Genomic DNA, 72,089 nt, shown 5'->3' with positions numbered 1-72,089 from the left:
CATGGTGTCTATGGACCATGGTGCTAACGTAAAGCAATGCTGTTAAGAACAGCTCAGGCAAGATGGCCTCCCCTATAATCATGTTCAGATAATAGAATTAAAAAAAATCTAATCAGAAATTAGAAACATTAGAAAAGATTAGAAAAAATTATGTGTTACTATCTGCTTTTAACCTGTTACGTACACAGGGCGTACTTAAGGACACAGGGCGTACTTGGTGACCCGATAACCCAGAATAGGACGGTGATCAGTGGTGTGATAATACACCACCAATCACCTGAGAGGTGGCAGTCTGGGCCGCCATCAGGGGAATAAAGCCGATACCCCTGTAAGGGGCCCGGACCCCGGGGGGGCCCGGCCGGTCCCGAGACATTATTTTTTTTTGTGTCAGTGTGTTAAATTTGCGTTTTCAAGTGCCGCCCAGCTCATCAATATTCACTTCGCTGGGCGGCTTCTGCTTTCCCCGACGCTCCGAGATCCCGCACATGCCCAATAGAAAGCTATGGGCATCGGCCTCACTTGCAGCTTCTGGGCATGCGCGGATACCTTGCCCGGCACTCCCAGTGGCCACAATGATAATGCGCCTGCGTCCCATAAACATCGCTGAGGCAGCTTCAGCTGCGCCTGCGCCGGCTTTGTGATCACAGCCACTACATGTCTTGCTGCAGATATGTGTGAAAAAGCGCCTGCGTCGGGGACAGCAGAAGCCGCCCAGCGAAGTGAATATTGATGAGCTGGGCGGCGCTTGAAAACGGCGGTTGGGGCGCGGCTGGGCACAAGTGGAGCTGAAACGCCGCCCCTTGGGCGCAAAGGAGAGCGATTCTATCAGGTTATCAAACATGATTTTACTGTATTTATAAGGTGGACAGGGGGTATACTTATATGTTTTTAATACACATTAGAAGACCTATGCCTGCATATATATTTAGCTAAAAATGCTTATTGGGCCTGACAGTGTCCCTTTAAAGTTAAAGTTACTGTCACAGTCTGCAGGATACCGATTACAGTTTATAAATGTATACTACTGTGAGCGGCGGGGAGGGGGATCTATGGATGACGGCACTGTTATAGGGAGGGGATCTGTGGATGACACTGTTATGGGGGGGTCTGTGGATGACACTTATGGGGGGGATCTGTGGATGACACTGTTATGGAGGGGGATCTGTGCACTGTTATGGGGGGGATCTGTGGATGACACTTATGGGGGATCTGTGGATGACACTGTTATGGAGGGGGATCTGTGGATGACACATAGCATAAGATGCTATATACGGTATGTGTCATCCACAGATCCCCCTCCATAACAGTGCCATCCACAGATCCCCCATAACAGTGTGTCATCCACAGATCCCCCTCCATAACAGTGTGTCATCCACAGATCCCCCATAACATTGTTATCCACAGATCCCCCATAACAGTGTCATCCACAGATCCCCCATAACAGTGTCATCCACAGATCCTTCATAACAGTGTCATCCACAGATCCCCCATAACAGTGTCATCCACTGATCCCCCATAACAGTGTCATCCACAGATCCCCCATAACAGTGTCATCCACTGATCCCCCATAACAGTGTCATCCACAGATCCCCCATAACAGTGTCATCCACAGATCCCCCATAACAGTGTCATCCACAGATCCCCTAATAACAGTGACTGGAGCAGACCTGCTGATAAACACACCTAGGCCACCACCAGTCAAGGTAAAAACGTACAGTTGTCAATAATGTAATGTAGTGTAGGGGGCCAAGTAATGTTTTGAGGCCAAAATGGCACAGATGACCACCAAGAATATCTAAAATTAGCTGGTCAAGTAAAACGTTGCATGAAACAATCATTAAATAGGTGGCCGACAAAAAGGGGCGGGTTAAACGGTGTGGTCAATGGGCTGAGTCAAGGGGGGCGGCAAAATTAGCTTTCGCCTGGAGGGGGGGGGGGGGTTGGGGGGCCCAGGCCTTGAGCTGTGTAAGGGGCCCCAAAATTTCTGATGGCAGCCCTGGTGGCAGTCACGCCACCTCTCAGGATCGCTGCTGATTGGTCCTCTGGGCACGTGGGTGGGCAGAGTGGCAGTTTTGAATTGCCGGAGCTCCTCTCCCTGCTCATACCGGTCGGTGGAGCAGCAGAGAGAGGAGCCCGGCTGTTGTGTGAGTTTCTTTTGTGCCATCAGAGATAGGGAGAGGTAGATTAGGCAAGGATAGTGAGGGAGAATTAGGGGGAAAAAAAAGTTTTTTTTACTGTGGTGTAGCACCAGATCGGGTGTCTGGGGTCCACAACACTCATCTGTGTGACCCTAGACCCCCCAGGGGTGCTGCAGCTTGCCCCCCCACACATTTTTTTGCATGCGCTGACTGTGGCCGGCACTCTTAGCGTCCGGCCACTGTTAGCACATTGCCCACCCCACCGCTGATCAGCTTGGATCAGCGCGTTTGAATCTTTTTCTTTTTTTTTTTATTACACTTTTTTGGGTTTTTTAAATTTTTTAATTTTTCCTTTTTTCTGTTAGGTATAGGGCAATGTCCGTGAACACCCATCCCCCACACACATGCACACTGAATAAAGTTTTCCACGCACGCACACACACGCACACACTCCCTTATGGCCCGCCAGACGTTCTCGGCCGAGGAGGCATATGCCCTGCTTGCCTCCAACTCTGAGAGCCCCAGTGAAGACAAGGATGACCCCACTTTCCTTTTGTCATCCGCGTCATCTAGCAATGATGATGAGCTCCCAAGGCGGCGGAGATGCCGCCACCCGGAACAAGGGGACCGCCATGCTAGGGACCCTGTGGCCCACACTAGTACGAGCAGCTCTGGGGCTCGTATTAGTTTTCCGGCCCACCAGATAAGTACACCTGAGCCACTGCTAGATAAAGGTTACCACCTGTACGTGGATAACTTTTATACTAGTATCCCCTTGTTCCAGTCCCTCGCCGCCAGATCCACATCCGCTTGTGGGACCCTGCGGAAAAATCAACGCAGCCTCCCTACCCACCTATCCCCAGGGGTGAGACCCATGCCCTTACCAGTGGAAACCTGTTGCTGGTCAGATATAAGGACAGGAGGGATGTCCTTGTATTGTTCATGATTCACAGAAACAGCAACACCCCTGTCCCTGTGCGAGATACCGCGGCAACGGTCCTCAAGCCCGATTGTATCGTCGACTACAATCGGTATATGGGAGGAGTTGATCTCTCTGATCAAGTCCTCAAGCCATCTGCCATGCGCAAAACCCGGGCATGGTAAAAAAAAGTTGCGGTCTACTTGGTACAGGTTGCCTTGTACAACTCTTTTGTGCTGTCCCAGAGCGCTGGCAACACAGGGAAATTCCTGCAGTTCTATGAGGCAGTCCTCAAGGCCCTGATGTTTTCTGACCGGGAAAGAGCAGGCCGGAGTACCTCGGGAAGTGGAGGCGCCAGGATCGTCCCTGGCCAACACTTTCCAGGTGTGGTCCCCCATACTGGAAAGAAGGGACGGTCCCCAAAAAAGTGCAGAGGAGTGTGTGTCACAGGAGTGGGATATGGAAGGACACCACCACTCAGAGTGACACGTGCCCCGATCATCCGGGCCTCTGCATTATTGGTTGCTTCAGGGAGTACCACACTTCCATGGAGCACTAAATTTATTATCCCCTTCCCCAATTTTAATTCCATTTAGCCACTGACAATCAGAAAAAAAACTATGGTTCTCAGACTTGAGACACTAAAACAAAAACATTTTTTTCAAAAATATTATTTTGTAAATCCAAAATAAAAGAAAAAAAAGTAGACATAATAGGTATCGCTGCATCCGTAAGAATCTGCTCTATAAAAATACCCCATGACCTAACCCCTCAGATGAACACGGTCAAAAAAATAAAATAAAAACGGTGCAAAAAAAAGGTCTTTTTTTTGTCACCTTACATCACAAAAAGTGTAATAGCAAGTGACCAAAAAGTAATATGCCCCCCAAAATAGTGCCAATAAAACCGTCCTCTCATTCCACAAAAAATGAGCCCCTACCTAAGATAATCGGCTAAAACAAAAAAGAAAAATGACTCTTAGACTATGGAGATACTAAAATGTTTTTTATTTTTGTTTTTTAAAAGGATAATATAGTGTTAAACCTAAATAAATTAAAAAAGTAGACATATTAGGAATCACTGCATCTGTAATAATCTGCTCTATAAAAATACCCCATGATCTAACCCCTCAGATGAACACGGTCAAAAAAATAAAATAAAAACGGTGCCAAAATAGCTATTTTTTTGGCAAATTTTCCATTTTAATCAGTTTTTTCCAGTAACAAAGCAAGGGTTAACAGCCAAACAAAACTTAATATTTATTACCCTGATTCTGCAGTTTACAGAAACACCCCATATGTGGTCGTAAACTGCTGTATGACCAAACGGCAGGGAGCAGAAGGAAAGGAACACTGTCCCATTTGAAGAACCCTTGATGCACCCCTAGAATAGAAACTCTAAAAGTGACCCCATCTAAGAAACTACACCCCTCAAGGTTTTCAAAACTGATTTTACAAACTTTATTAACCCTTTAGGTGTTCCTCAATAGTTTATGGCAAATGGAGATGAAATTTCAGAATTTCTATTTTTGGTAACCTTGCCTCACAAAAATGTAATATAGAGCAACTAAAATTATATGTACCCTAAAAATAGTCCCAACAAAACTGCCACCTTATCCCGTAGTTTCCAAAATGGGGTCAATTTTATGGAGTTTCTACTCTAGGGGTGCATCAGGGGGGCTTCATATGGGACATGGTGTAAATAAACCAGTCCAGCAAAATCTGCCTTCCAAACACCACACGGCGCACCTTTCCCTCTACGCCCTACCGTGTGCCCGTACAGTAGTTGATGGCCACATATGGGGTGTTTATGCAAACTACAGAATCAGGGCAATAAATATTTAGTTTTGTTTGGCTGTTAACCCTTGCTTTGTTACTGTAAAAAATTGATTAAAATGGAAAAATTGGCCAAAAATTGAAATTCTGAAATTCCATCTCCATTTGCCAATAACTCTTGTGGAACAACTAAAAGGTTAACTAAGTTTGTAAAACCAGTTTTGAATACCTTGAGGGTTTAGTTTCTTAGATGGGGTCACTTTTATGGAGTTTCTACTCTAGGGGTGCATCAGGGGGGTTTCAAATGGGACATGGTGTAAATAAACCAGTCCAGCAAAATCTGCCTTCCAAAAACCACACAGTGCACCTTTCCCTCTACGCCCTACCGTGTGCCCGTACAGTAGTTTACGGCCACATATGGGGTGTTTCTGAAAACTACAGAATCAGGGCAATAAATACTGAGTTTTGTTTGGCTGTTAACCCTTGCTTTGCTACTGGAAAAAAATGGATTAAAATGGAAAATTGTCACAAAAAAATTTAATTCTGAAATTTTATCTTCATTTGCCATTAACTCTTGTGGAACACTTAAAGGGTTAACGTTTGTAAAATCAGTTTTGAATACCTTGAGGCGTGTAGTTTATAGAATGGGGTCATTTTTGGGTGGTTTCTAATATGTAAGCCTCACAAAGTGACTTCAGACCTGAACTGGTCCTTAAAAAGTGGGTTTTTGAAAATTTCAGAAAAATTTCATGATTTGCTTCTAAACTTCTAAGCCTTGTAATGTCCCAAAAAAATAAAATGTCATTCCCAAAATGATCCAAACATGAAGTAGACATATGAGGAATGTAAAGTAATAAATTTTTTTGTAGGTATTACTATGTATTATAGAAGTAGAGAAATTGAAATTTGCTAATGTTTGCAAATTTTTGGTAAATTTGGTATTTTTTTATAAATAAAAAAGAATTTTTTGGACTCCATTTTACCAGTGTCATGAAGTACAATATGTGAAGGGAAAAAAAAATCTCAGAATGGCTTGGATAAGTCAAAGCGTTTTAAAGTTATCACCACATAAAGTGACACTGGTCAGACTTGCAAAGAATCGCCTGGTCATTTAGGTGAAAATGAGCCCGGTCCTTAAGGAGTTAACTGGCAGATACAATTTTTGGTGACACTTTTCCTTTAATTAGGTGACCTGCTCCCATTTACTATGTAAGAGATCATGGATTATAAATTTCGCTGATGCTATGTTTACAATATAAATGAATATATGCAAATTATAATCCATAGTTTCAATGTTTGCAGATTGCATTTGCACCTTGTGTTTGCTTTTGTATTTTCAGCCACCTGCACATTTATTTTATTTTATAAGATGTGATCACTAAATTCGGTTTTGCATTGTGCTTATGGGGTGTGGCTGCCTCCACTTTTGTCTTGCACCCTAGCTATCCACCTGTTCTTACCTGTCTCTCCAAAGAAACCTGGACAGTAACTATAAAAGGATAGAATTGGACAGAATTGGATTGTTTTAGTTACTCGCAGAGGACTTTTTTTTAGAGCACCTTGTGGTGCCCTAGAAGGCAAGAAAAGGCCTGTTCATCACCTTGGCACACCCTGGCACCATGACACCCCTGGATGTATCTTCAAACAAAAGCGCATAAGCTTCTAGCTAAACAATGATTGACTTTGTGACCTTTTATTTTTTTTATTTTTTTGTGCTTTAAGTAAACATTTATAAAGTTGAGAAATCTTAACCCTCTGTGCTGGCTTTGCCATCAAATCATTCAAAAATGTGGAAGTATCTATGTTAAACAACAATTTTCCTTTATACTAAAAAGTGCCAAACGTAACTGAAAATACCTAAACCAAAATAGATTAGATATATTTTCTTTTTGTGCTAACTCCAAGAATGAAAGAATATCCATGTTCCCAACCACCTGTGCAACATAGAGAATCTTATTCTTTTGCCAATACTGTTCCCCAACCAATTCATCTATGGCCTGTAAATAGTAATTATGCAAAAGGGGCGTACAACAAACCGATCCCTTTATTCCCAACCAATCTCTACTTGTACTCCAGGACTTAATAAGCAGCTTTGCAGCAACTCTATATTCTTGTTCGAGATTGAATAATTGGCCAGATTCCAATAAAGTAAAGATATTATCATGTGAGTAAATGCTCACCAAGGTTCTAAAAAGTGGGCTTTTTCCCCCATTCATAATATAGCCATAGCTGAGATGCTATAAAATAGCCCTTGAAACAGGGAAGATTTAATCCTCCCTGTTCCATCGGCTTATAAAAAATACTCCAATTTCAGCCTTACTAGCTTTCTCCCCCAAAGTAGATCATTAATGATTCTCTCAATTAATTTAATAAACTTGTCTTCAATCCATACTGGGGAATTCCTAAGGATATAAAGTAACTGGGGCAAAATCCCCATCTTCACCAGTGATATTCTATCTGCTCTAGATAACGGAAGTCGGAGCCAGGGGCATAACTACCATAGCGGCAGACCATGCAACTGCTATGGGGCCCAGGGAAAGAGGGGGTCCAGTCTTATTTGGGATTATCTCCTCTTCTACTGGAGATAAAAACTTGGTCAGGACTCTACCCTAAAGGAACAACTTTTAGCAAATAAAGGTCATTGAAAAGGATTTAGGCAGAAACCCTTCTGTTCTGTGTGGGGGCCGGGTTTGAGCATTGCTGTGGGGCCTTTACTTCTCTATGTACGCCACTGGTCAGCCATATTTTTAGTCCTCAATTTGGTTATCAAGCGGATCAAATTGAGCTGTAAAAAATCTTCAATCTCAGAAGAGATAGTAATACCCAAGTATTCAAGTGAATCAGAGATCTTCAAACTACTGGAAGACTCCTCAGTATGAAGTTCAAATCTGTCTAAAGGCATAAGAATGGTTTTAGACCAGTTAATATCAAAACCTGAAACTTCACCAAAGGAATTAACAACTTGAATAACCCTTGGGAGTGTAGTATTAGTATGTTGTATGTAAAATAAAACATCATCGACATATAAGGAAATACGACTTTGCGACCTTTCAAGCAATAATCCTTTGGGATAAGGTAAATATTTGTTCAGATTGTATTATAAATGGAAGTTGTTTGTTGCTATTATATAATATTTGAAATGGCTTTGAAAGTTCACATACCGTACACGAGAAAGATATCTCTTTTGTATTGGAAGCATTATGAAATTTAGATATGCAACGACTTCTGCATTGGCAGATTGTCCCATTTGACAAGTCAGCTGCTTATTCTTACTTATTCTTATAGAGGTTTTAAGGAGATAAATTCTGAAAAAAAGGTTGCAAAAGTTTAAAAATAAAAACATTATCTCACTGATCCCCCCTCCACAGCTATTCCAACACTGCTCGCGACTACCTAGTCCTACTGTGACTTACCAGTGTGGGTTACCACGGTAGCCAGTGATCGACATCATTTGGTAAAGACCAGATTAATAAATTTGACATATCTTCTGATGTCCATATGCCACAAGAGAAATCTATTCCAGCCAGGAGTCCTTTCTGGTGCAATGTGCGCAGTTTTCTGGCACACATGTTGTAAAATGAATCAGACTACAGAGCTCCCGGTAGTGGCCCAACTCCTTCTGCCCACTTTTTGGAAAAATGCTGAAGGTGTCTACAAAACAGTTGCAAATTTTGTTGCAAATCAACACTTTTAACAAAAGTTGCAGCTTTTCTATGCCACAAAACATATAAAGAAGGTTAATATGTAGATTTGAAATTTCTTTAAACATCGCTTCTTGCCCCTTTGTTTGTAATTTTATATATAATTCAATTGTTTAATAACAACCTTATTCTTGTAGGTAACATCTTCCATATTGTGTTGGGCATAACAGTCCCCGTTGTATTACTGTATATTGATGTTATATTTGTTTAAATGCCATGAACACATTTCACATGGAACAATGATTTGACATGCTCTACATCAGGGATGGCCAACCTTACAAACACAAAGAGCAAAAGAGACAAAAAAAACCAAAACGGATGACTACCAGAAGCCACAAGCTATACATTTACACAAGAGTCACCGTATTTTTCGCCCTACAAGATGCACCTAGGTTTTAACAAAGAACAATAAGAGAAAAAAAATATGTTTCATCTGATCTGAGGTCTGATAAAAATATTTTTTTCTAATTTTTCATTAGCAGAGAAAAAAAGAAAAAATATATTTTTCATCAGACCTCAGATCAGACTCCTACATCAGATCCCCAATCCTCATCTGACCTAAAATAAGATCCCCAAACCTCATCAGACCTCCAAATCAGACCCCCATAATAAGACTCCCAATGCTCGGATCAGACAACACAAATCAGACTCCCAGTGTCAGACCCTCAGTGCTCAGATTTCCCCCCCATGCTCAGATCTCCCCCCCCCCAATGCTCAGACCTCCCCCTTCTCAGATCTGACCCCCCATGCTCAGACCTGACCAACCCATGCTCAAACAAGACCCCCATGCTCAGATCTGCCCCCCCATGCTCAGATCTGCCCTCCATTCTCAAATCTGAACCCCCATGCTCAGATCTGAACCCCCATGCTCAGATCAGACCCCCTATTGCTCATATCAGGACCCCCCATGCTCAGTTCTATCATTTAAAAAAATCTCTTCCCTCTCCTGATCAGGCACTGGGCTCCTGCTCGGGCACCTGCTACTCTACAGGCCTGACACGCTCTCCACTGTGACTTGATTAGCAGGTCATAGTGCGTGTCTCCACGTACTACGTTCTCACACTGTGTGCATTAGGACGTAGTGGAGAGTGAGCTGGAGCTGCAAAGTAGCAACAGTGCCCGATCAGAAAAAGAGATCTGAGCATGGGGTGGAGAGTGAGCCGGCCTGGCTGCTTCCCGGCTCCAAAGCTAGAGCCGCATGTGGCTCAAGAGCCACAGGTTGGTCATCCCTGCTCTACATACTATTGTTACTTTTCTACAAAATGTACAAAAGCAGTCTACAATCTTTATTCCTTCATGTTTAGATATTCTGATGTGCAATTTGCAACCTGCTCCTACAGTAGCTTCAGACTTTTCTCTTGCGGACATGTCCCTCCCAGTAATACATACTGGATGTGAGGTCTGTGTGTCCAAGGTGCTACTGTCTTCCCTTTTCAAACTGCCTTTTTGTCCTATATTCCATACAGGGGCGGATTAAGTGCATGATAGGCCCGGGGCTGTCTACCCAACTCGCCCCCCCCCCCCCCCCCCTGCTTTGTAAGCGCCACAGTCTCTTCCTTGGCCATATGACATTGTTTACATGGTCTTGGTGCAGCTCTGTCCCATCTTAGTGATTGTGGCTGAGCTGCAGTACCAAGCACAGTGCTATCAAATGGACAGCGCTGTGCTATGTAAGGAGCAAAGAGGCTGCGGCGCTCACTGGGACATTGCGGTCTCCTAAAACAGCTGATTGGCGGGGGTGCCAGGAGTCGGACCCCCACCATCTCATAACTCTCTGAGTACAGATGTCATAGATGTTACCTGCAGTCCTATGTAACACCCCACATAACACAGTGAATTATTGTGTTATGTGGGGTGTTACATAGGACTGCATGGAACATCTACTACATTATCTGCATACAGAAAGTTATCACTGTTATCTGGGCTGTTACATAGGACTGCAGGTGACAAATTAAAATTTGAGTTGCCAAAATTAAAATAGATATAAATATGATAAAAAAAGACTTGGAGGAGAAGATGAGATGCAGGTCACAGTAGTGAGCCAGCTCTACATAGAGGAGAATAAAGCACCACATTCCTCCTACATCCAGGGACATCTCCTGTCATGTAGACCAGCGGTCCCCAACCGCCTAGCCGCGGCCCAGGACCGGGCCCTGGAAGATGGTTTGCCGGGCCGCGGCGATCAGGGCTGTCTTTAACGCTGTACTAATGAAGCGCTTCCATTATGGAAGCGCTTCATTTGTACAGAAGGACCAGGAAGCGGTGAAGGATCTGTACTCACCACTTCCTGGTCTTCGGCTCGGCTATCGGCTGTGCAGGGCTGCGCACAGTGTGAGGTCTCTCTGTGACCTCACGCTGTGCGCCGCTATACACAGCCAGCCGACAGCAGAATGAAGAATGATGAGGATCGCGATGGTGACCAGGTAAGTGTTTATTTTATTTTATTTTATTTGCACTGAGGGCTGATGGCTGACCTGGGGGACATGGAGCAGACATGAGGGGCTAATGGGGGCTTATGGCTGACATGAGGGGCTAATGGGGGCTTATAGCTGACATGAGGGGCTAATGGGGGGCTTATGGCTGACATGAGGGGCTAATGGGGGCTTATGGCTGACATGAGGGGCTAATGGGGGCTTATGGCTGATATGAGGGGCTAATGGGGGCTTATGGCTGACATGAGGGGCTAATGGGGGGCTTATGGCTGGCATTGGGGGGCTTATGGCTGACATTGGGGGGGTTTATGGCTGACATTGGGGAGGTTTATGGCTGACATTGGGGGCTGATAGATGGCTGAAGGTTTGGGGGTCTGATCTGAGGTCTGATTAACATTGGGGGTCTGATTAATGGTCTGACCTGAGGTGTAATGAAAGATATTTTTTCTTATTGTTCTCCTCTAAAACTAGGTGCATCTTATAGGGCGAAAAATACGGCACAGTGCAGCAGAGACCAGTGCAGCAGAGACCATAGTCAGTTTATATAGTCGTTATATAGTGTTATATATTTTAATATGCACCTTGTGTTTTGTTATCCGCGTGAATCAGTCAGCCCTCCAAAGAAATGCCACCCCACACCATTACTGACCCAATGCCAAACCGGTCATGCTGGAGGATGTTGCAGGCAGCAGAACGTTCTCCACGGCGTCTCCAGACTCTGTCACGTCTGTCACATGTGCTCAGTGTGAACCTGCTTTCATCTGTGAAGAGCACAGGGCGCTAGTGGCAAATTTGCCAATCTTGGTGTTCTCTGGCAAATGCCAAACGTCCTGCACGGTGTTGGGCTGTAAGCACAACCCCCACCTGTGGACGTCGGGCCCTCATATCACCCTCATAGAGTCTGTTTCTGACCGTTTGAGCAGACACATGCACATTTGTGGCCTGCTGGAGGTCATTTTGCAGGGCTCTGGCAGTGCTCCTCCTGTTCCTCCTTGCACAAAGGCGGAGGTAGCGGTCCTGCTGCTGGGTTGTTGCCCTCCTATGGCCTCCTCCACGTCTCCTGATGTACTGGCCTGTCTCCTGGTAGCGCCTCCATGCTCTGGACACTACGCTGACAGACACAGCAAACCTTCTTGCCACATCTCGCATTGATGTGCCATCCTGGATAACCTGCACTACCTGAGCCACTTGTGTGGGTTGTAGACTCTGTCTCATGCTACCACTAGAGTGAAAGCACCGCCAGCATTCAAAAGTGACCAAAACATCAGCCAGGAAGCATAGGAACTGAGAAGTGGTCTGTGTTCACCACCTGCAGAATCACTCCTTTATTGGGGGTGTCTTGCTAATTGCCTATAATTTCCCCCTGTTGTCTATGCCATTTGCACAACAGCATGTGAAATTGATTGTCACTCAGTGTTGCTTCCTAAGTGGACAGTTTGATTTCACAGAAGTGTGATTGACTTGGAGTTACATTGTGTTGTTTAAGTGTTCCCTTTATTTTTTTGAGCAGTGTATATATATATATATATATATATATATATATATATATACACAAACCGGATTCCAAAAAAGTTGGGACACTATACAAATCGTGAATAAAAACTGAATGCAATGATGTGGAGGTGCCAACTTCTAATATTTTATTCAGAATAGAACATAAATCACGGAACAAAAGTTTAAACTGAGAAAATTTACCATTTTAAGGTAAAAATATGTTGAATCAGAATTTCATGGTGTCAACAAATCCCCAAAAAGTTGGGACAAGGCCATTTTCACCACTGTGTGGCATCTCCCCTTCTTCTTACAACACTCAACAGACGTCTGGGGACCGAGGAGACCAGTTTCTCAAGTTTAGAAATAGGAATGCTCTCCCATTCTTGTCTAATACAGGCCTCTAACTGTTCAATCGTCTTGGGCCTTCTTTGTTGCACCTTCCTCTTTATGATGCGCCAAATGTTCTCTATAGGTGAAAGATCTGGACTGCAGACTGGCCATTTCAGTACCCGGATCCTTCTCCTACGCAGCCATGATGTTGTGATTGATGCAGAATGTGGTCTGGCATTATCTTGTTGAAAAATGCAGGGTCTTCCCTGAAAGAGATGACGTCTGGATGGGAGCATATGTTGTTCTAGAACCTGAATATATTTTTCTGCATTGATGGTGCCTTTCCAGACATGCAAGCTGCCCATGCCACACGCACTCATGCAACCCCATACCATCAGAGATGCAGGCTTCTGAACTGAGCGTTGATAACAACTTGGGTTGTCCTTGTCCTCTTTGGTCCGGATGACATGGCATCCCAGATTTCCAAAAAGAACTTTGAATCGTGACTCGTCTGACCACAGAACAGTCTTGACCCTTACGCACAGAGATTGTTCCAGATTCTCTGAATCTTCGGATGATGTTATGCACAGTTGATGATGGGTAACACCTTTCTGATATTGCTCCACTATCTTTCTGCGCAACATTGTGGGAATTGGTGATCCTCTACCCATCTTGGCTTCTGAGAGACACTGCCACTCTGAGAAGCTCTTTTTATACCCAATCATGTTGCCAATTGACCTAATTAGTGTTAATTGGCCTTCCAGCTCTTCGTTATGCTCAAATTTACTTTTTCCAGCCTCTTATTGCTACTTGTCCCAACTTTTTGGGGATTTGTTGACACCGTGAAAATTGGAATCAACGTATTTTTCCTTTAAAATGATACATTTACTCGGATTAAACGTTTGATCTGTCATCTACGTTCTATTACAAATAAAATATTGACATTTGCCATCTCCACATCATTGCATTCAGTTTTTATTCACAATTTGTTTAGTGTCCCAACTTTTTTGGAATCCGGTTTGTATATATATATATACATATATATTTTCTTTTATGTATACATCAATAGAGGAACAAGAATTGGATGCAATACTGATGGTTTCCTGCTTCTGTGACGGCTCCTAGCTATAGAAGTCCTCCTTGTCTTTTCTACTTCACATACGATTGCTAAATATCCCCAAGTGCAAGCTGGGTGAGGACGACGGCAGCAGCACAGAGAGGAGACACACATACAGTACAGACCATAAGTTTGGACACACCTTCTCATTCAAAGAGTTTTTTCTTTATTTTCATGACTATGAAAATTGTAGATTCACACTGAAGGCATCAAAACTATGAATTAACACATGTGGAATTATATACATAACAAACAAGTGTGAAACAACTGAAAATATTTAATATTCTAGGTTCTTCAAAGTAGCCACCTTTTGCTTTGATTACTGCTTTGCACACTCTTGGCATTCTCTTGATGAGCTTCAAGAGGTAGTCCCCTGAAATGGTTTTCACTTCACAGGTTTAATAAGTGGGATTTCTTGCCTTATAAATGGGGTTGGGACCATCAGTGGCGTTGAGGAGAAGTCAGGTGGATACACAGCTGATAGTCCTACTGAATAGACTGTTAGAATTTGTATTATGGCAAGAAAAAAGCAGCTGAGTAAAGAACGAGTGGCCATCATTACTTTAAGAAATGAAGGCCAGTCAGTCAGCCGAAAAATTGGGAAAACTTTGAAAGTAAGGGCTATTTGACCATGAAGGAGAGTGATGGGGTGCTGTGCCAGATGACCTAGCCTCCACAGTCACCGGACCTGAACCCAATCGAGATGGTTTGGGGTGAGCTGGACCGCAGAGTGAAGGCAAAAGGGCCAACAAGTGCTAAGCATCTCTGGGAACTCCTTCAAGACTGTTGGAAGACCATTTCAGGGGACTACCTCTTGAAGCTCATCAAGAGAATGCCAAGAGTGTGCAAAGCAGTAATCAAAGCAAAAGGTAGCTACTTTGAAGAACCTAGAATATTACATATTTTTAGTTGTTTCACACTTGTTTATTATGTATATAATTCCACATGTGTTAATTCATAGTTTTGATGCCTTCATAGTCATGAAAATAAAGAAAACTCTTTGAATGAGAAGGTGTGTCCAAACTTTTGGTCTGTACTGTACGTCGGTGGTCCACCCACTACAAGCATATATAGCCATTGTTATTTTTTAATGGAACAAGGTGAGTGTGTGTGTATCTATCACACCAAGCACTTTTGAAGCACAGCGGTGTCACACTAGAGGCGTGGCCTCTTTTCCTTCTTTTATTTGTCTTCAGCCTGTGTGAGCTTCCATCCTTGGAATCTCCCCCTCCCCTCCACTCACATCTGTAGTGTACAACTTCCTAATGATATCTCTTACACCAAGAGAAGGGAGGAGGAGAGCAGAGAGAGCTGTCAAAGAAAGGAACAGCGCTCTGACAACATGATGTCAGATTCAGCAGTACCAACAGCTAGGTAAAGCAGCCCAATGGATCAGGCAACAAGTCCAGGACAATATAAGTATGAAAAAAATGGCAGCACTCTCACAAAAAAATTAGTAAAAAGAAAAACACTTTATTCACCCCTGTGGTCGCAACTTGGGATGAGTGAACTTGTGTTTCAAGTTTGGCGTACAAGTTTCAGGTTCGGGTTATGTAAAAATTCTGTTTGGATTCCGCTACCACGGACCATAACTAAGGGTCAACCGTCTGCATAATGGGTCCGCATCAATTCTGCAATTTTCAATAGGGCCGCATATGCTGTCTGCATCCGCACTTCCGTTCCGCGGCCCCGCAAAAAATAGAGCATGTTCTATTCTTGTCCGCAGCCACGAACAAGAATTGCCATTTCTATCATACTGCCGCCATGTGCGGTCCGCAAAATGCGGAACGTGTGAAAGGACCCTTGTGGTCCGTGCAGCGGAATCCATAATGGAATTCTTAGATAACCAGAACCTTGTACGCCGAACTTGAAACACAAGTTCACTGAACACTAGTTGCAACATTTTAGCTTACAGCTTGAAAAAAAGACTCTGTGAATGAACTGAAAACATTGCGACCACAGGGGTGAATAAAGTGTTTGGGGGTACTGTTATTTTTTTCTTTATATATATATAGTCATTTATCAAACTGGTGTAAAGTAGAACTGGCTTAGTTGCCTCCGGCAACCAATCAGATTCTACCTTTTCATTTTTCACAGCTTCATTGGGAAATGAAAGGAGGAGTCTGATTGGCTGCTATGGGCAACTAAAACTGTTTTCCTTTACACCAGTTTTGATAAATCTCCCCCACTGTGTACTTCTATGTGTACATAGCATTGTGTGTCGTCACACTGTACTAATCTGTGTGGGAAAAGTGACCGCTCACTGTGCGGACTGCACACAATACTGTATTCAGAATTGAGTGCAGGTAGTGAGAGCTGTCAGTAAGGAGATCTATATCCTGCTTATAGCTCCATGGTTCTGACTGTAGACCGCTGCACTAGCGTTATCAGCAGAAATATCTATTGTGTCTACAAATAATGAACTTTCTACAGAATGGAAAGGGAGAAATAAATCAGCTGATGACAAGCCATCTGTATGGAGGTAGCTGCTCGCTGTGCTGTGTAACAGGATGTGGGGGCGGGGCAGCAGCGCTGTGCTGATGCATGTGAACGCCCATAGAGACTCAGAAGAGATGACAGCAGTGAGCAAAACTCATAGAAGAGCATTTCTGAGAGCATGTGAAGCAGAGCTGATACTAGTAAAAAAACAAGTGCAATTTTATTATGTGCTGCATTACGGTAACTGATTTTTAGTGCACAAAGGTGTCCATAGCCTTTAAGAGCTGCAATTCTAGGTCACCATGTACAAGCAGCACTGGGTCAAAAGGGAATGGGTGCTCACCCTTTGGGCTCATGCACACGAACGTATATTCTTTCCGTGTCCATTCAGGTTTCCGTGTCCATTCCGTATACGGAACCATTCATTTCAATGAGTCCGCAAAAAAAACGGAAGGTACTCCGTGTGCACTCCGTTTCCATATGTCCGTATTTCCGTTCCGCAAAAAAAATAGAACATGTCCTATTATTGTCCGTATTACGGACAAGGATAGTACTGTTCTATTAGGGGCCAGCTGTTCCGTTCTGCAAAATCCGGAATGCACATGGACGTCATCCGTATTTTTTGCTGATCCGTTTTTTGGCGGATTGCAAAATACATACGGTCGTGTGCATGAGCCCTTTAGCTTATGCAATGTAATCAGCAAGGCGTATACTCTAGCCTGCATAGTGAGGAAATGGAGATTCTCAGGTAGATGGCTGAGAAGGACAATGAAATGTAACCATTGACATTGCAGGTGTGGATCAAAGCCACAAAGCTGGCAAAGACATCTTTTTTTTTTTAAATTGGCACAGGATTCAGAGAGTGGAACCAGGACGTGGCAGGAGATTTTAAAAGGTGTACAACCCACCACAGTGCCCCCCTTCCCTCCACACACACACACCTCAAGATAGACAGAGGAGGCACAGAAAGGTTTCAGCACAACACAATTCCCAGCTCCATGTTCTTGCCACCCCTCTTCCCCCCCAGTAATTCAGACTCCTTTCATTGTTCCCAGTCTGAATGTCCATGAAAACGGCACCTGCGGCAGCGATCTTGCTTCCCTCTTAGTGTCCCACCTGCAAGGAGACAAATTACATTGTGGAAAGGAGGAGGGACTGTATAAACAAAGGAAGGAGGGAGAGGCTGCCAGCCAGAGAGGACTGAAGGAAAGACACAGAACAATTGCAAAAAAGTGCATGGAATTTTTTACATTTAATGTTTTTTTTTTTTTTGCCACTTAATAGTCCCTATAACAGACTAGTATTTTGATTGCTTTTAAAATGCAATGCTCTATCCCTATAGTGCATTGCATTTTAATGGCAATGCTATTTTGACATTGACCAGCAGCCTGTGCCAGAGAGGCATAGCCTTTCGGAAATTACTCAAGGCTGGTCTGGGGCCTACATGAGACCCCAGCAAGCCTTTACACACACATTCCGCTCCCTCTGTCAGCACTTTACATGCGGCAGGCGCAGCATGTAAAGTGTTAAACAGCCCGGATTGGCATTCCTGCTGGTCTGGGCTATTAGAGAAGGGCCATGAGAGCTGGGTCCCCTCTCCCCGCTGCATGGTGGACCCGTGATGGGCTTAGACTGTTCCGCCGTAAAAAAAAAAAAAAAAAACGGCGGCCCAGCCTAAGGCCCCTTAGTGACCGCCATAAAAACACGTATGGGTGGTCAATAAAATGTTAATATTTTAGATTTAACCATCTTTAAAAGAAAAAAAAAATTCTAATTCAAAAGTACAGACTGAAATAGTTACACTGCTTAGCCCAGGCCGTAAGACGTCACATTCATTAGTCACATGGGCTAGATGTAAGACTGCCCCATTGAAGTAAATGGGGCTGAGCTGCGATACCAAGAACAGCCACTATACAATGTACGATGCTGTGCTTGGTGAGTTGAGAGAAAGCCACAGCACTACTGGAGCGTGGTGGCTTCTCAAACAGCTGATCGGCAAGGGTCCCGGGTATCAGAACTTCACCAATCAGATATTGATCATCAATATAAAAGTCTCAGAATACCCCTTTAAGAGTCATAAGAGAAGAGAACAAAATGAGTCTGGTAGGTTTTTATCCACGTAGAAAATGTAAAGCCTGTAAAAACATTAGATGCGAAAAATTCCACTTTCTCAGTTATCACCAAAGCGAAAGAGGTAAAAAATTTAATTACCTATGGCACTATAAATGTACTGTATTTTTGCTCCATAAGACACACTTTTTTACCACTCAAAAATGGGGGGGGGGGGGAAATGGCAGTGTGTCTTGTGAAGTGAATACAAAGAACACTTGTCTTCTGCCGCACTGCGCAGTGTCCTGACATTGTACAGCATCAAGTCACAGTGCAGTGCAACAGGAAGTACATGCTGGATTTCTCGAGTGGCGGTGCCGTTCAGAGCAGGAAAGGTAATTTATTTTCTTTATTTTATGTCTGATCTGAGGTCATAGTAACATAGTTTGCGAGCCTGAAAAAAGACATCTGTCCATCCAGTTCAGCCTGTTATTCTGTAAGTTGATCCAGAGGAAGGCAAAAAAGGCCAATTTTCCTTATTTTAGGAGAAAAAATTCCTCCTGACTCCAATCGGGCAATCAGAATAACTCCCTGGATCAAAGACCCCTCTCTTGTAGCTATAAACTGTATTATTACACTCCAGAAATACATTCAGGCCCCTCTTGAACTCTTTTAGTGAACTCACCATCACCACCTCCTCAGGCAGAGAGTTCCATAGTCTCATTGCTCTTACCGTAAAGAATCCTCTTCTATCCAGACGCAGAGGATGTCCCCTCGTCACAGTTACAGTCCTGGGGATAAATAGATGATGGGAGAGATCTCTGTACTGATCCCTGATATATTTATACATAGTTATTAGATTGCCCCTCAGTCGTCTTTTTTTCTAAAGTGAATAACCCTAATTTTGATAATCTTTCAGGATATTGTAGTCCACCCATTCTGAGTATTACTTTAGTTGCCCTCCTCTGAACCCTCTCCAGCTCTTCTATGTCTGCCTTGTTCACAGAAGCCCAGAACTGTACACAGTACTTCATGTGTGGTCTGACTAGTGATTTTTAAGGTGGTAGGACTAAGTTCTTATCACGGGCATCTATTCCACTTTTGATGCAACCCATTATCTTATTGGCCTTGGCAGCAGCTGCCTGACACTGGTTTCTACAGCTTAGTTTGCTGTTCACTAAAATTCCTAGGTCCTTTTCCATGTGAGTGTTACCCAGTGTTTTACCATTTAGTATGTACGGGTGACTTGCATTATTCCTTTCCATTTGCATAACCTTACATTAGTCAGTGTTTAACCTCATCTGCCACTTATTTGCCCAAGCCTCCAATCTATCCAGATCCCTCTGTACAGTATACTGTCCTCTTCAGTGTTAATTACTTTACACAGTTTAGTGTCATTTGCAAAAATGTATATTTTACTGTGCAAGCCTTCTACAAGATCATTAATACATATAGTGAAGAGAATAGGGCCCAATACTGAACCCTGAGGTACTCCACTAGTGACAGTGACCCAATCTGAGTGTGTACCATTTATAACCACCCTGTTTTATGTCACTGAGCCAGTTACTTACCCACATACAGACATTTTCTCTGAGTCCAAGCATTCTCATTTTATATACTAACCTTTAATGCGGTACAGTGTCAAATGCTATGGAGAAGTCCAGATATACAACATCCATTGATTCGCCGTTGTAAAGTCTAGAACTTACCTCCTCATAGAAACTGATTAAATTTGTTTGACATGACCGATCCCTCATGAAGCCATGCTGATATGGCGTTATTGGTTTATTTTCATTGAGGTACTCCAAGATAGCATCTCTTAGACAACTTTCAAACAGTTTACCCGCGACAGATGTTAAACTTACCGGCCTATAGTTTCCAGGCTCTGTTTTTGGACCCTTTTTGAATAATGGCACCACATTTGCTATTCGCCAATCCTGTGGAACACTCCCTGTCATTATAGAGTTCATAAATATCAGAAATAAGGATCTGGCTATGACATTACTTAATTGTCTTAGGATACGTGGGTGTATGCCATCTGGTCCTGGCGATTTGTCTATTTTAATCCTTTTAAGACGCCGCTGTACTTCTTCCTGGGTCAGACAGGGCACTTTTAATGGGGAATTTACTTTTACATTCTGCAATTCATCTGACAGTTGTTGTTTTTTTTAACATTGTTTTTATTTATATACCAATTTCAATTACAGTTATATAAGAAGCAATTGTCAGACAATGACATGGTATTATTTTCAAGTTAAAAACCATTGTAACATGGGAACAGAAAAATTCAAGGAACACCTGTTAAAGATACCTGTTAAACAACAAGTAGGGTTTACTGCATTAATCAAATGTAAAGTATATTCTACAGCACATAATGTTCAGTGTATTGAGTCATTGCTAAAGGCATCTGAATCAATTCTATTTATATGCGATTTCAGACAAAGAAGGCTTAAGCATATTTGTACTCTACTATCCTGGTTTATAGAATACAGATAGCGACCATACATCCCACCTAGGATAATACTTGGGAAGAGAGTTGAAGGCCGAGGCAGACATCTTTTCGTACAAACATTTCTCATTCGCTGACTCGATAACATTGGATATGTGTATCGGTATATGTTGCTTCCAACGAGCCGCAATTTTTTGTCTAACTGTTATACACATATGGGAAATAATAGTAGTATGTAGGAACGAGAATTTGTCTATTCCCAGTGAGAGGAGAGCCAATGCTGGATCTGGGTCAATAGAGAATTGGCATATTTTGGATAATAACAGAAATGCTTGATTCCAGATTCCCCTCACATGTATACAATCCCACCACATATGCATATAATTACCCTCATTGTTATCACATTTCCAACATTTGTTAGACGTGCCTGGGAATATTTGTCAGAGACAAGTTGGAGGAAAATACCACCTATAGAATATCTTTCAATATATCTCGAGGTGGGTGGTACATTTGGAAAGTTTGTACATAGAAGATAGAGTAGCCTGCCATTGATCTTCTGAGAAGACCTAATTTAGGTCTCTTTGCCAGTGGTTTTTAATGTGTGATGTCCCTTCTCCCTTCTCCATCAGCAAGTTTCTATAGCAAAATTAAATATGGTGCGAATTAGAGTTGGCATTTGACAACCACATCGGTAGTATGGAGAGTTGAGATGTGGTAGAGGTAGTTTTAATCCTCATTCTAACCATATGTCTCAGCTCTAAATATGTGAAATAGTCTGTACCTGATAGGCCATGTTTTTGGGCAAGGGTGGAAAAATTAGACAGTTCAGGGTCTCCAACATCTCTCAATTAAGTAATACCCTTACTGATCCAGTTAGCCATAGAGAGATCTGGAACAAATACTGTAGTTCAAAAATTGTTATAGGCAGATCAGTTATGTCAGAGACCATGAATTGATGGGTCAAGCCACAATTTTATCATAGCTGTGTATTCAGATGTTAAGGGGATCTGTTGTATGGTACAAAATTGAGATGCGTGAAAAAGAAATGTGAAATATTGTGGTTTTTCAACATTCCCAATTCAATTTAGACCCATTTTTTATATATATCTTTAGTCCAAAGTGATTTCAGGTGTGCAAGAATAACTGACTTATAATATAACAAGAAAATTTAGACTAGAACCTTCAGAATCACATGTGCATATCCATGAAGCAAACATGATTATAAAAAAGAAAATGGCTGCACACCATTATACATACAAACAATAGAGCTAAGAAATGGGGATCACTAGTGTGGATCAATAATGGGGATCAATACTAGTGTTAGGGACCCATCTGCGGAAGCCACCTTGATGCCTGGTAGATGGGTCCGACACACGTTTGATCAAATATGTGCGCTAAGAGCTTCCATTGACTCATTTATAGTAGGTATTATACCACTTTTATTTAGAATGATCCCCAGTTCTTAGCTCTATTGTTTGTATGTATAATGGTGTGCAGCCATTTTCTTTTTTAGCTAACGGACGTAGTATCAATTGATTCACTGCACTAATAATTGTGTGTCACTGCCTGATAAGCGGTTTAAAAAAAAAAACAATAAATCTTTATTGAGAATTCTTATATATATAAAAAAGGGCAAAACAGTAGTTTCTCTGATTTCAGAGACAGGCAATAGTGGGATAGGTATTATACCACTTTTATTTAGAATGATCCCCATTTCTTAGCTCTGTTGTTTGTATGTATAATGGTGTGCAGCCATTTTCTGACTTTTAATATAGTGATAAGGAAGGGCAATTTGCCCCACCTCAAGACACATGAGAGATTAAGACGTCTGTCTTTACTCTTGTCCTTTTCCCATTCCAAACAAACTTCATAATCATAGCTTGTAGCCTATTAATGTAGAATGCAGGGACATAAATCAAGACATTCCTGAAGGTGTACAGAATTTTGGGAAGTATCATCATTTTTGCTAAAGCTATTCTACCTAACCATAATTTTCCTAATGTCCTATAAGAGGTGAGTTGTTTTCTAATTTCTTCCAACAGAGCAATATCATTAGATTGAAACAGCGAGGAAGAGGGGTAGGACAATGTTATGCCTAGGTATGGTAGTCTATCCTTAACCCATTGGAATTGGAATGTAGCTTTAAGTTCCCTTCTGCCCAGATCTATAGGGAGTATTTGGGATTTACTTACATTGATCTTATAGTAAGAGACTTTGCCTAAATGGTTAAGTATTTCCACAGCCTCAGGGAGAGAAACTGAGGGACGTGTCATAATCAGAATGGTATCATCAGCGAAAAGACCAATTTTATTATCTGTCCCGTGTGTGTTAATACCGGTGATGACCTGGGAGTAGAGATGGCCTTGCGGTTCGCCCGGCGTTCGTTTCGCGGCAAACTTTGCGTGTTCGCGATTCGCCGAACATGCGAACATATGGAGAAATTCGCGCCCGCCATATTCTTTTACATTATAAAGAACTTTGACCCATGACACATCCATCAGGTGGTACAGGACAGCCAATTGAGATATTTCAGCACATGGACATACCCCCCTACCTTATAAATAAACCAGATCTGGCCGCCATTTTACATTCAGTGTTTTGCCAGTGTAGGGAGAGGTTGCTGTGTGGAGCAGGGACAGACTGTTAGGGACACCAAACGCTAGCTAATAGGGCCACAAAAGTCATTTTAAGGACTAGTATACTGTAGGTGTGCTATCTATACACTGCGTGCAGAATTATTAGGCAAATGAGTATTTTGACCACATCATCCTCTTTATGCATGTTGTCTTACTCCAAGCTGTATAGGCTCAAAAGCCTACTACCAATTAAGCATATTAGTTGATGTGCATCTCTGTAATGAGAAGGGGTGTGGTCTAATGACATCAACACCCTATATTAGGTGTGCATAATTATTAGGCAACTTCCTTTCCTTTGGCAAAATGGGTCAAAAGAAGGACTTGACAGGCTCAGAAAAGTCAAAAATAGTGAGATATCTTGCAGAGGGATGCAGCACTCTTAAAATTGCAAAGCTTCTGAAGCGTGATCATCGAACAATCAAGCGTTTCATTCAAAATAGTCAACAGGGTCGCAAGAAGCGTGTGGAAAAACCAAGGCGCAAAATAACTGCCCATGAACTGAGAAAAGTCAAGCGTGCAGCTGCCAAGATGCCACTTGCCACCAGTTTGGCCATATTTCAGAGCTGCAAAATCACTGGAGTGCCCAAAAGCACAAGGTGTGCAATACTCAGAGACATGGCCAAGGTAAGAAAGGCTGAAAGACGACCACCACTGAACAAGACACACAAGCTGAAACGTCAAGACTGGGCCAAGAAATATCTCAAGACTGATTTTTCTAAGGTTTTATGGACTGATGAAATGAGAGTGAGTCTTGATGGGCCAGATGGATGGGCCCGTGGCTGGATTGGTAAAGGGCAGAGAGCTCCAGTCCGACTCAGACTCCAGCAAGGTGGAGGTGGAGTACTGGTTTGGGCTGGTATCATCAAAGATGAGCTTGTGGGGCCTTTTCGGGTTGAGAATGGAGTCAAGCTCAACTCCCAGTCCTACTGCCAGTTTCTGGAAGACACCTTCTTCAAGCAGTGGTACAGGAAGAAGTCTGCATCCTTCAAGAAAAACATGATTTTCATGCAGGACAATGCTCCATCACACGCGTCCTAGTACTCCACAGCGTGGCTGGCAAGAAAGGGTATAAAAGAAGAAAATCGAATGACATGGCCTCCTTGTTCACCTGATCTGAACCCCATTGAGAACCTGTGGTCCATCATCAAATGTGAGATTTACAAGGAGGGAAAACAGTACACCTCTCTGAACAGTGTCTGGGAGGCTGTGGTTGCTGCTGCACGCAATGTTGATGGTGAACAGATCAAAACACTGACAGAATCCATGGATGGCAGGCTTTTGAGTGTCCTTGCAAAGAAAGGTGGCTATATTGGTCACTGATTTGTTTTTGTTTTGTTTTTGAATGTCAGAAATGTATATTTGTGAATGTTGAGATGTTATATTGGTTTCACTGGTAAAAATAAATAACTGAAATGGGTATATATTTGTTTTTTGTTAAGTTGCCTAATAATTATGCACAGTAATAGTCACCTGCACACACAGATATCCCCCTAAAATAGCTAAAACTAAAAACTACTTCCAAAAATATTCAGCTTTGATATTAATGAGTTTTTTGGGTTCATTGAGAACATGGTTGTTGTTCAATAATAAAATTAATCCTCAAAAATACAACTTGCCTAATAATTCTGCACTCCCTGTATGTGTGATACACAGAGGGGTGCGATATACTTATACTTTTATAATGAGTCAAAAACACATAGATCTATATAGTGAACACCTGGAAGTCAGGGCTAGGGGCTTACTAGGGCCATTTTTATATAGGGTAAGGTTCCGGATGGGGTCGCTTTTATCAGGGCGGGTGGTCTGTGGTTAGGCTATCAGGGCCAGAATAGCACCCCCCTGTAGGGCAATATCAGGGACAGTTCTTTGCCCACCCTGTCCTTCAATACCACATCATCATCTAGCCCAGGGATAGAAGGTTTTTGCTTTCCCTCCGGGATTCATGGATGTGCACTGGAACCCCCGGATTGTGGTAGGACATATGGTTTTTGATTTGGTGCCGCCGAGCACCTGATTTAGTGCTGCCGAGCACATCTATGCTTTTTGCTTAAAGGGGTTCTGCACTTTGTTTTAACTGATGATCTATCCTCTAGATAGATCATCAGCATCTGATCGGCTGGGGTCCGACACCCGGGACCTCCGCCGATCAGCTGTTTGAGAAGGCAGCGGCGATTGGATAGAAGTTTAGAGAAGATCTTTAAGTTAGAGTTGAGTAGGGATATGGGTGGAAATTAGATGGTGTGTCAGGTGGTTTAGCCGCCTTAGGCAGTGTCACTATCATGGCCGATCAACATTTCTTTGGGTACGGGTCTGCCATCAAAAAATTCCTGGATACATTCCTTCATGGGTTTTGCTAATAATGAAGAAAGTACCTTCTAGTACTCATTAGTAAGTCCGTCAGGACCTGGGGATTTGTTAAGTTTGAGGGAAGCTATGACTTGCACCATTTATGACATTTGTATTTTTTTATTTAATGTGCCTAGTTGCGTTTCTAAAAGTTTAGGGAGAGATATTTTGTTTAGAAACGCATTGATATTTTCCATGGTGGATTGTGGAGTGCCATTATATAGTTTAACATAATAGGACGCAAATTTGTTCGCAATGTCCTGTGGGTTCATAATTTTCTGTTGGTTTGCATTATATAGAAAAGGTATTCCAGACTGATTTGGTTTTGATGCTATTCGCTAGTGATTTATTGGCCTCATTTCCACTGTAGTGGTACCTAGATTTGAATTTACGAAGGAGAAATTCTAACCAAGAGTGCATGAGAACCTGTAATTCGTGTCTGAAGTATTTTAGTTGAGAGGTAAGGGATGCATTAGGTGATTTTTTTTATTTTTATTCTCCAGTTGTGTAATGTTGTTAGTAAGTAAATCCATTTTTTGGAGGCGTTTTTTCTTTTCAATAGCTGACTATTTCAAGAAAAGACCCCTTATAACGCTTTGCGCGCGCACCATAATGTTGTTGTTGCTGGGGACCTATGAGCTGAACCCCCACTGGACAGAGATGATTTACTTGCCAGTGGAGGTGTTTACTGTCTTGTAGAGCACTTGCTTGTCGAGTCCAGCGCTTCATGTGCAGTCTCGTCTGGGGAGTGGGCACCATCGTGGATTTGTGCCGCAGAAAAGAAAGAGGTGAGTTTGGCTGAAGGGCCAGGAGTCTTTTTTGCTCTGGTCATTCTCCTGCTCTCCCTATCTGCTGGGGCCATTGAGGAAGCTACCTGATGAGCTCTGGATGGAGAAAGGAAACTTTCACAGCGCTATTTGTAGCTGAGGCTGCAGGAACTTGTGGTGCGCGCTTCCTCTCAGCTCGGCATCAGGCCACGCCCCCCCCTGACAGTTTATTTTCCTCAGTGAATACAGTGGGGAAAAAAATATTTTATAGCTTTCCTTTCTCCTCATCGCTCTCTGCAACTCCCCCCTCATTACTCTGTCGAGGACCAATACATTAAGATTTATACTTTTTACCATTTATATAATTGAAGAACATTTTAGTTTTGCGCTTTTTGGCAATTAATCTCTCTGTCTCTAGTTTTTACCCTCCCCAGTCCCTAGTTTAAACACTCCCCCAACCTTCTAGCCATCTTGTCCCCCAACACAGATGCCCCTTCCCAATTGAGGTGCAGCCCATCCCTATGATAGAGCCTGTAGCCGACAGAGAAGGCTCAGTTCTCCAGGAACCCAAACCCCTCCTTCCTACACCAGTTCTTGAGCCACTTGTTAACCTCCCTAATCTCCCGCTGCCTTTCTTGTGTGGCTCGTGGTACAGGTAGTATTTCTGAAAACACTACATTTGAGGTCCTTGCCCTAATCTTGTGACCTAAATCCCTAAAATAATTTTTAAGGACGCTCCACCTACCACTAAATTTGTCATTGGTTCCGATATTGACCATGACTTCTGGATCTTCTCCAGCCCCTCCCAGTAATCTGTCAACCCAATCCGCGATATGTCGAGCACTAGGAAGACAACACACCGTTCGACGATCCTGATCTTTGTGATAGATTGCCCTATCTGTACTCCTAATAATTGAGTCTCCCACTACCAGCACCTGTCTGGCCTGTCCTGCTCTCCTCCTTATTGGAACTGACATTCCCCTGACTGGCAGAGGAAATTTCCGGCTGCACCAGTGCTCTCCCTGAACTGACTTCCCCCTCATCTGCCAACCTTGCAAACTTGTTGGGGTGTGTCAGATCAGGGCTAGCCTCCCTGGCACTCTTCCCTATACCGCGCTTTCTGCTATCCAGCTAGCTACCTCACTTTCCTGAGCCTATCAATGATTGAACACATACTAAATGGGGATTATGCAAGAAAACAGAGAAAATACAATATAGTGCAGTGATAAGAATCTAACTTACTGTAGTCCCATCCTAAAGTCCCTGAATCACAAGTCACATAATCTAAAGTTACACACTTTATACAAACACACACTTGAACTCAAACACACGAACTCTCACAAACTTGCATTGTTTGTCTGCTTGTACAAGTGCAGCTCTCAAACCAGACTGCTTTTTGTTATGTTTAATTTTCCATGTCAGTATCTTTATTTAAACAAAAACCATTAAATCCTGCAGTTTTAACACTGGTCACTAACACTAATAGGGGCCTCATCTTGGTCTGTATGGATCACTTTATTGCAGTTTCCTGCTTATCCTACTTATAATGATAATGCAATATCATCTCTGTGTATAGATAAGACACAATAGGTGATTGTCAAAGTTTATCTCTTCTTTCCTTGTACAATGACCTCTGCACAGATCACAACACATGGCCAGAAAACTCTCCTATAGAAGTCAATGAGGTCCCCTAATGTCCATGGTGTCTATGGACGATGGGGCTATTGTAAATCAATTTTCCTAATGCTTTTTAAATGCTGTTAAGAACAGCTCAGGCAAGATGGCCTCCCCTATAATCATGTTCAGCAAATAGAATTACAAAAAATCGAATCAGAAAATTAGAAACATTAGCAAAGATTAGAAAAAAGGATGTGTTACTATCTACTTTTAACTGGCAGATACAATTTTTGGTGACACTTTTCCTTTAATTAGGTGACCTGCTCCCATTTACTATGGAAGAGATCATGGATTATACATTTCGCTAATGCTATGTTCACAATATAAATGAATATATACAAATTATAATCCATAGTTTCAATGTTTGCAGACTGCTTTTGAACCTTGTGTTTGCTTTTGTATGTTCAGCCACCTGCACATTTATTTTATAAGATGTGCTCACTAAATTTGGTTTTGCATTGTGCTTATGGGGTGTGGCTGCCTCCACTTTTGTCTTGCACCCTAGCCAACCACCTGTCCTTACCTGTCTCTCCAAAGAAATCTGTACAGTAACTATAAAAGGATACAATTGGACAGAATTGGATTGTTTTAGTTACTCGCAGAGCACTTTTTTTTTTTTAGAGCACCTTGTGGTGCCCTAGAAGTCAAGAAAAGGCCTATTCATCACCTTGGCACACCCTGAAACCATGACACCCCTGGATGTATGTTCAAATAAAAGCGCATAAGCTTCTAGCTAAGCAATGATTGACTTTGAGACCTTTCCAAGCAGTAATCCTTTAGGACAAGGTAAATATTTGTTCAGATTGCATTTTAAATGGAAGTTGTTTGTTGCTAGTATATAAAATTTGAAATGGCTTTGAAAGTTCTTGTACCGTACATGAGAAAGATTTCACTTTTGTATTAGAAGCATTATGAAATTTAGATATGCAACGACTTCTGCATTGGCAGATTGTCCCATTTGACAAGTCGGTGGCTTATTCTTATTTATTAATATACGGGTTTTAAGGAGATAAATTCTGAAAAAAAGGTTGTAAAAGTTTAAAAATGAAAAACAAACATTACCTCACTGATTCTCCCCCCCCCCCCCTCCTCCACAACTATTCCAACACTGCTCCAGTCCCCGCTGCTCGCGACTACCTGGTCCTAGTGTGACTTACCAGTGTGGGTTACCACTGTAGCCTGTGATCTGCTAAGATATTGGGAGGGTGGGGGGGCAGCATTTGGTAAAGACCAGACAGTCTTAGCAAAAACCTTGTCGCTTGAAGAGCTGGACAATTTATTGAGAGGCGCATACCTCTTAATTTGACCTATCTTCTACTGTCCATATGCCAGAACAGAAATCTATTCGAGGCAGGAGTCCTTTCTGGTGTAATGTGCCCAGTTTTCTGGCACACATGTTGTGAAAATGAATCAGGCTACAGAGCTCCTGGGTGTGGCCCGACTCATTCTGCCTACTTTTTGAAAAAATGCTGAGGGTGTCAGCAAAACAGTTGCAAATTTTGTTGCAAATCAGCACTTTTAACAAAAGTTGCAGCTTTTCTATGCCACAGATCCTACACAGAAGGTTAATACGTAGAATTGAAATTTCTTTAAACATCGCTTCTTGCCCCTTTGTTTGTAATGTTATGAATAATTCTAATTGTTTAATAAGAACCTTATTCTTGTAGGTTACATCTTCCATATTCTGTTGGGCATAAGAGTCTCCGTTGTATTACTGTATACTGATGTTATACTTGTTTAAAGGCCATGGACACATTTCACATGGAACAATGATTTTACATACTCTACATACTATTGCTACTTTGCTACAAAATGTACAAAATGTAGCATTCTACAGTCTTTATCCCCTCATGTTTAGATATTCTGATGTGCAATTTGCAACTAGTGATGGACGAACATCGACCGGGATGATTCGCGAACGCGATCAAATGTGCAAGTTCGCGGCGGGCCCCATTCACTTTAATGGCAGGCGAACCTGAAAAACCTTCAGGTCATATTTGCAGCCACTAAATAATTACTAGAAGTGCACAAATCGTCCCACAACATGGACAGTGACATACCAGAGGGGGATCAATGGCAAAAAGTCCCACAAAAAATATGTATTTTAATCAGGGGACATTTTTATGTGTCTTAAATTGAAACTCTCAAAAATGTGCCATGCTGGAGCCTTTAAAATTTTTATTTTAGGCCATGGGAGTACAGGCCACAAACATTAGGCATTCACCGGACAGAAAACATCAAGTGATTATGTGGCTGGAGGTATATTAGACGGTCATTAGATATCAATTTTACTGCAGGCCAGTGGAGTACAGGACCCAAAAATTATTCATTCAATGTTCAGAAAAGAACAAGCTTTGTCTTCTTCTCATTGTCCGTCGCTAGTAGAGGCCTAAGCATGCCAGGTAGGTTCCCCCAGAAGTATCTTGCTGGATGAGCAGCCAATACCGCACTTGCATCAATCTTGACAGGATTCGGCTCCAGGTGTAGAGGAATTGTTCTTTTGGAATGCTTTCTCCATCGCAACACCCTCCACGTCATTGAATAAACTGAAGACTGGCGGATTCTCTCCTAAGAATTTTTTTTTATGTTATTATTAAATTTATTAAACATTTTATTATGAAATAAATTTCATATATATTATAAAATTCGGTGAATAGATAACGGATGATCGGGACGCTCCATGATCTTCCCAGGAGCTGCTTTTGAAAGCCAAGATTCATTTCTAAGACGTCTTTGTGGGAATCTGAAGACCATCTCCATCTTCTTGCACTACAGGATGTCCTCCTCCTCCTGTCTTAGGAAAAATTTAATTTTTATTTTATTATTGCATTTATTAAATATAATAAGGATGCTCTCCTTTCCATTCCATGATGACTGGGAACCCCTGATGAAGAGACTGGGCCCTAGTTGGTTTGAATCGTGATTAAATTCACAACTCTTCTGGACTCCAAGCAATCTTGAAGCTTTGTCTTTATACTGTCTTCATACACGTTAGCACGGTATGTAATCTGACATGTAGCTAAACCTTCTCTGTCTTGATAAGAAGAGAAAACTGTACTGCTTTAACTTTCACTTTATTGATAGTAGATTGACAGGAAAGGTGAAACTACAGAATAACAGTAGTATATTAGAACATAAATATCCATATTACATGGCATAAGACACAGAATAATTTGCTATACACTCAGCACATGAGATAATACAATGATAGTGAGCTATCAGATACAAGAAACATACACTGCTCAAAAAATAAAGGGAACACTTAAACAACACAATGTAACTCCAAGTCAATCACACTTCTGTGAAATCAAACTGTCCACTTAGGAAGCAACACTGAGTGACAATCAATTTCACATGCTGTTGTGCAAATGGGATAGACAACAGGTGGAAATTATAGGCAATTAGCAAGACACCCCCAATAAAGGAGTGGTTCTGCAGGTGGTGACCACAGACCACTTCTCAGTTCCTATGCTTCCTGGCTGATGTTTTGGTCCCTTTTGAATGCTGGCGGTACTTTCACTCTAGTGGTAGCATGAGATGGAGTCTACAACCCACACAAGTGGCTCAGGTAGTGCAGCTTATCCAGGATGGCACATCAATGCGAGCTGTGGCAAGAAGGTTTGCTGTGTCTGTCAGCGTAGTGTCCAGAGCATGGAGGCGCTACCAGGAGACAGGCCAGTACATCAGGAGACGTGGAGGAGGCTGTAGGAGGGCAACAACCCAGCAGCAGGACCGTTACCTCCGCCTTTGTGCAAGGAGGAACAGGAGGAACACTGCCAGAGCCCTGCAAAATGACCTCCAGCAGGCCACAAATGTGCATGTGTCTGCTCAAACGGTCAGAAACAGACTCCATGAGGGTGACCCGACGTCCACACATTGGGTTGTGCTTACAGCCCAACACCGTGCAGGACGTTTGGCATTTGCCAAAGAACACCAAGATTGGCAAATTCGCCACTGGCGCCCTGTGCTCTTCACAGATAAAAGCAGGTTCACACTGAGCACATGTGACAGACATGACAGAGTCTTGAGACGCCGTGGAGAACGTTCTGCTGCCTGCAACATCCTCCAGCATGACCGGTTTGGCATTGGGTCAGTAATGGGGTGGGGTGGCATTTCTTTGGAGGGCCGCACAGCCCTCCATGTGCTCGCCAGAGGTATCCTGACTGCCATTAGGTACCGAGATGAGATCCTCAGACCCCTTGTGAGACCATATGCTGTTGCGGTTGGCCCTGGGTTCCTCCTAATGCAAGACAATGCTAGACCTCATGTGGCTGGAGTGTGTCAGCAGTTCCTACAAGACGAAGGCATTGATGCTATGGACTGGCCCGCCCGTTCCCCAGACCTGAATCCAATTGAGCACATCTGGGACATCATGTCTCGCTCTATCCACCAACGTCACGTTGCACCACAGACTGTCCAGGAGTTGGCAGATGCTTTAGTCCAGGTCTGGGAGGAGATCCCTCAGGAGACCGTCCGCCATCTCATCAGGAGCATGCACAGGCGTTGTAGGGAGGTCATACAGGCACGTGGAGGCCACACACACTACTGAGCCTCATTTTGACTTGTTTTAAGTACATTACATCAAAGTTGGATCAGCCTGTAGTGTGTTTTTCCACTTTAATTTTGAGTGTGACTCCAAATCCAGACCTCCATGGGTTGAAAAATTTGATTTCCATTTTTTTATTTTTGTGTGATTTTGTTGTCAGCACATTCAACTATGTAAAGAACAAAGTATTTCAGAAGAATATTTAATTAATTCAGATCTAGGATGCGTTATTTTTGTGTTCCCTTTATTTTTTTGAGCAGTGTATATTGAACTGCAGTAAATGTCACAAGATAGTGTCCTTACCGACTATGCTTGAAAACAGGCTGAATAACAGATGATGGGGAAGGAAACCAGTGAGAGAGTGCTGCTCCTAAGACACAAGATGATTGCTGCTTCACATAAAGCACAAGACTAGAAAGAACCAGGAACTACCCACAATGCCCTTGGACTCCCATAATGCATAGGAAAAACAGGCTGGATGAAATACATGAACTCATCAGTAGATGGTGCTGTTACCATAAAATATAATGCAAATTAATTACAACACAGTTAAAATGCAATGTCAAACTGATAAACCCATAGAAACAACTGGATCTGCATCTGGGGACAGAACACTCCCCGATTGACGTCAACCAAAGTCACTATTGTATTTGTTGGGTGCAAACAGTAGAACGAGTTCTCCTACTGGTCTGAGGAACAATTTGGTCTCACCCTGTCTCCGTATTTTCAATTCTACTTTGTGTATAATTCCGTCCTTACTTGGGAATGTCTTAGTCACAAGACTTAATGGCCACTCGTTTCTTCATGACTGGCAGTCTTTCATTAGGGCTATATCACCGGCCTAGAGGTTAGGCTTACTGGTTTGCCACTTTCTCCTCAGTTGCAGAGTGGTAATGTATTCTTTTTTCCATTTGTCCCAGAACGAGTTTGAGAGACTCTGTACTTGTCTCCATCGATTCCTGTAAAGATCTTTGGAATTAAATTCTCCAGGTGGAACACAAATTTGTTCAATCTTTTGGGTAAGCAGTATGGCGGGTGTGAGAACTGTTGGGTCATCAGGATCGCTAGAAATCTGAGTTAGCGGTCTGGCATTTATAATAGCTGATTCTTCTGCCATGAATGTAGTCAGGCTTTCATGAGTCAGCTTTGAAGATCCTGCTTGTAAGAAGATTGAGTCGATGATTCTCTGTGCGATGCCTATCATCCTCTCCCAAGCACCTCCCATGTGTGAAGAGTGTGGTAGGTTGAAGGTCCAAGTGCATCCTCGTTCACTGAGGTATCTTTCTATGTTGTCAACGTCCAAGTTGGAAGAGTGCTGTAGTTATCTCGCTGCTCTGATGAAGTTTGTGCCTCGGTCAGAACGAATGTGTTTGACAGGTCTTCTAATGGCAATGAAACGTCGGAAAGCATTAATGAAACATGAAATATTGCAGAAGACACAAAGTAGTTGGTAGCTGGTACAGAAACATATGGGCGAGCTATGTGAAGATCAGATAAGGCTCTAAGGGAATTCTTCCAGACCATCCATGTGGTTCTTTCCTTCATGGGAAGGGGAGTGTCCCAGTTCGACCCTTCTCTGGTGAAGTCTCTTAACATAGCTTTACCTTCAATGAGTATAGGAGCTGCAAATCCCAGTGGGTCATATAAACTGCTTATGGCCAACAGTACTGCTCTGCGAGTAAAAGTTTTTTTTTCTCTGGTCCATTGATCTGCTGTCTAACCTTGTGGACCTGTAGGATATCTCTATCGAGGAGTAAGACTATTTGAGCTTCAGGATCAAGGTTCGGGATCAGGTGTCTTATATGCTTCAGGTGAGGATGGCTTTGCCTCAGTCGTCTGCTGGGTAAACCCTCACTAGGGAGATTTTAGATCAGGATCTGCCTCCTCTGAGGTCTCTGCAAACCTCTGTACATAGAAGTAACTGCCAAAGTGTCAGTATCTGTGTCCTTTCACTCCCCGCCAGGCTCTTGGGTTTTGGGTGAAGCCCACGGTGGCCCAGGGTGTAGAGCTGTGTTATGATCTGTGCTGTCACATTCGGCACACTTTCCACTAACCTCACAGTCCCTGGCGAAGTTTGAAGTTGAAGAGCAGCATTTAAAAAAGATGTTGTTTTCCTTGAGGAAGGTCTTGCGGTCTTCCAATGACTTTTCCCTGAAGGTTCTGCACTGGAGTAGGGAATGAGGCTTACTGTGTAAGGGACACTGCCTGCTCGGGTCCTTTGGTTTGTCTCCTCCTTGACAGGAGCTGAGCTCTTTATGGACTGAACCTGTGGAAGAAACGTTAATTTTGTGGACCTCCACCATTGCCCTACGAGGTTTACTGACTGAGGTGGTGGCACATGACATCATGAAATCAAAGCTAGGATCATTTCAGATTTTTGCTTGTTCAGAGACAAAATCTACAAACACATTAAATGGAGGAAATGGTACATTGTAGGTCTGTTTATACCGAGAACAATATATGACCCACTTCTCTTGCAGGTTGTATGGGAGCTTCTGAACTATGGGATTCACACCTCTAGCAGTGTCAAGGAATGTCAATCCTACCAGATCTCCTTCTGCCTTTGCTACAATCAGTTAACTCTCTAAGCTTTGAATAGCCTTTGTTCGCTATTTTAGGAAAGGCCTCAATTCTCTTAAATAAGGTGCTTTCTATGACCTCTACTGCGCCATGAACCTCATCAAGTATATCCCAGACCCTTTTTAGACCAATGTCTGGATAAATTACATTGATGTCTCTAATCCTTCTAGCGTGTTTGGCGGACTCACTTCCCAGCCATTTTACCAGGAGATCCAGTTCCTCACTACATGACAGACCAAAGTCTCTGTTGGCATTTTGGAAGGAAGCTCGCCAAGCTCTATAGTTCTGAGCGCGGTCGCTGAACTTTACAAGTCCCTTGGTGACCAGCTCACGTCGAGCAAGGAACCTGGCAAAGTCCATTGTGGCTTGATTGGCGCTAGAACCGGCTGGTGTTGTGTTGTTAGAGTGAATGTGTGGTGCACGGCCATACCTGTTGGAAGTCTCTGGTTTAATCCAGTCTGTGTAATACTGTTCTGAAGCGAAGGGCATCTCTCTTAGCAGTTTTTATCCAGTTTTTATCCATTTTTATCTAGTTTTTATCTTACATTGAACGTTTCATCTATGTCTTGATTTAATTATATCCATTCATCATTAGGGATTATTCTCATAGGCATTTTAAGTGAACTATTATGTATACTATATTATTTTGTATGTATTCTAATCATGGTTATATGTAGGGGCATATTGGCTGGATTATCATGGGGATTGCAATGATTATATGGACCATGTACTATGGACATAATAGCAACTCATATATGGCAGTAACCACTCCATGCCAGAGTTTAGCAAATACTTCCATCCCATCATCCCTTTCTGACCAAATATAGTATAAATACGCTTTGCCACTTGCTGACACTGACACTGAGGAAGGGGAGGTACCCTGAAACGCGTTTTGCCCTGGTGACTTAGCAAGCACCCATATTATAAGCGGTGTCATTGGATTTCACTTCATTGAAGATGTCTACAAAGGTCGGACTAAAGTTTACAAGTGGAACGCATTGCGTATACATGGAACACACAGCTGATCATCTCCGACGGAGCTTACGTTGATCATGTGGATACCATCCAGTCACGTGAGACGCCGCCAGGTCACGTGGGATGCCGCTCTACGACCGTGAGACCACACGGGACGCCGTAGAAGGTACAGGCGGCAGAAGAAAGAAGCAGCTGACATCCTAGAGCGTGGTGGTAATGTACTAAACCAATCTGTATGCCATCAATTTCTATGCCACCAGTCTAATGTTTGTCCTGGAACATATTTATTATATGAGACGGACATATTCCAATATAGAGTGGCTGTCTATCAAAGGGATCATCTGCGATGCAGTATATTTCTACTGGGACATTAACGAGGTTCACTATCCTCTCTATTTTACAATGTTCCTCTAGTACCACTGATATTTGCTATATTAGGCCTATGGTCACGAGGAGTACTATCCTTTGGCGTATACTAGAGCACTGGAGCTTAGTCCTCCCCTACAACCTTCAACCATCTATTTAGTTGTATGTTTTTATTTGATGTGATTTTATTTTATTTTATTTTATTTCCGCATGATTTTTCTTGATGCGATTTTATGCATATGAGGCGTTCTATTGGTGATTAATAAATACCATTGTATCTGCTGCCTAGAGTTCTCAAATAATTGAGTGCCCCTCCTTTTATACGGATTTCTGATTCTCTGTTCTCACTCAGTACATGAGATAATACAATGATAGTGAGCTATCAGATACAAGAAACATATATTGAACTGCAGTAAATGTCACAAGATGGTGTCTGTTAGGCCTAATTTACTCTCTCGCCTAACGTGTGTCCCTGACACATGATTTCAGTGATCAGCTTGAATTAAGTCTTACCGGTATCGGGAGAATGAAGAAGATAGACCACATGAACACATGTCTATTTCCAATCCATTCTGGTTTATTCACAGCTGGCAAACAGTTTTAATAGAGGGGGTTGAGCTTCCTTTACATCCAATCATATGTTAGCATTAGTATTTGACCTATGGTATGATCACACATGAGCTCTGCATTAACATCATAGCTGACTCATAGTAACAGCATTTGACCAATCAGGTATATACACATAAGCTAGTAGACACTTGAGCCAGATGTCCTTTTATGGCTAGAAGGCTGTTCATACTTTCAACATGTATGGATTTCATGAAACAGTTTAAGGAAGTGTCTCACATTCCATAGGGGGAGGGAGGTTTTGTAGTGCACTAACCAAATGTAATACACGTGGCTAAATGAGACAAAATGGAGTCACATATATCCCATCAAATCCCCTCTTAGAACCTTATATATATATATATATACTATATGGTTCTTTCTCTGCTCTTCCTTGGTTTGCTTATAAGCCTTTAGGTATTCCATATACCCTTCAGCAGTATAATCCTCAGGCTTTGTTGAGGTTGGGTTTACCTCTTCTACCTCTACCGGAGTATAGAGGAATGTTGAGTGTACCCCTCTTTCGGCCACCTTTTTTGACATATGGTAAGAAAGGAGGGCACACACTGTAGACAACAGCAGAGACCCACTATTGCAGCGACCACGGCGAGTGCCACTCCTAAAACATATCTTATTTGACCAAAGTCAGGTATTCAGCCAAAAAGCCAGTCCCACCAACCTTGGTCAACATCCTGTTTTATATGTTTTCTCATCTCCTCTAATTGGCCTATTTTATCTTTCATTCCACGGGAGTGATCTAATAAATTGAAACAACACATCCCTGCGAACGCTGAGCATCCTACACCATGTTGGAGCAATAAATAGTCAATAGTTGCCCTATTCTGCAAGATAGCCTTTTCATACGATTGTATATCCAGCAGCATATCTTGCAGAACTGCACTAGTGACATTTATCTGTTTTATCATAAAACAGGCAAGTTTTGATATTGTCCTGTGGTTATATATGGCCAACCCTGGTACTCCTATCAAAGATACCCCTAAACTCATATATTCTGATCTAGAGAGGAGATTCACATTATAATCACAATTTTCTGGTAACTGTAGGGAAGTGTCTCTCGTGTGTCGTATCTGCATTGCTGGGAATAGTGGTATCATTGCTAATGTCAGCCTAGCTATTGTACAGGGTCCCTCTGTAATATTGGCCGGTATGTATGTGTAACTAGTATTCCCACAGGCCAATACCCATCCTGCTGGTAGAGGTACATGTTTGTCTAGGGATGGTACTGTTTTTGTAATATTACATTGCATATTCTTTCCTGATATTATCTTTTTACAACTACCTAAATCTCTATCACAAATATTTGGTTTAGTCTTGTTCTGCATTTTTGCTTGTATGCAGGGAGGCAATAGTGTCTCATCACAGGTGAAGTTATAACATATTTCTGCTGCTGTGACAAGACCTGTAATTACTTCTATCATATTACTCTGCAGATTCTCATATATAGGACAGTCATAACAAGCATGATAAGGATTTACATATCCATATTTAACATCATGATCCTCCATATCTGCGTCATTCCATTGGGAACGTAGGAGCTCCGTCCATACATCTAGTGGGGTGGGGACTGCTACCAGACATGTCTCCAAAATGTTAGATGCCGATAAAGTGGTTTGGAGACAAAAGTCAGTTAAGTTCAGAGTTTTGGCCAGGTACAGCCATAAGTTCTCCTTTGTCTTGCATAGACTGTCTTCCCCTCTGCATTCTGTTTCCAGGTATATCTGTCTGTTCCACAGCCATGGGACAGTAAGTAGGAGACACAAAATTACAATTATTAAGGCACTACATCTCAGCCATCTCGAGGAATTTCCCGACTGCGTCATCTTGTTGGGGGTCAAGGCTGTCTGCCTCCGTTAGTACCCCTTCTGTATTTTCTTCGAGGTCAAGGCTGTCTGCCTCCGTTAGTACCTCTGGGCCTCGTTGGAGGTCAGGGCTGTCTGCCCCCGTTAGTACCTCTCTTTTCTTCACCAACTTAATCCTTGTGGCGTGGATCCACGTGGGCGATTGTTCAGTGAGGACCGCTGTTCTGGTGATCACGACTACCTCGGTGGGTTGTCCGTAGGTGAAACTTCCTGGTTCCTTTCCCTTCTTTAAGATCTTGATCATCACCTGGTTGCCTATCCGGAATGGACGGGTTGATTCCTGTGAAAGAGAAGGAGACTTACAAGCCACTTTTTCTTCAGTTTTACTGAGGACTTTGATCAGATCAGTACTTCTCTCTGATCAGGTCCAAGTCCCCTTCCTGCACCACCAGGGGGCGTCTTGCCCATGGTGTGGGGAAAGGCCTACCCATGAGTATCTCAATGCTGTTTATGTCCTACTCTGTGGAATGTCCTACTCTGTGGAAATGTGCTACTTAAGATGGAAGCACTGTGTTGGGGAATGCATAACTTCCCCTCTTCGCAGACTAATCCTATCTCAGGATTTTTCTGCAATACTGGATAACACCAGTCCTGCTGTTCCTGTTCAGTGACATACCACTGAAGATCAGTAAGTATTTGCAGCATCTCAGGGGTTGGAGATGCCAAACATGGCATCTCCCAATGGTTATACAAACCTGTGAGGTTGCTTTTGGCAACTCATTTCGCCATCTTAACTGCCAGCGCATTGCCCTGTGAGACATGATCCTTACCATCTGCTGCCATAAATCCTCTCCTCTGCCAGATCATACCATGGTCCCACACTACCCCATGTGTGTACCTACTCTCAGTATGAATGGTGACAGGTCTATCAGCATGTAGAATACATGTCCTAGTGAGTGCAATAAGCTCAGCTGCCTGCTGTGTTGAGTGCGGATGTCCTTGAGTAGGCCTACAACATCATGAGTGGTGTGCAAAATGGTGTAATGTCACATTGTGAAAGAATTTGCCGACTCTACCATCATAGCACAGGCTGCAAGAGAACGCAGACATGCCGGCATCCCCTGGACAGAGGTGGGCATTACCTTTGAGAAAAACACACAAGGACGCAACTTGCCTCCGTTTTCTTGTGTCAGTACACCCGCCATGGTTTTACAATTCTGGCGTGCAAACATGTGGAAGGGCATATTATAGTCAGGGAGGCCCAGCCCTGGACTCGACATGAGCGAACATTTCAGATAATCAAATGCATTGTACATTTCAGAAGACCATTTAATCAAATCTGGATTTCCATCCAGAGTGGCTTGCCTCAAAACATTGTCAATAGTGGGAGCAACCAGTAATCCATTGTCTACCGTTTATCATACCAAGGAAAGATAACATTTCTTTCTTGGTGTGCGGGGCGACCAAACCCGCAATAGACTGGACTCTTTCTGCGCTGATTCTCCGTTCACCTTTTGTGAGGACAAAGCCCAAGTATTCAACCTGCATTTTACACCATTGCATTTGCTTAAGTGTCACTTTGTGACCACATCCTGACAACCATTATAACAGTGATAAACCATCCTGAATGCTGGCCTCCGCTGACATGCTACACAGTAATAAATCATCGACATATTGCAGCAGCACAGAACCTTGGGGGGATGTACCATGACTCTAACATCGCTCGGAGGACTATGCTGTACACTACAGGTGAATCAGCATATCCCTGGGGCATCTCTGCACCAGGTCAGTTGGCGTCTGTCAAAGGAAAAAGCAAAAAGTAGTCTGGTTATCTTATCAACTGGGATAGAAAAGAAAGCATTTTTCAGATCTATCACACTGAACCAAACAGCGTCTGCTGGAATGGCAGATAATAATTAAGTGACATCAGGTACAACAGGGGCTATAGGCACAATGATGTTGTTGATGGCCCTTAAATCCTGTACAAAGCGGGCAGCACCATCTGCCTTTGTCACTGGATTCACGGGCGTGCTGTAGGGTGAAATCTCCTCTGCCAGGATTCCCTTTTGTAGGAATTCCTTTATCATTGGCCTAAGTCCATCAAGTTTCTCTTTTAACAGCAGGTATTGTTTCTGGAACACTGAGATGACACCTGGTTTCACAGTAGCTTTGTAAGGTGTGCAATCTATGAATCCTGTGTCATAATCATTTGAGGACCATAATGCAAGGTTAATGTTATTCTGGGTGGTCCTGTATGTTTGCAAGAATCAGTGGCACTGGTGTAGAGACTGGAATGAGACCTGAGTGTACTCTTATGTCCTGATTCTTTGCTGATACCTGCAAGTTAAGCCTAATGAACAAATCTCTCCCTAATAGGCTGACTGGGTAATCTAGTATAATGCTAAATACATGACATGATGTATTCCCTGTCCATGGTTTCTACTGGTAAGGAATCTGTTCTGTATGTCCTTGTCAGTACCCCATTTATTCCCATAGAGGGCTCACATTTCCTTCCTGACACTCTGAGTCACCTAAGTCCGCCCCTTTTGGTGGACGCTTTGGTCTGTCTTCTGTTCTGCCATTAGTATCTTAGCTGTCCATACGAGCAGAGCTCTGATGTTAAGCACAACACTGAACATGTAACATGTAACTGCAAACATTGAAACAAACAGATCTGACAATACAGACATGAACACACAAAGGGCCCATAAAAACTTTTCATTGAAATAAAAATGTACAGCTTGATCAATGCTGTTGGTACCAATAAAAAAAAACAAAAAACTTCCAAGAAAATAAAATAAAATTCTTAATGCGCATATTTAAAAACAAATACCGTATTCCATACGCATTCATATACATTTTCATGTACTCATCTTCACAAACCAGCTCATAACCACGCCCCTATACATAAAATATGAATTACACACACAGCTCTGCTACGTACATACAACTCAGAGCCACACCCATTCACATTCCACTGAATCATGTATCTTTCACCCAATCACACAATCTCTTTGTTACATCCCAAAACTTGCAGCACAGACAAACACAGCAATTGCTGATGGTCTGTCGCTGTAAAACAATATACATGTTAATCATACAGTCATTTTGTTAAAATTAACAAATCATCTTATATGCCATGTAGTTTTTTTGTTTAGTGTTACACACATCGTTACTTATTCTATATAACTAACCCTTCCCCCATTTCCTCTGCCTTGCGTCTCCTATTTCAGGAGTGTTCAAACAGGGGAAGTAAAGCAATACATCAAGACGTTCAGCTGTACCACATGTTCCTCAAACTTTTACTCACATCTGAATAAGAACTTATTGGGTGCAACCTTAGATTGATACGAGTGGACACTTCCAATTAGCATCATCACTGCAGGCACATATTAAACCATCGGAACATACAATTTGGAAAGATACAATTAATACTGGAGCCCTGTCTGGAATATCTTATAGATAACACAGGTTAGTATCTTCACATTGCTGCTTATGCATTACCAATTAGCAGCCCCCCTCCCCCCTCAACCCCCATATGAAATTCCTGAGCAGAGGAGGGGGGTGAGATGGGAGGGGGCTCTCTCTGAAAACACATCTCAGACAGAACAGGAAGAATTTTTTTTTTTTTTTGTGGGACTACAAGTGACATTTTGGAGTTTACTGCAGATGTGGTGGGGGGGGGGGGGAGGGATGCCTCATGGCAACTTCTTTGTTCTCTATAGGATTCAAAATCCTCCATCTTGAAATAAGAAATGCTGCTCATTTCATTTCTCTAACTTCAAGTTCTCTCAGTCACTTCCATATACACTTTTTCACCATAACTCAGCTTGCACCAGGCTATTATTATCCTTCAACAACTTCTCTCTTCAACTATCAATACACTTATGCATTAACTGTCCATCTTTTAGTGCTGTAATCTCTAATTCCAGGGACTATAAATCGTCACTATTTAAACACACACAGATCATTAGGGCAACAAAACGTAACCAGTTCATTTCTGAACATTTAACACAAGCCCTTTCTAATTGCAAACACTGAGACACTTTTTCCCTTGCCATGAATTAACTTCCTGACTCTGCTGTGTCTTGTCACTCACCCTAACCCCCCTTCACAATCACAGGAGCTCTGATGTAACCAGTCTGTAAGCTTCTAACAGCTTTTTTGCAGCCTTTCATCCCTGCCAGCCTGGCATAACATTTTGTTTCACATTTTAACTGTCAATTCTCACATCTTGCCCAATTGTCTACTCATGTGTTAACTAGAAAATAATTTGTGGGACTAGACCGTGCAACAAAGTTTACATGTTGGCAGTGAAAGAAACAGAATGATTTCAAAGCGGGATGCGACCGTAAACTTACCACCCGGCCAACATCTCACACAGACAGATAATCTTAATACTTCTAAAATACTTATACTATATATACATAAGAGTTAATTCAAGCTTGTATCCTTCTGTTCCCGGAACAGATATCCTTATATAGTGCACTATCTCTTAACGATATGGACTTACTAAGCCTCTTATAATCAACATTTTTACCTAACGATATGGACCCTATGATATGAGCTGCTTAAAATCAACAAGCTCCCTGAGCTTTTGCGCGTGTCCCAGACATCGCAATTCACCGAAATCATAAATAGATGGTTCGACTTACTTGGATGAGATTTTGGTCATTGCTCCCAGGTCCAAGGCGGACAAAAATTGATGTCTTTCACGGTAGACCTGAAGAGTTGACCCTCCCAATCCCGGAAACTGAGCCCCCAAAGCTGTTAGGCCTAATTTACTCTCTCGCCTAACGTGTGTCCCTGACACATGATTTCAGTGATCAGCTTGAATTAAGTCTTACCGGTACCGGGAGAATGAAGAAGATAGACCACATGAACACATGTCTATTTCCAATCCATTCTGGTTTATTCACAGCTGGCAAACAGTTTTAATAGAGGGGGTTGAGCTTCCTTTACATCCAATCATATGTTAGCATTAGTATTTGACCAATAGTATGGTCACACATAAGCTCTGCATTAACATCATAGCTGACTCATAGTAACAGCATTTGACCAATCAGGTATATACACATAAGCTAGCAGACACTTGAGCCAGATGTCCTTTTATGGCTAGAAGGCTGTTCATACTTTCAACATGTATGGATTTCATGAAACAGTTTAAGGAAGTGTCTCACATTCCATAGGGGGGAGGGAGGTTTTGTAGTGCACTAACCAAATGTAATACACGTGGCTAAATGAGACAAAATGGAGTCACATATATCCCATCAGTGTCCTTACCGACCATGCTTGAAAACAGGCTGAATAACAGATGATGGGGCAGGAAACCAGTGAGAGAGTGCTGCTCCTGAGACACAAGATGGTTGCTGCTTCACATAAAGCACAAGACTACAAAGAACCAGGAACTACCCACAATGCCCTGGAACTCCCATAATGCACAGGAAAAACAGGCTGGATGAAATACATGAACTCATCAGTAGATGGTGCTGTTACCATACAATATAATGCAAATGAATTACAACACAGTTAAAATGCAATGTCAAACTGATAAAAACACAGAAACAACTGGATCTGCATCTGGGGACAGAACGGTCTTCTTCTCATTGTCTGTCGCTAGTAGAGGCCTAAGCATGGCAGGCAGGTTCCCCCATAAGTATCTTGCTGGATGAGCAGCGAATACCTCACTTGCATCTATCTTGACAGGATTTGGCTCCAGGTGGAGAGTATTTTTTTTCCCGTTGAATAAACAGAAGTCTGGCCGATTCTCTCCTGTCTTATGCAACAGAATTTTTATTATTAAATTTATTAAATATTTTAACATTAATTTTATTAAACCAAAACTTGATTAAAATTATAAGAAAGTATACTTAAATTTGCCAAACCTGGCTTAAAAACTAAAGTATGAACTCTGCCTTATAGGTCGATGTTAGTGTCAAGAAGAAGTGCACTCCTTTTACACCCTTGTCAGCTGATTCCACATAGATGTCTGCAGAACCTGTTCTATTACACACTTATACAAATAGAGCCCCCCTGACAGAGTGGAAAGGATGTCAGCAGTAAGTTTGTGTTGACGTCACTGATTAATTTTTGCCCTTCCTCTGATCAGTCAGAACAATAACTCACAAAAAACGGATCCTGTCTGTGGAGCATCCGCCTACACTCAGTCAGCATTTGCTCAATAATCCATCAGTATTGCTAATGCCAATAAAAACAAGAGTGGATCTAAAACAGAGATGACACATGAATGGAATATATTCATATCTTCTGTGTATTGTACCCACTACTGCTTTTGGCTACTAAATCATAAGCCAATTCTGATGGGACCATACAGGCCTTACAGCTGCTACACAGACAGGATCTGTTGTGCGTCTCATTTTTCCTTCCTTCTGACAGATCAGAAGAAAGGTCAAATAAATGATGATGTCAGCCAGGCCAAAAGCCAAAATAGTGGCCCAGTCATGAAGTGGGGAGGGTGTGAACAGCATATGAAGTCCACAGAGTGTCCCTATGACAGAGTGGTGAGGTTGAAGCAGCATGAGGAGACCACACAGTGTCCCAATGACAAAGTCTGGAGGTGACGGCAGAATCAGAAGGCCACAGAGTGGCACAATGACAGTGTGGAGGTGGCAGCAGTATGTGGAGGCCAGTGAGTGGCAAGGTTACATAGTGTGGACATGGCAGCAGCAGCAGCATGATACAACAGAGTGGCACGGTGACATAGTGTAGACATGGCAGCACCAGGAGGCCACAGAGTGGCAAGGTGACAGTGTGGAGGTGGGTGGCAATACTAGTTCTCGCTGAAGATGGTGGGTGAAAGAAGGAGCACTTGGCATCAGATGTTTGGCATCAGGCGGGTAACAGCATCAGAATAGTAGCTGAGGCAGGTAGCCAGAAGAAAACAGTCTCATTTGTCAAAATGTTGGTGTGGCACCATGGATGATCTAGTACAGTGATGGCGAACCTTTTACACACCGAGTGCCCAAACTGTAACCCAAAAACCACTTATTTATCGCAAAGTGCCAACACAGCAATGTAATCTGAGCACTACAGTGCAATATAGTATATCTTCCATGTACTTTACCTATAATAGCTTGCCTACATTCAATGCGCTGCCTGTTCTGTTCATAGTGCGCCCTGCACTGATGAATGGCAGGAAAAGTCTAATGCATATTGGTACACCATAGACTTTTTCCAGGGTGCCACACCACACCCGTGCCATAGGTTTGCCACCACTGATCTAGTATGATGCATCAGGCATTGGTGTGTTGAAATCCTGGCTTATCCACGCCAGATTCATCTTGATGCAGTGTCCCCCTATGTGCTATATGTGGGCACTTTAAACTCAAATCAAATGTATTGTGGTATCATGCTGTAGTTCCCTTTAACAGGCAGGCAGTATCATTTACCTTTATTCGCTCCTAGGTGGTGCAGGAACCACTTAGATATATAGCTGACTGCTGAGGGGGGATGTAAAGTTAGTGTGTCCGATGTTAATGAAGAGATGAGGACGTTAATGGAGGAAGTGGAAATTTTTATTTCCACCTAAATAATTTACAAAAGATTTTACTGCATACAAGTGCAGCACTCAACGCCGAAAACAAGGCGTTTTTTTTGCCACCCAAATATTTCAAAAGAGATTTTCACACATATCAGTGCAGCGGTTAATGCCGAATACAAGATTTTTTTTCCACCCAAATATTTAAAAAGAGATTTTAGCGCATATCAGTGCAGCGCTTAACGCAGAATACAAGATTTTTTCTGAAGTGAACGGGACGTAGCGTAGGAAGTAGGTCCACGCTGGAAGAGCGAGACGCGGACCTCGTGCGGTTTCTGTGCTGCAGAAAAGTCCCCATAGTGTCCAGTAAGCAATACCGTAGATAGATGTGGGCTGGTGTGAATTATTTCGCATTTTTGTGCAGGGTTACTGCATAGTGCATTCACTTGTATTGGTGCGCCACTCTTATGAACGTCGTCACGTAAGTGCGTAGTGTGTGAAACGTAAATACAAAATTTTAACACAACGTAATTCAGTCCATACCGCAAAAAGGACTTTACCACATATAACTGCAGCTCTGAATATATCTTGATTTTTGTACAGAAATATGCCGCTAAAGGCTTTACCTCATATAACTTGAACAGTGAAAGCTGAATATATTTTTATTTTTCTACTGATATAACTCAATAAATGTTTTTCAAGATATAAGTGCAGCAGTGAATGGCAAATGTATATTTCTTTTTCTACTGCTATATGCCAGTAAAGGCTTTACCAGATATAACTGCAACAGTGAACTGAGAATATATTTTTCTTGTAGTACTGAAATACGCCCCTATACGCTTTCACCAGAAATAACTGCAGAAGTGAACTGAAAATTAATTTTTCTTGTTGGACTGAAATAGGCCAGTATACGCTTTCACCAGCAATGCATATGTATTTAATTTTTTTTTTTATTAAATAAGCCCCTATACTCTTTCACCAGAAATAAATGCAACCGTGCAGTGCGTTTAAATGTTTAGTCATGGCCGGACTGGGGGCGCAGCCTTAGGGGAGGGCATCATGACGGGGGTTTGGTTTAGGGAGACCCCAGTGTGTAGGCTAGGTGGAGTTAGAGGGGATGGGAGGAGGAATCGTTGGAAGTGGGGGGATTGGGTGGTTTAAGTTTAGGGGTGTGGCTATGGGGTTAAATAGGGTAGCTGAGGTGAGACCGGGGGCCATTTTGTCAGGATCCAAAAGAGCTCCTGCCCACCCTCCCTTTATTTTATGGGGTTGTGGTGGTGGTACAAAGGGGGAATGGGACAGGTTATGGTAGTTTTGGTGTCACGGTGGCTGTGGCGGGGGGAGGTCCTTGAAGTTGGTCATATTCACAGAGGAGGATGCTGGGAGGGCTCCATGGTTGGGGCTGGACTCCCAGTGGTGACGGATTTTAAAGGGGCCATTCAGTGGTGCTTCTGAGCTAGAGGACAACGGCTGGAAGCAAGATGGCTAACCCACTGGGGTATTTGCGGTTGTTTGGGGGCTTCAAGGACTTCCCCTCGGGGGGGTGGAGAATTGTTATTTATTATATGTTATGTTTATATGTTAATAAAAGACGGCTGCTGTGGCCGATTTATTCCAAGCCAGGTGACCGTGTGTCATTTTGGGGCATGTTGAGATGAGGTATTGGTGAGGGTTGGATACGGGGTTTGGAGTGAATAGAGGGGGGTATGGTTAAGGGTCGAACGGCGGATAACCAATACCACCGTCATGTCTATTATTGAAATACTGCCCTATGCTCTTTCACAAGAAATTACTGCAAATGATTTTAGCGTAATTATCACCCCTGCTTCAATAAAAAAAATTGGGGGGCAATTCGTATATCACACTAGTAGAAATTATTTGTTCCAAGGCGTTTGTCACTCTGTGTAGCTGAGGTAACACAGCTACTGTAAACAGCAAACAAATTCTGCACTACCTAAATGCACTATATAGAAAGGATATAATTGGTATATAACACCCCTGCCTCAATCAGTTTTTTTGGGGGACAACTGGTATATCACACCAGTAGAAATTATTTGTTCCAATAGCGTTTGTCACTCTGTGTAGCTGAGGTAACGCAGCTAAACCGCAAACAAATGCTGCACTATGTAAATGCACTATATAGAAAGGATATAATTGGTATATAACACCCCTGCCTCAATCAGTTTTTTTGGGGAGCAACTGGTAAATCAGACCAGTAGAAAGTATTTGTTCCAATAGGGTTTGTCACTCTGTGTAGCTGCAGTAACGCAGCAGAACCGCAAACAAATGCTGCACTACCTACATGCACTATATAGAAAGTATAATATTGGTTTATAACACCCCTGCCTCAATCAGTTTTTTGGGGGGGCAACTGGTAAATCACACCAGTAGAAATTATATGTTCCAATAGCGTTTGGCACTCTGTGTGGCTGCAGTATCACAGCAGAACCGCACACAACTGCTGCACAATACAATTGCACTATAATATACTTTCTATGTTAGAAAGTATATTATAAGTATATTACAGCCCTCAGTATGTCACACCTATCGATAGCACACCTATACCAGTCCTTAAAAGTACTTTTGTGGACCTATTAGCTAGCGTTTGTGTCCCTAACAGTCTGTCCCTGCTCCACACAGCAACCTCTACCTACACTGGCAAAAGACTGAATATAAAATGGCGTCCAGATCAGGTTTATTTATAAGGTAGGGGGTATGTCCATGTGCTGAAACGTCTCAATTGGCTGTCCTGTACCACCTGATGGATGTGTCATGGGTCAAAGTTCTTGACATTGTAAAAGAATATGGCGGGTGCAAATTTCGCCATATGTTCGCCTGTTCGGCGAACAGCGAACGAGCAAAGTTTGCCGCGAAACAACCGCCGGGCGAACCGCAAGGCCATCTTTGTTTGCAACCTGCTCCTACAGTAGCTTCATACTTTCTCTTGTGGACATGTACCTCCCAGTAATACATACTGGATGTGAGGTCTGTGTGGTGCTACTGTCTTCCCTTTCCAAACTGCCTTTTTGTGCTTTATTCCCCATGTCCAGCCTGTCATATGTGAAGAAGTAAAGTCAAAGAGGACTTAGGCGTCGTCACAGAAGCATGAAACCTTCAGAATCGCATACAATACCTGGTGTGTACATATATACATATATATTTGCTTTTATGTATACACCAATATAGGAACAAGAATTGGATGCAATCCTGATGGTCTCCTGCTTCTGTGACGGCTCCTAGCTATAGAAGTCCCCCTTGTCTTTTCTACTTCACATACGATTGCTAAATATCCCCAAGTGCAAGCTGGGTGAGGACGACGGCAGCAGCACAGAGAGGAGACACACATACAGTACAGACCAAAAGTTTTGGACACACCTTCTCATTCAAATAGTTTCCTTTATTTTCATGACTATGAAAATTGTAGATTCACACTGAAGGCATCAAAACTATGAATTAACACATGTGGAATTATATACATAACAAACAAGTGTGAAACAACAGAAAATATGTCATATTCTAGGTTCTTCAAAGTAGCCACCTTTTGCTTTGATTACTGCTTTGCACACTCTTGGAATTCTCTTGATGAGCTTCAAGAGGTAGTCCCCTGAAATGGTTTTCACTTCACAGGTGTGCCCTCTCAGGTTTAATAAGTGGGATTTCTTGCCTTATAAATGGGGTTGGGACCATCAGTTGCGTTGAGGAGAAGTGAGGTGGATACACAGCTGATAGTCCTACTGAATAGACTGTTAGAATTTGTATTATGGCAAGAGAAAAGCAGCTAAGTAGAAAAAAACGAATGGCCATCATTACTTTAAGAAATGAAGGTCAGTCAGTCAGCTGAAAAATTGGGAAAACTTTGAAAGTAAGGGCTATTTGACCATGAAGGAGAGTGATGGGGTGCTGCGCCAGATGACCTGGCCTCCACAGTCACCGGACCTGAACCCAATCGAGATGGTTTGGGGTGAGCTGGACCGCAGAGTAAAGGCAAAAGGGCCAACAAGTGCTAAGAATCTCTGGGCACTCCTTCAAGACCGTTGGAAGACCATTTCAGGGGACTACCTCTTGAAGCTCATCAAGAGAATGCCAAGAGTGTGCAAAGCAGTAATCAAAGCAAAAGGTGGCTACTTTGAAGAACCTAGAATATGACATATTTTCAGTTGTTTCACACTTGTTTGTTATGTATATAATTCCACATGTGTTAATTTATAGTTTTGATGCCTTCTTAGTCATGAAAATAAAGCAAACTCTTTGAATGAGAAGGTGTGTCCAAACTTTTGGTCTGTACTGTATTTAATCGCCTTAAGGGCACACTAGATGACACAATATACACAGAGAATATATACAGTGGTCTGAGGTTACAGATACAGGTGATATAGGTACAATAGGGTTAAGCAGAGCAAAAGTCAGTTACTGGGTAGTTAAAAGTTCTATGATGGTGGAATAGTCCTTGGCTGCAGTCACGTGGGGGCAGTGATGTCAGCTGGTTCCCGGTCTCTCCAAACACATTGGCACGATGTGCCCCCCTTCAGAAAAGATGCCGCCCACTGGCTTGCATGGGCTTATGACCTGTAGCTGGCCGCTCCCCTCCCCGCCTAGGGGTAGGGTCCCCTCCTCCTCCTGGTGCTGGCAGCAAATGACTCATAAAACCCCTTAGGGCTCATAGCCCCAGTCCAGAATGTCGCAGGAAGATGGTTCCGGGCCCAATTGATCCGTCTTGGTTCTGGCTACAACTAGAGCCCAATCATGGTACCGTTATTTGGTTTCTGTGGGGAGATATGTATATCTCCCCTCCCGGGCATCCTAGCTTCAAGCCAGAACTACGTGGATGTTCGGCTTTGCCCTAGGATCACAAAAACATAACTGACTTATGCCTGGGATGGATGATTCATAATTCCTTATGAAATGTAGGTGCCAACATGTCTGGGAGGTATCATTGATCCTAGGCAAGAGCTGAGACCCCCTGCTGGGGGTTTTCCTGCAGGATTAGCTTGCTTCCAAACTGGCTGGTTGAGGTGTGACATTATCCACCTGGGGCCTCCTTAAAGCCTGGACCCCTGGGGCTTTCTCCCTTGCTAGCTGACAATCAGATGGCTGGGGGGATGAGAACATATATTGCATGTACACTGACTGTGTACATGCCAAAAGGTGAATCAAATGACAATCAGGGCTGCCAGTAAATAATAATCCATATTCCTGACACCTAGTTCTATTGTTTGCATGTATAACAGTGTGCTGCCATACATATACTATAATTTACTCGAATGAACGTGTAAGAAATATTATAAAAGTTATTATTAAACATAGATTTATCAAGACTGGCGCAGATATCCCCTGCCCTGCCGTAGGATGCACTTAATTTATGATGAAGCGCAGGCCTTGTCATAAATTAAGTGCATCCTCCTGCAGTCCATGCATATAAACAGAGCTCAGAGCTGCCATCGATTTCTGACTTCATATATGCCCAAAAACTTGCATAAATGAAAATGAATTTGTTGGGGCAGATGGTCATGCCCCCCGTAAAAGCCTAGAGATGCGATAATTTAAAAAAAAATTGCAAACATACAGTTTTCCGAGATTATCTTACTGATGACCTACCCTTCCCCTACCAAGCACAGCCGCTATACAATGTATGACATGCTTGGTGAGCTGTGAGAAGGCAGCGGTGGATTGAACCTTCTCAAAACAGCTGATCGGCGGGGGTCCCAGGTGTTGAACCACCACCGATCAGATGATGATGACTTATCCAGAGGATAGGTCATCAGTAAAAACAATCCTGGAAAACCCCTTTAACATTATGGGGTTATACACAAAATTTGGGCAACTTGGTATTTTTGGAGAAGTTTTTCATCTTTTTACGGAAAGGTAATATGAGTAAAATCTAATGCTAAAAGAAGAAAGATGTGTTTTTGATATAGTTAGTGGATAGATAAGCTGGCATGTATTCATTCTACTTTTTACAGTGTATATAGATAGATACATACACTTACAGTATATATAGATACATACACTGTTATATTTTATATATACATACATTGTGATATTTTATATATTTTATATGGGGAGCACCCCTTGAAAGGAAGTAAAAGGAAAGTCCATGATGATATCTCCTAAGGAAGCTGGGGATAGGCCTTGGAGTTTTGACTACGTTATATTGCTTTTATGTCATGTAATTGGGCAGTTTTAAAATTGCTATTTTAACTGAAAAATGTTCCCTCTAACCCAGTGATTGTAACAAAATTGGATTCCTGAGGACTGGTTAAACCTAGGAGGTGAATCAAGGTGAACACCAGAAGAGCGTTGGTTCTTGGAGAAACACCAAGGAACGCACCCAAAGCATTACCAGTAGGGAAGGACAAAGGAGGAGAGCTGTGCGAAGCTGAGCTTTGTGTGGACGGTACAAGCAATATCTTACTACTAACTTTTTGACACTATAGCTCCAGGACAACTTTATATTGGTGAATGCACAGCACTGTATTATTGCAGCTGAGTGACGAGGCTCAAGAGCTGGGTTCATGCCATCACTTAATGGTGCTACCTGTCACCTGGCACCCTGCTCTAAGGGCTCATGCACACGATCGTCCGCAAAAAACAGATCCGCAAAAAATACGGATGAAATCCGTGTGCATTCCGTATTTTGCAGAACAGAACAGCTGGCCCTTTATAGAACAGTACTATCCTTGTCTGTAATGCGGACAATAATAGGAAATGTTCTATTTTTTTGCGGAACAGAAATACGGACATACGGAAAAGGAATGCACAAGGAGTAACTTCCGTTTTTTTTGCGGACCCATTGAAGTGAATGGTTCCGCATATGGTCCGCAAAAAAAAACGGAACTGACACGGAAAGAAAATACGTTCGTATGCATGAACCCTAACATTCAAGGTTGGTAATTCAGGATGATCCCAGCTGTTTAACCCCATAGATGCCGTGGTTGACTGCAGAATTTAAATGATTAGAGATAAGGAGGGAGCTTTCTCTTTCAACCCACCACTCCCCTGAGATACAATCGCCTGGGGGTTACAGTTGCCTTCAGGTCTGCTATGTACACATCAGTCATTATCTCTGTGAATTTACCTCTTTTGTGCCCCAGATGAACTGACAATGTAGATGAATAATATATCAGTGGTAATTTATTTTTCTTTTAGCTGTGACGTTTAGCACTCAGAATAACTGACACTCAAATTTTATATTGTTATGTATCAGTAATTAATTATCAGTATTTTTTTTTACGCTAATTGCACCAGTTTATGGTGGTACAGTGTGTATTGAATATTTACCTGACTTATCCAATCTTTACAAACCCCTGGAATCAGTTGCATTTTTTTTTTATATCTTGCTGTAATGTGTGATGCTCTGGAAGAACTCGCCATCCTTTCTTTATAGTTAGGAGACAGAGCTTGCACAGTAAGTTCCCATGTACATGAGCCGACACAGAATAAACTGCTTCTTCCCAACTAGGAATGAGAGAATCCAAGGTCCTTTACTTAAAGGGAACGTGTCATCAGAAAATGACTCACATTTTTATGTTCAACATATTTTTTAAGAATTTTTGATAGTTATGTTTAATTTTCCATGTCAATATCTTTATTTAAACAAAAACGATTAAATCCTGCAGTTTTCACAATGGTCACTAACCCTAATAATAAGGGCCACATCTTGGTCTGTACGGATCACTTTATTGCAGTTACCTGCTTATCCTACTTGTAATAATAAGGCGATATCACCTCTGTGTATAGATAAGACACAATAGGTGATTGTCAAAGTTTATCTCTTCTTTCTTAGTACAATGACCTCTGCACAGGTCACAGAACATGCCCAGAAAACTCTCCCATAGAAGTCACTGAGGTCCCCTCCTGTCCATGGTGTCTATGGACCATGGTGCTACCGTAAAGCAATGCTGTTAAGAACAGCTCAGGAAAGATGGCCTTCCCTATAATCATGTTCAGATAATAGAATTAAAAAAATCGAATCAGAAAATTAGAAACATTAGAAAAGATTAGAAAAAAGGATGTGTTACTATCTGCTTTTAACTTTTTCTTTAATTAGGTGACCTGCTCCCATTTACTATGGAAGAGATCATGGATTATAAATTGCGTTTATTCTATGTTCACAATATAAATGAATATATACAAATTATAATCCATAGTTTCAATGTTTGCAGACTGCTTTTGCACCTTGTGTTTGCTTTTGTATGTTCAGCCACCTGCACATTTATTTTATAAGATGTGCTCACTAAATTTGGTTTTGCATTGTGCTTATGGGGTGTAGCTGCCTCCACTTTTGTCTTGCACCCTAGCCATCCACCTGTCCTTACCTGTCTCTCCAAAGAAACCTGGACAGTAACTATAAAAGGATAGAATTGGACAGAATTGGATTGTTTTAGTTACTCGCAGAGGACTTCTTTTTAGAGCACCTTGTGGTGCCCTAGAGGTTAAGAAAAGGACTGTTCATCACCTTGGCACACCCTGGCACCATGACACCCCTGGATGTATGTTCAAATAAAGGCGCATAAGCTTTTAGCTAAACAATGATTGACTTTGAGACCTTTCCAAGCAGTAATCCTTTGGGATAAGGTAAATAGTTCAGAATGCATTATAAATGGAAGTTGTTTGTTGCTAGTATATAATATTTGAAATGGCTTTGAAAGTTCACGTACCGTACATGAGAAAGATTTCTCTTTTGTATTAGAAGCATTATGAAATTTAGATATGCAACGACTTCTGCATTGGCAGATTGTCCCATTTGACAAGTCGGCTGCTTATTCTTACTTATTCTTATAGGGGTTTTAAGAAGATAAATTCTGTAAAAAAGGTTGTAAAAGTTTAAAAATAAAAAACAAACATTACCTCCCTGACCCCCCCTTCCCCCCCCCCCCCTCCACAGCTATTCCAACACTGCTCCAGTCCCTGCTGCTCGCGACTACCTGGTCCTAGTGTGACTTACGAGTGTGGGTTACCACTGTGGCCAGTGATCGGCTAAGACATTGGCGGGGGTGGGAGGGCATCATTTGCTAAAGACCATACAGTCTTAGCAAAAACCTTGTCGTTGGAAGAGCTGGAAAATGTACTAAGAGGTGCATACCTCTTAATAAATTTGACATATCTTCTGCTGTCCATGTGCAAGATCAGAAATCTATTCCAGCCAGGAGTCCTTTCTGGTGTAATGTGCGCAGTTTTCTGGCACACATGTTGTTAAATGAATCAGACTACAGAGCTCCCGGCAGTGGCCCGACTCCTTCTGCCTACTTTTTGGAAAAATACTGAGGGTGTCAGCAAAACAGTTGCAAATCAGCACTTTTAACAAAAGTTGCATCTTTTCTATGCCACAAAACCTACACAGAAGGTTAATACATAGAACTGAAATTTCTTTAAACATCGCTTCTTGCCACATTTTTTTGTAATTTTTTGAATAATTCTAATTGTTTAATAACAACCATATTCTTGTAGGTAACATCTTCCATATTCTGTTGGACATAACAGTCCCCGTTGTATTACTGTATACTTGTTTAAAGACCATGGACACATTTCACATGGATTACTTTGCTCCAAAATGTACAAAATGTAGCAGTCTACAATCTTTATTCCTTCATGTTTAGATATTCTGATGTGCAATTTGCAACCTGCTCCTACAGTAGATTCAGACTTTTCTCTTGCGGACATGTCCCTCCCAGTAATACATACTGGATGTGAGGTCTGTGTGTCCAAGGTGCTACTGTCTTCCCTTTCCAAACTGCCTTTTTGTGCTTTATTCCCTATGTCCAGCCTGTCATATGTGAAGAAGAAAAGTCAAAGAGGACTTCTACAGTTAGGCGTCGTCACAGAAGCATGAAACCTTCAGGATCGCATACAATACCTGGTGTATACATGTGTGAAGGCTTTGGCCTGGATTTGTGGGAGGGGCTGAGGTCCGCCTCCAGCCTATTTAGGGCACCCCTCTACCTGGCTCCTGCACCGTCCGAGGTCTGAACTTGAGAGAGAGAGAGTCGCGTGTGGAGTTAACTGGAGAAGTTACTTACGAGTTGCTGTTTTTCTGAAGTTCGTTGCTTTCGGGTCCAGGATTTGGAGCATTCCGGTTCCATCCGTCCGGCTTCACCTGGTTCCTTGCGGGTCACGTTTTTGCCCGTTAAAACTGTGAGTCTTTCATACGGTACAGCACAGGGCCTCACGGCTGCCCCTGTACCAGCTCGTTTCATTTCACCATTTCCATTTCAACCATGTCACAGTTTCACTCCAAGTCACGGTTTCATGTTTGCCACCTTTTTCCGGTCATGCATGCACGCGTACCACACCGCATCCCCACTCCTAGCACTGCCAACACGTGTACCAGGTTCCCATGGCAGCCACCACGCCGTTCCCCTCCTCACCAATCATCCCACGCACTTTTCCTTCCCCTCACACCCCTCGCCAGATCAGCGGCACGCCCGCCCTCTCACTTGCACCAGATGCTCGCCGCATCCCGGTCGCTCCACACGCTCCCCCTCCACAAGCCAACACCAGTGCCGCGGTCCCCCTCTTCCCCGCCGCCGCGCCGGCCCGCGCCTCCGTCCTCCTGCCGCGCTGTCGATGGCGGCCGCCGCGTCCCGGCGCCCGGTTTGCGCATGCGCGGCGGGGGCGCTGCGCGTGCGCGGCCGTGGCGGCGCATGCGCGGTAGCCTGGCGGTCGGCACAGGTGCCGCGCGCGTGCGCTGTGTGTGGGGGTGGGGAGCCGAGGGGTGCCGCATGCACACCCCTGCACCAGCACCACAGATCCAGCTACCGCTCCCCTCCATCAGGCAGCGCATTCAGGGGGGGCGCAAGTCAATCATCACAAGAGCTTGCATCAGGGAACACACCCGCCATGCCAACATCAATGTACAATAAAAATCCACCAATATCACACCATTCAAAACGCTTCATACAATCACCAAAGAAACCCGCCATGGAAAAAATAAAAAAAATAAAGAACCCGCCATATGGTAAAAAAAAAAAAAAAAAAAACGTTTTTTAATTGTAACATCAATATCTCAGTAAAACCCGCCATGTAAAAAAAAAAAAAAAAAAAAAGGTCCGCGTTCACACCTTCCGCCACGGCACGGGGCCTCATTTCACATACCATCCACCATACCGGGTCACCGTTGCAACTCACGGCGCAATCCTCTCAGGTCATGCTAAACGTTCAGACCACAGTCAACTCTCGTCATAACACTTTCTGTCTGCCCCTCTTTTAGGCGGTCAAGCTTAGACTTATTTACGCTGCACGTATCCAGTGACTTTTTTCTTGCTACCAGGTACGTACACCTGCTCAATCGTTTATTTTTCCTACATTTCAGTCCATCCCGTTAGGGTCAGCGTGCTGGCATCAGGGGCTTCGGAATCCCACTAGATTAACCCCCTCTTGGCTTCGCCAACAGTCAGTGGTCCGCGAGGCCAACACCCCGCCTCACACGCTCGGAGGCAGCCGCCCATCGCGCCACTCGTTAGTAAGCCGCCTCGCTGTTGCATAGAGAGGGCCTCACCTGTCACTCCCTTTCCCTAGTCCTGTCTTACAAGTCACCGAGAGGCCTCACACTCCTGCCACCACGTCAGTGGCCTCATCAACCCCTCGCGCCAACTTATAGATAGAGCCTCTCAAGCCGCTCGGCAATTAGCAGGGCCTCATCTGTCACCATCCTAGGCTTAATTATTTCGCCATCCGGCATAGCTAGCTTGCCAGCACGGTCCTGTGTTTCCCCACACTAACAAACTATTCTGTTTTAGCATGTCTCTGGAAGGAATTGAGAACTTTTCCCTTCCTGGCACTCCGGCTAGATCCATCACCTTAGCCCAGGGAGACGATCTTGCCAGCCCAGCGTCCATCAGATCCTGGACAATTCCGCGTATCACGACGGAATTGAGGAGACGGCAGATCCCCTTCCCCGCCACGGCAAGGAAAGCGGAGCTTTTCCGACTACTGCGCACGTCAACCAGTAACGCGGAGGCAGGGGAAGGACCCAGCCAGTCCAGCACGGGGGATATACACGCCATGCTGGCCTCTTTGATGACGTCCATGTCCAGGGTCAACGACAGGTTAGAGAGGCTGGAGTCGGTCACCACATCCCTCTCCTTGGCAGGGCCACCACCAGCAGCGTCACCGGCACCATCCGGTTTGCCAGTGGGCGTGCCATCCATCAACCCAGATGACCAAGAAGTCAGCCCGGCGCACATGATACCGGAGCACCATCGAAAAGGGACATTCTGGAAGGTAAGGATGTGAACCTGGCCTCCCTCCTGATTGCCTCTCAAGATATTGTTGAGAACAAAACTTATGCCTACGACGATGTCTCAGTTGTGGTCAAATCTAGGGATGCCCGCCTCAATAGAAAACTGTCTATTCCAGAATTTGTGTTGGCTTTCGGCATCTACAGGGAGGTCATCTGCACGGTCTACCCTAACAGAAGGGAGGAGTTTGACCTCTACATGCACAAACTGGTGGACCTGGGCAACAAATATGGGGGGTCGGCATTCTATGACTACCATAGATCTTTTTCGGCAAAGGTGGCAGGGGCTTTCTCCCAGTACGGAGTCCGCTCCAACTGGGCAAGAATCGACACTGTCATTTTTTGCCGACACTTCGCAGGCCTGAGGACGCCAGCCTGTGTGCACTGCTCCTCCACGGCCCACACCACCAATTTCTGCCCGAACGCGGCGGACACACAAGCCCCCTCTCAAGCGGCCGGCCCCTCCCGGGTCACGGAGAAATCAAGCCGGGACAAGCTGGGGCGGCCAATCAAGTTTCTGGGCAAGTCCCAGATTTGCAACAATTTCAATGTGGGATCCTGCAATTTCAGCGGGTGTAGGTTGTTGCACATTTGTACCAATTGTTTCCGGGCACATGCCAAATCAATGTGTCCAAATAAAATGTTTTCTAAACCATATCTATCGACCATAAATATGCCGGTTTTTACAGCATTTATGGCTCAGCACCCATCCAGACATCTCACGGATTTCCTCGTGGCGGGGCTGACAGAAGGCTTCCACACGGGCATCCTGCACATGCCGACGGGCACCCTGGAATGTCCAAATCTCCTATCCGCCCAAGGCAACCCCACCACAATTGACGCCCTCATAGCCCAGGAAGTCGCAGAGGGCTTCATGCTAGGACCATTCAAGACACCCCCATTCACCACATGGTGCACCAATCCCATTGGCATCGTCACCGGGAAATCTTCCCAGAAACAGAGGCTAATCATCGATCTATCGGCACCACACGGTTCAGCCGACCCCAGTCTCAACTCCCTCATTCCGTCGGAGGAATTCTCACTCCAATACACCACTATAGATCACGCCATCACCGCCATCAGGCAAGCAGGGGTCGGAGCATGGCTCAGCAAAACCGACATCGCCAATGCGTTCAAATTGCTACCAATTCACCCGTCGCTATGGCACCTTCATGGCATCAAGTGGTCCGGAAACTATTATTTTTTCTCCCGGTTGACCTTCGGATCCAAGAGTAGCCCGGCCATTTTTGACACATTCGCGGAGGCACTATGCTGGTTGCTCTTGAACGTAGCAAGATGCCCGATGGTCTTGCATTACCTTGATGACTTTCTACTCGTGGAGGAAAACATCTCCCCTCCCGCCAGCCTCAGGGCCACCATCAAGCTGTTCGGGGAACTTGGGGTACCCATCTCCACTAAGAAAACAGAGGGGCCGGACACAGTCATCACCTTCTTGGGCATTCAGTTGGATTCTGCCTCTATGCAAGCCAGTTTGCCACTCGGGAAGATCCAGGTTATTCTCAACCACATAGACAATTACCTTCAACTCGGCAACTGCAATCGCAAGGAATTACAGTCCCTATTGGGTTCCCTGAACTTTGCCATGCGCATCATCCCCCAGGGTCGCTCGTTCATTTCACGGCTTCTGCGCCTTTTCCCCCTTTTCCTTCACGACTCTCACAGGCTGCCCCTGGATGCCCATGCCACTGCAGATCTGGGTATGTGGAGGAGATTTCTGTCCGCCTGGAACGGCAGGAGCATGTTCCTCCCTCAGCTGTCGGACTCTTCCCCATCAATCTGGTCGGATGCGGCATCCACCACAGGTTTCGCGGCCATTTTTGGGAACGATTGGCTGTGGGGTAGCTGGCCTCCTGCGGTCCAGGGTTTGGAGGGATTCTCCACTACCTCGGCTCTGTTCGAGATCTACCCCATCGTGGCGGCCGCCGTGGCGTGGGGTCATTCATGGGCAAACAGGTCGGTCCGATGCTACTCAGACAACCAGGCAACCTGCCAGATCATTAACAGGGGTCGGTCCAAATCCCTCACAATCATGAGGTTCCTGCGCAGGCTTACTTGGTTGGCAGCTTGCAACAATTTCTTCATACACTGCTTCCACGTCCCGGGAAGGTGCAATACGGCAGCTGACAATCTGTCTCGTTTCCAATTTCAGGCGTTTCTTCAGGCTCTCCCGTCAGCGTCACCCACGGCCTCCATCACCCCGTCATTTCACCAGCTCATTCTGGATTAGATGTCATCATGCGCCATAGCCAGTTATTATCCCATTCTGCACTATCAGACAACACACGCAGGTCATACAACAGAGCATTCACACTGTTTAACAAGTTCCTGTTGGAACACAACATCACGCACCCATTTGTCATGACTTCCCTGCTGGGGTTTGCTTCCTTTTGCCACCTCAAGCTCAAACTGTCATACAACACCATCAAACTCTATCTCACCGGCATTCAACATCACATGCTGATCATACACCCTAACAACATCAGTTTCATGGCCTCGCACCAGATCAAAACCATACTCAAAGGCATTCCGAAGACAGAACCCGCACGGCCGACACAGAGACTGCCCATTAACAGTCACATTTTCAAGGCATTATCCGACTTATTAGACACCAGACCTTTTGAAGCTGATACCAACTCCATCATCATAACAGCGATGTACCTGGCCTTCTACGGATTCCTGAGGCCCGGGGAATTCACCACGACCTCGGCGACCCAAACCACACATTGTCTGCTAGCCTCCCACTTGACGAAACACGGGGATCATTATATCCTAACCTTACCTCACTCCAAAAGCAGTCAGCTCTCACCCGTGGACATTCCATACTACCCTACGCAGAACAGATGATGCCCAGTCGGGGTTCTGGACGCATACAAACAGCATCACAAGTTCCTACCCTGTCAGCCACTACTTCAACTGCGTGGGTCTGCACTCACCACCACCACCTTTATGACCTATGTCAGGTCATCCCTCACTCAACTAGGCCTCAACGCATCCAACTACTCTGGGCACTCCTTTCGGATCGGGGCCGCGTCCACGGCCTCCAGTGCCAACATCCCGGCTCATGTCATTAAGAAGTTGGGGCGCTGGAAGTCATCCGCTTTCGCACGTTACATCCCCAATCCAACACGGGAGTTAAGAAACGCTTTCCAAAACATGTCGGGTTGAGCTTTCATGTATATCGAATACAATAAACTGTTTATTTCTTTTTGCCCTCTTCTTTCTCAGGCCTACCTCATCCTCGGTTTCGGCACACCACAACCGACTACGCTTATTCCCTGATTTCCTAGGTTCTTCACTGTACTACCGTAAGTGCCTCACACAAGTGTGAAGGCTTTGGCCTGGATTTGTGGGAGGGGCTGAGGTCCGCCTCCAGCCTATTTAGGGCACCCCTCTACCTGGCTCCTGCACCGTCCGAGGTCTGAACTTGACCCTCCCACCACTCCACTCATTTATAACTCATTTCTTCCACATCTCTTTCCTTGGGTGGGCCCTCTTCTTTCTCAGGCCTACCTCATCCTCGGTTTCGGCACACCACAACCGACTACGCTTATTCCCTGATTTCCTAGGTTCTTCACTGTACTACCGTAAGTGCCTCACACAAATATACATATATATTTGCTTTTATGTATTGTAGGAAGGTACAAGGGGTCGTCATTGATGGTAGGTATGTGTCACCGAGGTTCCTGGCCTCGGTGAAGTAAGAGCCAGTATTTTCATGTGTCAGCGGCAGCTAATGCTGATTGACACTTTGCTATTTAGTATGGCTGTAAATAGCTGATCCAGGACGGCTCTTACCCAGAGTAGTCAATGTGCTGGGTGGGTGACTACAGAAGCAAAATAGATTGAATTTTTAATGACTTAATGACTTACACATACATGACTTAGAAATTTGCTTAAAAAGTCAGTGCAATCATGTACATGTACAAAGCCTTCAAGCTTCAGTTTTCAAAAAAAGTTTGTATAATGCCTCTGTTTCTTTGTACAATCAAAACTGAGAAGGAACACTTATGTTTGAGCTTCCCACATTATTGTCTGTTTCAGCTAAACAGTTAGATGCATTTCACTGAGAAGCAGTGGCCATCTTTCAGCAATGTACTACTGTGACATCCTATTCCTTATCCCCACAGTTTTTTTTTCAGCTCCGAAGCTCACAGAACAGATAAGGAGGAATACATCGCACTCACAGAAAAGCAGGAGGTTCCTCTGATGTTCAGAAGGAGGTTTTTTATCTGACTATCTATCTCAGCTAGCTCTGACACACAGGCAGTGGACTGAAACTTAGGTGGAAGTGAGAACCCTAGTGGCCATGACTTTACACCCATGGATGCAGGCAGAATTTTTAAATGAAGTGATTTAAAAAAATGTTTGGTCTAATTTCGTATCCACCTTTCCATTGATTTTAATGAAAAAGGTGCCTTAAAGAAGTTTTATTACTAGAAATCAAGCTTCCCCATTCCAGATTCACAAATTGCAGCTGGATTTGAAAAAAGAACAACATATTAAAGGAGTTTTACAGACCTTGAATACTCATGATCTGTCCTTAGGCATGAACCTCTCTAGTCAGTGGAAGCTGAGCTGCAGTAACCCAGTATGGCCACTACACTGTGCACAGTTGTCGGCTTCCTGCCCCACTATGTTTGTTTCAGTCCGGAGATGATCATGGGGGTTATGTGTGTTGGACACACTAAATCAAATATATTGATTACTTGCCACAGTTTTATGGGTTTCATTTTTAAAGTGTTCCCTATGCATTAAAAATGACATGTTAACCTCACTCTGCGGGTTGGTACGATTACAGCGATAGCACATTTATTTTTAGATTTTCTTGTGTTTTAATACTTTCAAAAGAAAAAAAACTTTGAACAATTTTTTTATTTTCTTTGCATCCCCTTATTTTTGTATTTACACAGACTGCCATCAATTACCATTATAGCCTATGAGAGGCAGGGATTAATAGTAACTTTACAATTTCAGGCCTTGGAGCACTGAGAAGGCCCGAGGCTGCCATATCAATCGAACAGCTCCCGCTAATGGTAATTGACCTCTGAGATGCCATGGGCATCTGAGGGGTTATAAGTTCATGATTGGCATTGTTAGTGATCACGGATTCTGCCACCTAGTGTCTGCTGTGTAAAACAGCAGGCACTGAGCAGCTATGGTGCTCCGTTTTGCTGACCAATTAGTAAAACATTAGTAAAAAATGTGGGATGGGCACTCATATGGAAATATAGGACACTGTTTATTTCTAAAACATATAATACAATAAAATTACAATAATAAAACAATCTAATATAACACAATATACTTATTCTCGCTATTTGCGAATGTATTCGTTTGGGCAAGGGTTGGTAACCCCAAAATTTTCTCTCTGATATTCGAAAAAGTCTCAGAGAGAAAATGGCGTATGCCGCCTCCACTTGCTCAAAAAAATGATGTAATATATATTCTTCCTGTAATCCTGATAAAATGGTGGTATGTGCAGGAAAACACACCAATGGTAAAAAGGCACCAATAATGATGACCCAAATCAGTCCTATATTTGTATAAAAAAATCACACCGTTATCTTCTTAAGTCACTGGACAATTTATGCAGTTTGGTTTCAATGCAAGATATAAGCGGGGATAAATGTTCAAGAAGTGCTCCAAATAATTGATACTTTTTATAGGATGTGTCTGGTTACTGTTTCACCAGCTATATATTATTGCGATTCATTGAAGTTGGATTGCTGACAACAGAGGTTCTTGGTGGATGGCTAATAAAGTTCATTTGTTTCTTACTTTTACCCACTATATGGGCTTACCTTCGCTTGTGCTGTTAAACCGATGGGATTTCCTAGTGAGTCTTTACTCCGTTCTGTATGCCACTGAGGAAGGGGAAAGCGTCTCCCCGAAACGCGTTTGGCGTAGAACCTTGGATATCTCGTTTTTTGATGGAACTAAGTGCACTATAAAGAAATAAAGGGAAGAAAAGGAAATCCTCTCACTTTGCAACTAAAGACCTTATTACGTCATCCACCAGCGCCTGGAAGTGAGAGCCTGCGATCTTCGCATTGGACTGAGACATTGAGATCAGTTGTGAGAAACACGTGGGACGCGAGTAACTCCACAGCCGAGACGCCGGCTTACAGAACGGAGAAAAGACTCACTAGGAAATCCCATCGGTTTAACAGCACAAGCGAAGGTAAGCCCATATAGTGGGTAAAAGTATTAGGAGGCGTTGCATTAAGACAGTGGAAAGTGAAACAAATGAACTTTATTAGCCATCCACCAAGACCCTCTGTTGTCAGCAATCCAACTTCAATGAATCACAATAATATATAGCTGGCGTAACAGTAACCAGACACATCCTATAAAAAGTATCAATTATTTGGAGCGCTTCTTGAACATTTATCCCCGCTTATATCTTGCATTGAAACAAAACTGCATAAATTGTCCAGTGACTTAAGAAGATAACAGTGTGATTTTTTTATACAAATATAGGACTGATTTGGGTCATCATTATTGGTGCCTTTTTACCATTGGTGTGTTTTCCTGCACATACCACCATTTTATCAGGATTACAGGAAGAATATATATTACATCATTTTTTTGAGCAAGTGGAGGCGGCATACGCCATTTTCTCTCTGAGACTTTTTCGAATATCAGAGAGAAAATTTTGGGGTTACCAACCCTTGCCCAAACGAATACATTCGCAAATAGCGAGAATAAGTATATTGTGTTATATTAGATTGTTTTATTATTGTAATTTTATTGTATTATATGTTTTAGAAATAAACAGTGTCCTATATTTCCATATATGACTGCCCATCCCACATTTTTTACTAATTTTTTCCTATTGTGAGGGGTGTCTCACTTTTGGTTTGGAGCACCTATCCTGAAAGAACAGAGGTGAGCGGATCTTTTTTCTCTAGTCTTACCAATTAGTAAAACATGCTGCTTTCTTGATTTGAAAAGGGTTTGTACAGAAAAGAAAAAAATGGTTCCTTTTTACCAGAACCTCTCTATGGCATGTGTTTGACATTATGGCTCAGTTCCACTGAAGTTAATGGGGATGAACTGCAATATGATACACAACCTGTGAACAGGGATGGCACTGTTTAGAGAGGAAAATAGCTATGCTTTTCTAATCCTGTACAATCCCTTTAACCCCTTAAGGACCACTAACAGTCGGACCCCTGCTGCATATGCCAGCATTGGTGAAAACACCGATGCCGGCATATTAACCCCTTGTATGCCGCGGTCAAAGTTGACCGAAACATGCACAGGGTTTGCAGAGGGCCTCCGCTTACCCATCGGGTCCCCGCGCTGCAGTGACGGGGACCCGATGGCAGAGAAGGCACCCCAATGCCTTCCATAGGCATCGGGGCTTGCCTTCTACAGAAGCCTGTGAGATCCAGCCCTTAGGCTGGGTCTCACAAGCAGGCTGTCAGCATACAAGCTGACATGGTATGTATTGCAATAAAGGATATATTGTAATGCATTGCAGAGGGGATCAGACCCCCAGAAGTTGAAGTCCCAGAGTGGGACAAAATTTTTTAAATTTTTTTTAAAACATGTGTTTTCCATAATAAAAAAATAAATAACGTTTCAAGTAAAAAAAAGAAAACGCCCCATTCCCAAAATAAAACACATAAAATTGTAAAAAATTTTAGAAAAACAGACATATTTGGTATCGCCGCATCCGTAATGACCAGCTCTAAAAAAATATCACATGATCTAACCCCTCAGATGAACACCGTCAAAAAAATAAAATAAAAACTGTGCTAATAAAACCATTTTTTTGTCACCATACATCACTAAAAGTGCAACACCAAGTGATCAAAAAGGTGTATGCCCCCCAAAATAGTACCAATCTAACCGTCACCTCATCCCGCAAAAAATGAGCCCTTACCTAAGACAATGTCCCAAAGAATAAAAAAAACTATGACTCTCAGGTTATGGAGATGCTAAAACATAATTTTTTTTGTTTCCAAAAAGCCTTTATTGTGTTAAATGTAAAAATAAAATAAAAAAAAGTACACATATTAGGCATCGACGCATCCATAACAACCTGCTCTAAAAAAATACCACATAACCTAACCCCTCAGGTGAACACCATAAAAAAAATAAAAAAAACTGTGTCAAAAAACCCATTTTTGTCACCTTACATCACTAAAAGTGTAATAGCAAGCAATCAAAAAGTCATATGCACCCCAAAATAGTGCCAAAGGGCTTCCGGTTCCAGCGCCAGCATGAGCGGTCGTGCTTACTAGAGCTCCGCATCGTGCAGCTCTGTCCACCACTTGCTCATCATCGTACCAGGCCTGTTATCAAACAGGACCTGTGCTCATCAATGCCTTACATCATTACCGAGTCATATGGACTGGTTCATTGTCAACATGGGGAGCAAAACTCATCAAAAAGGACAGCAAAAGGTTGTGGGAGCAGCCCCTACAGCAAACAACATGGCGGACCCTGCCCCTCTGCCAGCTCCTGAGGACGCTCCTCCACTACCGCCTTAAGACGATTACCTAGATGGAGATGACCAAGGCGAGGAATTAAAAGTAGACTACAAAAAGTTGGCGCTTGAAGTAGCAGACAGAATACTCCCTGACTTACAGGAATTTCTTTTAACAACGGTCGCAGCGTCATTAACGCACCTACGCCAAGAAATAACAGAACATGGCCGGCGATTGGATACTACGGAGGAAACGATAAGTTCCCTGGAAGACGAATATACTGGCTTAAAGACAGATTATACAAAACTACTCCAAGATAACGAAAAGATGGGTGATAAAATAGACGGCCTGGAAAACCGCTCTTGGCGAACAACCTGAGGCTAGTTGGAGTGCCTAAGTCCATCCCTTTACAAGATCTCTTAAACATATGCGAACAAGAGCTACCTAAAGCACTTGGCCTACCCGCCATCTGCAAGGTTGAGAGAGCACACAGTGTGGGTCCGGTGTCTTCCTGCCTCCGCCATGTCCAATCTGATCCTCCATTTCATCCAGCGCTTGCACAAAAGCCCAGACAGGTCATAATGCGTTCTTTTCAGACAAAGCCTCTATACTCCGGGCCTACAAGAAACGCAACATGCCACTGGAGCTGTGGGGCCACCATGTATTACTCTTTGAGGACATTTCTGCACGAAGGTGGGAATTCTCGTCAATCTGCTCTGAACTGCACTGTGCACAGACAAAGTTTGCACTACTGTACCCTGCAACCCTGCGGATCTATAATTCAGATGGCTCTACAGAAACCTACCGCACTATTCAAGATGCGAAAACCGCAAGACCGGGTCAATCGCCGCAAGATAACAGACGACGCAGATATTCTCCGTTGAGGGACTCGACGACTGACCCGCCAGAAACTAGACCGTTACAAGATCCTAAGGAACAGAGGAAAAGATCCCGAGCCCAACCAGGCTCATGAGAGGACCATCGCCATAACTGGTGGAGTATACAGGGACACAGATTATCATTGGGTGGCGGGGATTACATAGTAACCGCCATTGATGTTATAAAGCTGAAGGGGAAACAGAGATACTGCTAAAATTACTACTTTCCAGTATCATTTAAAAAAGAGCACCGCAAGCGAATAGCTTCCTTCCATTTTGTCTGAGGTCCGAGATATTTGTCACTTAAGTGATTTCATGTTGTTATATTTATATATTTTGTTATATAGTTTAGTTGGGATTGTTATTCGGGGAACTTGTTTACATCTCCTTAACAATATTGTACACTACGATCTAACAAGCTTCTGGGGGATAAACTACCTATTTCAGCCCCTAACCATGACACAAATTATTACGTGGAATGTTAAGGGCCTACGGTCTCCCCACAAACACCTTATGGTTCTGAGACACCGTAAACGTTTAAAAGCAGACATAGCATTACTTCAGGAAACACACTTGACCAGGGCAGACTTTTCTCACATGCAGCGACTATGGGTTGGTCGTGTGCTGGGATCACCCCCTAGAGGCTCCAATGGGGGGAGCGATTCTCCTGCTCCATAAAAATCTAATCCACAAGGTGATATCTTCCTCGGAGGATCAGGAGGGAAGACTACTACATGTTCACCAAATGACACCAATTCAGAATTTTTTGAGGACCTGAGAATCGGGCTACTTAAAGACCCAGTACCTCTCCAAATAGTTGCGGGTGATATGAATACGGTGATGATCCATGAGGATCGCCGTAGTTCCCTAGGTCGACAAATAATACCCAGACATAAAAAATTGTCCTCTGAAGCCGGTTTACATGACTCAAGGCGTCAGTTCCACCCGGAGGGAAGAGAATTCACCCATTTCTCAGCAGCACATGATTCCTGGTCAAGCCTAGACTACTTTTTTGTGACAGAGAGCATTCTTCAAAAAATGCTCTCTATAGGCATAGATGACCTAGTCATCTCTGATCATTCCCCAGTACCTATGGACATTTCAGATAGTATCCCAAGAGGGACAGACTTCATTTGGAAATTTCCATCTGATTTGGTTAAAAATGAAAATTTCTCAGAAATGCTAAAACATTGGTGGGGGAATACTGGGATACTAATTTACCCTCCTGCGAGCCACAATTGGTCTGGAGAGCGGGTAAAGCAGTGAAACGGGGAAAGATCCTGGCATACACAAGGGGGCTAAAAAAAAATAACACTCAAGAAACTAAAAGAACTAACTAACACTCTCAGGGATTCTAATACTGAATTTCAATTGCGCCCATCTGCTCGATCTAAACAAAAATGGATCAAAACTAAAGCAGAATATGATAGATGGCACAGACAAAAAGAGGAATTAGATGGGACATGGAGGGAAGCTCGTCTATTCAGATCGTGTAAACTCTTGGCGTCTTTAGCAAAGGGGATGAAATCCCCTTCATTAATCTCTTCATTAAAAAATACACAAGGTATACTCTGCCATCAACTTAAAGAAATAATTGAGATACTATGAGATTATTATAAAAACCTTTATACAATGCCGAAAGAGGGTTTTAGAGCGGGTAAATAATGGCTAGAAAGTCTCTCAATGCCCCGAGTCACACCTGAAGATCTGACATCCCTGAATCAACCCATCACTGTGGAAGAAGTGCAGAGGGTAATCCGCCAATCTGGAAATGGAAAAGCTCCTGGACCAGACGGCTATACGAATGAGTTCTATAGAATGTTGGCCCCAAAAATCTCTCCAGCGCTTACATCCTTATACAGCCAAATACTACAAGGCCAACCAATACCACCAGACATGAACACAGCATATATCAAAGTACTCTCAAAACCGGGCAAAGTACTTTGGCATCATCTTATCGGCTTTCTTTCCTAAACTTATAACATCCCACCAAGTTGGCTTTATACAAGGTAGAGCAGCGGTTTATAATATACGCAAGGTACTGGCTGTGCTTGATGAGATCAAACTACGTCCCCTCCTCCACCCATTTCCAGCTCTCCTCGCCATAGATGCGGACAAAGCACTTGATAATGTGAGCTGGGGATGGCTGAATGAGGTATTAGACATCATGGGCTTCACAGGTCAATTTAGAACATATATTACATCCCTCTATTGCCCCTTCCCCCTTAGCTAGGATCTCCACTCCAAGCCACCTGTCACAAGCTTTTAGCTTACAAAAAGGCACTAGAGAGGGATGTCCCCTTTCGCCATTATTATTCAACCTAGCCACTTTCTAAAGCAATAACTCTAAACATATCGAGGGTATTGCCATTGGCAAACAGGTGCTCAAACACGCTTTATTTGCTAATGATCTGTTGTTGATTCTAGCAAATCCCCATCCAGCTTTATTCAAACTTATCTCCCAGTTTGGCTCAATGTCAATATCAGGTTTTAAAGTGAACTGTCCAAATGGGAACTACTTGACCTGTCGACCGGTCACCATAGCGACCCAAAGTATCAAATACTTGGGAATTCGAATAGGAAGGACCCCAGAATCCCTATATACACTAAATTACCCCCCATTATTTAAAAAATATTCTCAGAACTTAAATCCTGGTCTAACCAGCTTGTTTCTTTCCTGGGAAGATGTCACTTACTGAAAATGATGGGTTTTAGTAAACTCTTATATCCCATGCAAACCTTACCAATCATATTGAAACATGCTGATATCCAGTTACTCCTAAAGGCTTTCCGATCATTTGTTTGGCAGTCCAGACGATGCAGAATATCTTTAACTACGTTGACCAGGCACAGAAGCAGAGGTGGCATGGAGCTTCCTGATATCAGAACCTATAACCTGGCAAGTTTACTGAGACATGCTCTGGACTGGATAAATAAATCCTCATACTACTCAGTACTATCCATTGAAAAAGAAATGGCTAGACCCTGGAGCTTAAATGCTATCCTACATACTAAATACGCAGTCAAACCTGGCCAGATAAAACACAGTGTATTGCTACAAGACACAATAGCTGCATGGAAAGTGGTCAGAAGGCTATATAATCTCCCATTTTTATTATCTAAAAGAATGGCGATATGGAAACATCTGGAATTCCATGCAACCTCTATAAACAAACAGTTTCAGAAATGGCCAGAGAAAGGTATACTATAGATGAAGTTAGGCACATCTGGAACCAGACAGAGCGGAGATTCTACACGTTTCAGGAAATGCAAAATCTATATCATTTGCAGATCATTTCCTGGCATACAATCAACTTATGCCATTTTTACGCCCCAGAGTGAAAAATTTGTCACCAGAATTCTCTGCCAACGCCTTTGAGCCTTTCCTAAGCTCTCCTAGAATCAAAAAAGACTTGGTGACAATATATGGCTCTCTGAGGGAGTTAAGGTCTAGGAAAGGAGATCCTTCCTTGTTTAAGACATGGCTTAAAGATTTCCCAGACCTAAATTTCCCAAACCAATTATTGGAGGGATAGGCCCTAGTTCAAAAAATTGTGAGCAGTGAGGTTTGGAGGGAGACGTATTTTAGAATAATACATAGGGCTATATATGGTTTCCATGCTTCATGTGATCCTAATAAGATAGTTGAGGGCAGAAAAACACACTGTCCCAAATGCCAGGTACCTAACACAGATCTAACTCATGGGCTTTGGTCCTGCCCGAGGGTGCAAATCTTCTGGCAGTCCTTCCTATCCCTGATGGAAACAAAATGTCACATAAAACTCCCAATGGATCCAGCGACTCTTCTGTTTGTACAGGGAGAGGTAAAACTAAGATTGCAGCAGCATTCCATGTAA

This window comes from Bufo bufo, chromosome 1 (genome assembly GCF_905171765.1).
Source record: "Bufo bufo chromosome 1, aBufBuf1.1, whole genome shotgun sequence".
In the NCBI taxonomy this organism is placed as follows: domain Eukaryota; kingdom Metazoa; phylum Chordata; class Amphibia; order Anura; family Bufonidae; genus Bufo; species Bufo bufo.
This window is presented reverse-complemented; position numbering follows the sequence as displayed.